Source organism: Hakea prostrata, chromosome 7, assembly GCF_041222555.1.
Source record: "Hakea prostrata isolate BN-2017 chromosome 7, UWA_Hpros_2, whole genome shotgun sequence".
NCBI lineage: Eukaryota > Viridiplantae > Streptophyta > Magnoliopsida > Proteales > Proteaceae > Hakea > Hakea prostrata.
The window spans coordinates 19,463,371-19,524,318 of NC_142606.1; the positions used below are offsets into that span (position 1 = coordinate 19,463,371).

The 60,948-nt window shown below is 36.3% G+C and overlaps 5 protein-coding genes across 5 annotated transcripts in view; 3 read left to right on the forward strand and 2 right to left on the reverse strand.

The window, feature by feature from the left end:
- Nucleotides 1–4,053, reverse strand: part of LOC149010367 (binding protein) — a 17,315-nt gene extending 13,262 nt beyond the window's left edge. The window contains exons 1-3 of the mRNA XM_089160377.1: nt 3,729–4,053; nt 3,247–3,416; nt 2,937–3,148 (exon numbers count right to left, since the gene is read on the reverse strand). Coding sequence (XP_089016503.1) covers nt 2,937–3,148; nt 3,247–3,416; nt 3,729–3,883 — 537 coding nt within the window. The 5' untranslated portion in view covers nt 3,884–4,053. The remainder of the gene's footprint in view (nt 1–2,936; nt 3,149–3,246; nt 3,417–3,728) is intronic.
- Nucleotides 4,054–11,811: 7,758 nt separating this feature from the next.
- LOC149010368 (PLASMODESMATA CALLOSE-BINDING PROTEIN 5-like) lies at nt 11,812–15,066 on the forward strand. The gene is made up of 3 exons (XM_089160378.1): nt 11,812–12,401; nt 12,520–12,553; nt 14,551–15,066. Exons 1-3 carry the CDS (start codon nt 12,074–12,076, stop codon nt 14,804–14,806), a joined length of 618 nt encoding a protein of 205 aa, XP_089016504.1. The 5' UTR covers nt 11,812–12,073; the 3' UTR covers nt 14,807–15,066.
- Nucleotides 15,067–21,242: 6,176 nt separating this feature from the next.
- LOC149010369 (oleoyl-acyl carrier protein thioesterase 1, chloroplastic-like) lies at nt 21,243–25,459 on the forward strand. The gene is made up of 7 exons (XM_089161870.1): nt 21,243–21,678; nt 22,242–22,375; nt 22,488–22,595; nt 23,739–23,834; nt 24,338–24,425; nt 24,533–24,601; nt 24,702–25,459. The coding sequence occupies exons 1-7, from the start codon at nt 21,340–21,342 to the stop codon at nt 24,972–24,974; spliced, it is 1,107 nt and encodes a 368-aa protein (XP_089017996.1). The 5' UTR covers nt 21,243–21,339; the 3' UTR covers nt 24,975–25,459.
- A 7,310-nt stretch (nt 25,460–32,769) lies between these two features.
- Nucleotides 32,770–35,677, forward strand: LOC149010370 (oleoyl-acyl carrier protein thioesterase 1, chloroplastic-like). The gene is made up of 7 exons (XM_089161707.1): nt 32,770–33,189; nt 33,694–33,827; nt 33,920–34,027; nt 34,134–34,229; nt 34,533–34,623; nt 34,719–34,787; nt 35,035–35,677. Exons 1-7 carry the CDS (start codon nt 32,842–32,844, stop codon nt 35,302–35,304), a joined length of 1,116 nt encoding a protein of 371 aa, XP_089017833.1. The 5' UTR covers nt 32,770–32,841; the 3' UTR covers nt 35,305–35,677.
- A 1,932-nt stretch (nt 35,678–37,609) lies between these two features.
- On the reverse strand, nt 37,610–55,170 carry LOC149010371 (RING/U-box superfamily protein). The gene is made up of 6 exons (XM_089160903.1): nt 54,831–55,170; nt 54,231–54,526; nt 54,077–54,149; nt 50,640–50,752; nt 39,609–39,871; nt 37,610–39,062 (listed from the first exon to the last, which is right to left on the reverse strand). The coding sequence occupies exons 2-5, from the start codon at nt 54,480–54,482 to the stop codon at nt 39,644–39,646; spliced, it is 666 nt and encodes a 221-aa protein (XP_089017029.1). The 5' UTR covers nt 54,483–54,526; nt 54,831–55,170; the 3' UTR covers nt 37,610–39,062; nt 39,609–39,643.
- Nucleotides 55,171–60,948: the final 5,778 nt, after the last annotated feature.

A 60,948-nucleotide genomic window follows, 5' to 3' on the forward strand; every position in this document is an offset into this window, starting at 1 on the left:
TAATGAAAACTAAAATTTTTATTCATTTGAAATATGCCACTTGCATGGTTACAAAATAATATTTAATGAGATAAATAAAGACCCTTAACTGAAGCCAAAACTCGAAACAGACTTCAACACTATCAAAGACCCAATTTTGGATAAAGCCAAATACTAAAACAAAGATATCCTACAAAACTGATAACTTAATTAGACCCAGTTCATCTCCATTTGGATCCCCAAAAGGGTTTGGGTTGCTCCAAGGCAGTGCACCAGCATCACCAAGACTACCTTAAACATAACATTCTGCACCTAATCACAATGGCCTGCCAAATGATGCACCAGCTAAGAGAATCACATGACACCCTCTCCAGATGGCAAACTGTAGGTATACTGAGACAATTATATTGAGAAAACGGTGCCTACAGAGTCAAGTGCTGAATTACTTCAGTAACCCAGTTTGTCATGATACCAAGAGTGCGCCAAAGCACTGGCCAGCAATCTTGTCGCCTTGGTGCCAAGACAGGAACCTGATTAAGCCTATGCAACAATAGCATGGAAAGAAAGAAAAACTACATATTACAGCATCTCAACATTATAATACACTACTATGGTGTAGAAAAGCAATTAAACCAATATAAATAATGCAGTATCCGAGCCCTTCAAGCCCAAGACCAATTGAAAGGCCAAGAGGACCCGCTAGGTCTGGTATCCGGCAGCTTATTTAGAGTTCGGTTTCAATTCTTTAGTGAACTCAATAGAACCAGTGGCAGAGTTATAATTCAGTCCACTTGAGGGGCATATTAGGCATATGAGTCTTTTCTTTTAGACGCATGTTTATTCATTATTTTAGTTCAGTCCCTACAGATATAATTATAAAGACCTCCAGCCCCTAGTTTGTATAAAAAGACCCTCCACTTGATGGGGAAGGAGAAGACTGAATTGAAGAAGGAATCTTCTCAAGTAATTCTTTGTGTGTTCATTAGTAAGTTCCGGTTCTGTCAATAGAGAATTGAAGATCCAAGCTGAGTCGGATTCTAAAGGTGCAGTCAAGCCTAGATACCTGTGGCTGGTTTAAGATTAAAGTTCAATCTTTCCTAAGTTATTCATCCTCAAGGCTCCATTCAGGTATCACTGGCAGCAAGCATCAATCCACCTCTTGATTCACTTTTATTTTTTCTTTTGGTCCCCATTCCCTGGTTCAATCCCTTCTTTACCAGCCACATCTCCATAAACAGACACTCGACTCACCCCCAAATTCAAGCCATCAATACAGCTCCCCATCCCTTACCTTCATTCCAAATTTAAGCCTAAACAAACCAGCCAATCTTCAGATCGGCTCATTCTTGTTTTTATCACCCAATTCCTCTCCAAAATCAAGAAAAACAATATCTCCACAATCCACTATTCAAATCAATTCAAACTTGGGGAGATTATTATAGGCAGTAAGACCTAGACTCTATCCAAGTTTCACCCCATTGCCAGCACTTTTCATCCCATATTTCTCAAGAACCTGCCACATCCAACCATACACCCATCACTCCAAACCTATCCACCACTATCTCAATAACCAATCTAACCCAATTACCTTAACCAAGGAATTCAAAGGCCACTAGTTCAACCCCAAATGGGTTACCATTCAAGAGCCATCCCATACATCATAAGTGAAATCAAGATTTGGGCCTGGAGATGTTGGAGGACCAGGCCTCTTATTCGAGTGAGGCTGTATCAATAACATTCATAAATTCTTAGGAATACAACCTATTTTGCTGAATATGGAATCATTACCATAAAAACCCAAGGCACGAAAAAATACCTCGATATTGCCTAGCCCACCTAGGTAAGAGCTATAGTCACCAAAATAAGGTGACCTTACAACTTGTCCCAAACACACTTCATCAACTCAGCAGTGACAACTATGAATTCTATTAAGGACCCAAGCCTGGATGGCAATCATACTACACCATGCGTCCACCCTGTATATGCTTGATGTCCTAATAAATAGACTTGATAGCATCCATGATGCCAACTGCCAAGCATCCACCTTATTTGGGTTTGAGGCTCCAACTGGTAGTGCACATTCATTGAATAAATCGATTAGCTAAACATAGTGAAGCACAAAGCAATAATGATGCATGATAACAAGCCAAGCAATTGAATTGAATCAAGTGAACAAAGCAAGTCGAGCTAGCCCCTTTCATTTCTATAACAGGTCTGCTGTTTATATAATAACCATAAGGGGAAAAGACAAGCAGGTCCTGCGCACACCGAAGCGACACAAGTACTATGCGGCCTTCATAGAGAGCAAGAAATTCCATTCACAGCAGTCCTTGCATGCAGGCTTCCATTGGCCAACACGTGCATGAAGGCTCTAGAAGCGCACACAGCAAATTCTTTCATCATCATCATCATCATCATCAAGCCTTGTCCCAACTAAATGGGGTCGGCTATACAGATTCTTGCCTTCCAATCAGCTCTCTTTCCCTAGTAATAATGAGTAAGAGATTGTAAAGTAAAGCTGAGAAGGCACAGAGTGGAACATTGCACACAGAACCCCTCAAGCAATGGGATTGCTACCCTAACCTTCACAAAAAAGATAAATAACTGTTTAAATATAGATCAATTTCACTAGAGACTCTGCTGGACTTTTTGAAGCTTGAGAATGGGCACACACCCAAGCAAAAGCAATCTGATAATGATAGAATCATCCAAAAATGTGTTTCTTTTTTCTTTTCTTTTCTTTTTCCTATTTTTGTAATTGTGGTGCTCAGTAAATCCCTGAATTTGACGGCATTTCTCCAAATTTTGCAGAGTTAGTTTACTTCAATTTCCAACGCCTTTGACCAATATTTGATTGAGTTCAGAAAATTAAGCTATTCTGCAGTAGAAAATCATTCTTTAATGTTTTGGAAGAAGATCATAATTCTACAACCATAAAAGCTGTACATGAAACTTACCAGTACTTCTGCTTGAGGATTTTCTTGCACTTCATCTATGATAGCTGGCTCCTTTGCTTTCTGCTTTGCTTCTTTCCTGGCTTTCTTCAGCTTTGCCCTCTTTTCTGCTTTTGTAACCTTCACCATACTTTTATCCGTATCATCATCCTTATCTTCCTTTGCAGTTTCTTCTTCCTTGGGCGCATCACCAGATTTTTTGGATTCCTTTGATGCTGAATTTTATTCGAAACCTATCAGCCAACACACTACTGCATCCCACAAATAATGAAGCAGAAGCAAGCCTATGAAATTTCAAGAAACATATCACTACCTGTTCTGTAATAGAGTTTGCCATCTAATGTCTTGACAGGAAGAGCGTTCACTGGATCAACTTCTAGTCCATCCTCCTCAGTCTCTTTCGGCAAAGGCTGTTTTCTCATCCGCTCCTCGTACAAGGATTCTAAATCATCATTCTTCTGATCAGCCACACGAGTCACATGCCTATAGAAGGTACAATAAAATTTATCAAAACCACTAGCAAAACATGAAACAGCATAATACAGGTTGAGCATAAAACAGTGAGACCTCTTGACTCGAAGTGCATTGCTTCAAAAAAGCAAATTCATAATAAAATTCCAAATTGTTTTCCTGCAACTGAACTAAATACTTCCTATCTCAAGTGCCCTTAACAGTGTCCTAATCAAAAGACATGAGCAAGTTGCCCAATGCCCAAATAAGTGCAAGAATAAGAAGACAAATTTCAACCGATTCAGAGATAGTTTATGAAAGTGAAATAGTCGGGTGTTCACGAACCTCGTAATCGATTGGGTATCTAATCTCTTAAGAAATCCTGCATAAGCTCGATTCTTCTTTACGAACTGCACATCATCGTCGGAGACTTCGATATCGTCCTCTGCAACCTCTGGAGGTAACTGAGGTGGGAGGTTTACCTTCTTCTTCTTCCCCATTCGCAAATGGAAGTTCAAATTGCAGCTAGGGTTCAAGGTCTGTGAAAAAAATACCGTTTTTGCTTCTCGTTGTTCGTTTTGCTTTGCCTCTGCTCAGGAGGCTAAAACCGAGTCGAACGTTAAAGGAGAGAAAAAGTAAACCCTGCTTCTTTAAATCTATGAACGAACTTCACTTCACCGTCCGATCGGAATAGACCTTTATTTTCCTTCTTTCTTTCTTTTTTCATGGGAAATTTTGTATATATTGACGGGTTTTTTTTTAGAGTGGAAGTGTGGAACCTAGGGTTGCAAGTTTAGCTTGTTGGCCCTAAGCATACTTAAGTCCGTCATAAGTCCGAATAGGCCTTGGGCTCAAGATTTTAATTGTGAAGGTAGGTTAGGGCCAAGAGCAGGCCTAGGATTACTCTTTGGCCCGTTTGGCCTATCTCAATCTATCCCTAATTTTTTGTCCCGACTCTGTCCTTGATTCCGGCCATAATCTTATTCCTAATGCTTGATCTTAATGAATTAGGAACATGAACAAGGATAAGGTCATAGAGAGACCAATTATGATGGGAATGGATTTTGCTTGGCCTTGCATAGCTTAAGGTCAAGGACAATAATCATTGGCTCTGAAATTAAGGTCAGGGTGAAAATGTACTTAAATTATATATATGCGACTAGGCTTGGGATTGCAAAAGTCTGGCCTTGTTGCAGGCTTGCTGCCATATGAAGAACTCATAAATCTTTTTTTAATTTTCTTTTGTATGATTTGATGTGAATTTATTATTTATTAAAACAAGCAAAAGGCAGGGATTTAGAAGACAACACCTCCTAAATCCAATAACTCAAAATGGGGAAGGAAAAAAAAATTCTCAACACGGCAATGCACATTTATGTCAAATATCTAGCTAAGATTTAAAGATTTATTTCAAATTTGAAAAGTTTAAAATAACCTTGTAATTTATTTACTTTGTCAACCAGTTATTTGGCATAGATGTGTAGTGATGTGCACAGTAGATGATGTTTTTCCCTCAAAATGAGCCACTCAATCTTACTCGACTCAAGTCATCTTTCAGGACAAAGGTATGGGCTGAATGGAAGTCATAATCTCTTACCTAAGATGTTGGTTATTGCCAATTGAACTATCATATGATGGTCCTTTTTTTTTTTTTTTTGAAGTAAAGAGAAGATTCATTGCAAACCAAATGCATTATTGACAATGTTGCAGAAACCAAGTAGAGATATTTGTGGTAACTCTCGGTGACTCAATCAAAATGGCTGACTTGGCTAAGGTATCCGCAACTGAATTGAATGACATTGGAATAAAAGAGAAAATATAAGAAGAGAAAAAGCTTCTTAGTACAATATTCCTGATCCCCACCTTACCCAAAAAAAAAAAATTAATAACTTGTTGAATAACTTTTTTTGTAATCAGATTCTACCATAAGATGCCCATTATATCATCATATATGAAATTTGTTTTCAGCGATACACATAATTTCAAGTGCAATGGAAGCAAAAGCAATTATTTGGACGACACTATTTTTTCATATTTTTAAAATTTTTAAAAATGTTTCTTGTATATATAAGAGAATACAAAAACTTGTATACTTGGGAAAACCTCGGACCCAAGAGACTTAAACATTTAAATTCCTTATTATGAGGTGTTGTTTTGTCAATTGAACAAATCTCTTAGGTGCTCACGAGTGTCAATCATCTTTTTTAACAGTCTTATGACCACAAATCATGTGAGGCCCACAAGTAAAAAACAATAAAATGCTAAAAAAAAAAAAAAAAAACCGTCACCTTAACCCTGTGAGCCCCCTATTTGTGGTGAACAGCCGTCAAGGAAACGATCTTAACTCAGCCCTCATTACTAGTTAATGTATCCAAATTTTTTTTCCTATTGTATATTTAAGTAATTATTATTACTATGTAAAGCTACCCTTTAAGCGTGTGATTTTGTTTTTACCAAACGATGACAATAATTTAGGGCCTGTTGGGTTACATGAGTCTGGAGATTTCAAATATTTAGAGATTTCAAATCTATAGACTTCAAATCTATGGAGTTATAATTTATAAAATTAAGTGTGGGTGGAAGAAAGGAACACCAAAATTATGATGACAGATTTTTGTGAAGACAATGTATAGCTTTTTGAAATCCGGCACCCCCCCACCGATCACCTCACAAAACGGAATTGAGATCAGAATCTAGAGATTTACAACCAAACGGGAATCCGATTCATGAGTCCGGGATTGAAATCTCTGATTCTGTAACCAACGGCCCTAGCCAAGCTGGATTGAAGTACCCAGCAGAATAAGATACATTGTCTAACAAACAAAAAGGAGATTGTAATCCCAAGGGGTGGCTCAGTTGGCATAAGACCAACGCTTCCACATAGAAGGTCAAAATTCGAATCCCCTCGGGGCCAGGGCCGAGGATGTAGACATGTAGTCGTGGTGCACGGATGAACCTTAGATCCAAAAAAAAAAAAAAAAGGTGATTGTAACCACCAAACTTTAGAAATACCTAATAATCTTAGATCATTTAGCCAATAAATCTGCATTACAATTATTTGATCTAGGAATAAAATATACATCCACAAAATAAAACAAAACTAATAAAGATCTAATGCTCTTAGAGATAGAAAGAAAAACCCAATTTAAGGATTTCTCCTTTCCCAAGAAACTTAAGACTGTCGAAAGATCAATTTATGCGAATATTCTTAATCCCAACCGTCCATGCTATTTGAATAACATCCTTGATAACCTCCAATTCAATCTGAACCACTGATAAAGCTCGACTTGATTTTTGCCGCTAAACGTGTGATTGAGATGTGCATAAATTGACATTAACAAGAGTCAATTTCAAAAATTCTAAACCTCAGCTTCTTTCTTCTTTTGGTAAACTTAGACCTCAAGTCTCAAAAGTGACACCCAACTGATAGAATCTAATCAGCTGTAATGGTGTTTTTTCTCCAATTTACAAACTGTCTTTTCTTTTTTGGGTAGAATACAACTTATATTGATGTTGAAAGTATTACCCCAAAAAAAAAAAAATGTTGAAAGTAAAATAATACCAATGAATAACAACTGATAACGTTGGCACTGGATTCATAATTGTCAATCCCTTAACTGGAGAACCTATATTAATATTTGTAGTCACTGTATATGTCTGTTATTTGCCATCATTTTCTTATGGATTGTGTACACTTTACATTATTAGTGAGATATGGCTATTAGACTTCAGGGCTGGTATGTTAGATGTTGAATCTTACCAGAAAAAATGTTGGATATTAAATTGGTCATTGGAATGATTCGTGAAATCTCATCTACCACATCAGGGTGTGTTTTAGAAAGGACATCTCATCAAATGCATCAAAGGAAATTGTTTTTGAATGGACATTCTACAATGATTCATGGGTTGAAATTTTCATTTGAAGCGCTTGTTGATTTACTTTCGTAAGGTAATACATACTTCTTCTCGAACTCATATTATAAATTATTACTCACTTTTTTCAACAACACGTCCAAGTGATACCTCTACCTGTGAAAGCAAATGAGATGGATATCTCCTTATTGTATAGTAGTGGATACAGACCAATATACGTGTATATTGACTATATTCTTAGGGGATAGTTTTTCATATTTAATTTAAATATAAGGGAAGATTTTGTCCCTAGCTCCAATGGGATTTGAATCACTTACCTCATAGATATGATGTATTCATCTTACAAAGCTAACCCCTAGAGGTTCATTTTTTTCTTTTATTTTTCCCTTTTTCTTTGGATTAGATAATATAACCAATGAATTTATTGTTGAAAAAATTAATTGATTAGTTACTTTTAAGTTTTATTTCACAAGAGTAGCCACTCAATGTTTCATTTAAAAATAATAATTAAAAATGAGTTTGAGTATTAAACTTATATGGTGATTTTTCATACTGTTAGATATTTCACCCCCTAAAATTGAGTCATGAGGATGAAAATGTCCTAAATGTGATTTTTATCCTTTGGATGAAATAATGGGTTTTCCACTTTGGTGTTGCATAGTTTTAGGGTAGAAATATGTGAAGGTGATGAAAAATCATTGTTTTCGTTAGTTTTGTAAATGCAAATTTTATTTTTCTTGTTTGAAACTCAAATTTAACTAATTTTATTAATTGAAACATTTAGTGATTATTTTTTGTTAATAATAAATAAAAATAACTAGTTATGTAATTTTTTTCATTATTTTTGGAAAAGAATTATGAGATTAGCTATTATTAGGTTTTTGTTTAGAAAAAACTCTCATTCATTATTATTATTAGTATTATTATTTGGTAGAAAGAATGGGATCACTCATGAGAACTCAAAAGAAAAAAAAACAAAAAATAAAAACTAATTTGGCCCAACCAATATATTAGCTTGAAGAAATTTCTCTAATTCTAGAGGTAGCTTTTGTAGGATTTTCAAGATTTCTATTTAATCACATAATATCCTTAAACACTAATAGGCTACACCAATATATCAGCCCTAAAGAAATTTCTCTAATTCAGGAGGTAGCTTTTGTAGGATTTTCAAAATTTCTGTTTAATCACAGAATATCCTTGAAACTAATCGGCTACTTGGTTTCATTATCGTCTAATGTGAGTGAAACGGACATGTCCGTTTAATATGAATTTTTTACGGATGTCATTAATAATGTTCCAAAACTTTATTTGTATATTCGAATAAAAATGAAAAAGCAAGATAACCTAGCGGGAGTTGGATTCCATTTCAATAGGTCATGTCCCATATTGAGTGTAATGTCCAATCCTTTATTCAATGCTAAAAGTTCAGCATGGTCTCTAATAATTCATCTTACTTGAGCAATTTGACCTTGTTTGATAAAGTAAAAGGTCAGTATTGCATTTAAACCAAGTTAACCAATCCTTTGATGGTTTAGACCAATTACACTTTTTTGTAATACTTGCGCATTACAAGATTCCTATGCTTCATTTACTATGGTGAAGTAATCCTTAATCATTAACATCCAATTTTCGGGTAGTACATAATCGATATCATGTACTTCTTTATTTGTCAAGTTCCACATCAAATAAATCACATAACGTAGCAAAAATCAACTGCTTGCCAGGAATTACGGCCCGAAGTCACCAGCAACTATCGCCGGAAATCCCCTGCAAACTCTGCCAGAAATCACTGTAAAAAAATCACCTAGTTATTTTATCAAAACAGTAAATTAAGATGAATTCAAGAAAAAATAAATAAAAATGGAAACCATCAATTCGATTATCAAGTAGGAATCTCAATCATATGGCTCTTATCGATCATCATCATTCCTTCTGTTTGCACGATTCAATAGGATTATTGTACGAATGGTTGAATTCAAGAGGAATCGATTTTCAATTCATTCCCAGCTTTACTGAATCCATGTTTGTGGAAGAATTGATGGTCAGAAACACTGAGAAATCCCACGATTCTCTGCTTTTCTTCTTCACTGTTTTTCTTCCATTTTAACTTCTGTTCCATTTTTTCTTCTTCATGGTTTTTATTCGAATAACATTGCAAAGACAGAAAGAAAGATGGGTTTCTTCTTCATGGTTTTTATTCGAATAACATTAATTGCATGAGAAAAGTTTCACAAACGGAAAAAACTTGGTGACCCCACATGCCACTCGGATTACAAGGTTTTCAAAATTGGATTTTGCTTGGGAGCAATGCCTACATGGCACTGTTCCGAGCAGCTCACGGCTGGATTTAAATCTTGCTTGTGTCTTTGAATCTTCACTGTTCTATTATTCCACATGCAAAATTCATGCACTTAAGTGACTCTAAAACGGTTTTACAAGGTAAACCAAATAAACGAACCAGCAAACTGACCGAACCAATTCGAATCGATGCTTCAAAACCCCCTTTACCTTTCGTCTTCCTCTTTTGATCTTGAACGGGAAGAAACGGCTGTAAGCGACTGAGAGCTTCTATTATTGTTCCTCTTCAAATCTTTGATGGCGTTCCGACGGTTCGACACAGGCGTTCCTAAGCGTTGTCTTTCTGTAATCTAATACAAAAAATTTACCCAAAGAGGGCGCGCTTCTAATCCTACGAACCCATAAAAAAATGCAGAAAACATAATCCACTTAAATGGGATTTTGCAGAAAGAACTGTAGGCGCCGCTGATCTTTAAGCAGTTGTCCTCGCTTGACTATTCTCTTTGTGTATGGCTATCTTTTTTCTACCAAAAAAAAAAAAGTATGGCTATCTTTTCTTCATTTGCTCTGTTTACTTAATTCAGAGGAAGACTCCCAGTTGCTGTAGAATAGTAGAATCCTAGAATCCATGTTTTGAAAAAAATCAAAAGATAGCTACATGCGGTTCAATGTTTCAACTTTCCAATACAAAATCGTGAGATCCAAGTAGAAGGGGTTCTTGTGGATCTATCGATCCATTGGTTAATAGATCATTAAATTGATTTTATTCTAGATTGTCCGTGAATTTCGAGGTTAAGCTGATCGTTTTAGTATCCTGATAGGCTTGTGTGCAAGTCTATTGCATTCTTCTACTTCCCTTTCGGCATTTAAAAAGGCTATCTAGAAGATTTTCATAATTTGATTAGTAATTTTCTGAAGAAGAACAGTCGTTGAAGCTCTCAGTTCGTCGGAGTTTTGTTTCGTTAAAGTCGCTTCTTTCTGCAAAGATTGAAGGAGGAAGACGAAAGGCAAAGGGGTTTTGAAGCATCGTTCGAATTGGTTCGGTCAGTTTGCTGGTTCGTGCCACGTAGGCACTGCTCACAAGCAAAATCCTTCAAAATTGAGAATAATCGACTAATTCATATATAAAAAGAAATCCAACACCCAAATTTACTTCTGCAAGTGGAAATTCCATCTCTACTGCGTTAGTAATGGAATTTGTCTCACCTGCTAGAAATTTTGGGTTTAGGCATTTTCAAAACTTTCCCCTTGACTCGTTTTACCCAAGAACAAAATTTGCACACGGGCAAGGAACAAGCAAAGGCAAAAGGCATAAAAATTAATTTAAATGTAGAATATAGTTGGTAGTCCAAGATATGGAGGCAAAATCATCACATATCAATGAATGAAATGGAGAAATGAGAGATTTTTATTTGAAGAAGAAGCAGAAGAAGTAAATAGGGATTTGGGAGTTGGGTAAATGAGGGTTGATTTTGTAAATTAATAAAATTTTAAATTTTAAAATGTAAAAATAAAAAATAACATTTAGAAGTAAAACCCTTAACTGCTCGATCTTATGTTGATTAGGTGGCGCAATCACCACCGTTGGCTGCAGTCCCTTGCAAATAAAATTTTATGCTACATCCGGGCATGCTGGCCCGAATGAGCCTTGAATCCAGAAAACAAAAGAAATTCCATAACGGAATTTTAAAGGGTTTAATGTCTCATAGCTACATAATTTATATTACACATTTTAATCCCGAGGGGTGACTTAATTGACAAAGCCCAACGCTTCCAGTAAGAGGTTAGAGTTCGAATCCCCTCAGGACCAGGGGCGAAGCCCGTCTATATTAATTATATAAAAAACGCCTTGAGGATGTAGTCGTGGTACGCCTTGAGGATGTAGTCGTGGTGCCGCAAGCCGGCCCGATGAACCTCATTTCAGAAAAAAAAAAAAAAAAAAAAAAAAAAGCTGAGACAGCCCTATAAGCTATAAACAAGTGGTGGGTGCTGCAAATAAAAATCCATGGTGGGGCTACTTATAAACAAACTTCATAACTCTACAACATCGGATGTCCCTTTCTGCAAAAAATTAATTAAAAATGGTCCTTCAATGGCGTCGAAAGTCTAGACGGTCCTGTATTGGTAGGCTGGTAGCTGTAGTTCAGACTTCAGAGTAATCCTTAGTAGCAGCCATTTAAGACAAATGGGCAACAAAGGATGCCGAAATTAACAAATAAAGATTACCATTTGAGACTTGAGAGAGAATGGACGACAGGGTCACAAATAACATATAAAAAGAGAGACACCAGAGAAAGCAAAAAAAAGAAAGCAGAGAAGAAAAAGAAAAAGAACTCACTCTCTTCCCTAGCTTCTCTTCCCCTCCCCCACAGAGGACAGAGCTTGCTTCTGTATTCTCTTTCTTTCTTTCTTTCTTTCTTTCTTTCTTACCCTTCTCGGTGAGATTCTATCCCTCTTCCTTTAGTAAAGTCTCATCAAAGTTAAGTTGAGGTGAGCTTTAATCATCTCTCTCATAGATCATGGGAGCAGGAGCAGCAGCGCCGGAGCTGAGGATAGCTTTGGCTGTGATTATGCTAGTGGTTGTTGTAACGGTAACAAGTGTGGAAGCGCAGAGCTGGTGCGTGGCGAGGAGCAACGCAACCGCTCAGACGCTGCAGACGGGGTTGGACTACGCCTGTGGCGCAGGGGCAGACTGTACACCAATCCAATCCAACGGCCTCTGCTATTTACCAAACACTCTGGAAAGCCATGCTTCTTATGCCTTCAACAGCTACTACCAGCGCAAAGGACAAGCTTCTGGCACCTGCGATTTCTCCGGCACCGCCTATATTGCCGTTTCCGATCCCAGTTCGTACTCTCTCTCTCTCTCTCTTCTCTTCGTCTCGCTAGGTTTTGCTTTGCCTCATTGACAATAAATATAAATTAGTTTTTGATTATTGATTTGTATATTTATGTTTGGTTGCAGGTTATGGATCCTGCGTTTATCCATCTTCTACTAGGTATGTTCTTCCATCTTCTTCATCCTCCTCTTGATATTTTGTTCTTCCTCCCTCTTTCATTTCTTCACCTGCTTTCAGTTATGATTATGACTAGACTAAGCAAACCAACGGTTGGATAGAATATAGGGGTATTATCGTAAATAAGAAAGTTCAGTTTGATACCAATCTCACAGTTGAGGTTTGACAGTGCCGTGCCATTAAAGACCTGTTTGATAAATCTACCAATTGTTTTTGCTTCAAACTATACTAGAAACACTTTTAATATATTTTTGAAACAAAATCATTTTTTAAAGTATTTAATAAAACTTAGATTTTTTTATTAAAGTAATCTTGATAGATTTTTTTTGCATTGATGAATTATCAAACCGATTTTATAAGTTTTCCTTCCTCTTCCTCGCCTTGATTATGGCAAAATTAGTATTTTCATGTGTCATGGGTCCCACTTATAGATCTGATATAGTTTCAAAGTTTAAAGCCAGGTGAACTGCAGAACCAGTTAGAACATTCCCAGGCACAAGCATTGTTGGGACTTGGGAAGATAACCTTTTAAAAATACATATATTGCTTCAAAAGCAGAGAGAACCTGATTTTGGGCCTCGAGGTGGGGGCCCATATTTGTCTGTACCTGAGCCCGGGAAATTTGAAGTAGTACGATATAATTGGTGAAAGGATAGATTTTCGTCCTTCAGACCAATTAGATGTTGAGCATCGGTATTCGAAACCGAAGTCGGCTAAAGTCGCAACTCGTGGGTTACGATGTTGGTCAGCCCAATGTCGCTGTCTTGACATTGTTATCTAAAATGGCTTTTTATCAGTAAGAATCTTTATGAGATAAAATGGAATTTTCAATTGCGTTTCTGGCTTGAACTTCTCTTTTTTCGGCTGTTCAAAGTATCAAACTCTGAATTTCGATTTTTAAGAACCTGGAGGAAGGGGAAGCACGGGAGGGAGGTCATATTTGACTTCTCTCCAAATTTGATATTCTTCTTTTATATTTCCTTTGTTGATAGCCATGAACGTGACTAGTGACTTGGAATTTGTTAGGTTATATATCTTAATCATATCTCACCAAACATAAAATGTGTCTAAATCTGATGGAAGGTTGACAAAGCTGGGGTAGCGTAATCTTATTTATATCTTTAGTTAAACATCATTATCTATTTGTCTAATCATAAGCTTATCAAGTAGTATTCTTTTCAGAACGTAAGGAATATGTATTTATAGTTTTTAATTGGGTATAGGTTAGACCCATATGCTCCAATCATAGATCTCTCGAATTTGATTATTTGGAAAACCCACTAAAATATTTTAGTGTTTATCCATCTTCGAATCGAGTATAACAATTTGGGTCACAACATAACATTGTTTCTGGGTAGCAGGTCTGATTTAGTTGAGAATAGGCTGAATTGTTGCTGCTATAAGAATAGATCTGGAGTGAAGAGATTCTTTGTCCTCCAGAACCATGCATTGGTGTTGTTCTTTCCAGCGAAAATACTTGTTAGGGAAGCAATCATTCCGACAAAATAACTGGAAATAAAGTAAGATTTGGGGGATCTGTGAATGTAGTAGCTTCTGTTTTAATTAATTTTAGGTAGCAACCAAACACTGTCTAGTCAGTAACTGCAAGAACCAGCATATAATCCATGGGTTTCTAATATTTTTAACAAGTAACTTGAAAAATGAGTGTTGCGTAGAATGCTGATAGTGAGTGAAGAGAAGACTTCAGAAACAAGTTAAGGAATTGTGAAGCTCTCTTTCTATTCTTTTAAAGGGGGAAAAAGTCTTATTAAAAGAAAAGAAGAAAAAAGTGAGAGCCACTGATGTCTACAGAAATCTTGTGACATATCTCCATATGATGTCTATAGAAATCTTGATTCTTCTTGCTTTTTTGTGGGTAACAACATATGTTGGAGTGGTTTTTCTTAGAATATTACTAATTACAGCCTTCGTTGCTTGCTTGAATTGTAATGGCCAATCTAAATTCTAATGTCCGGCAGTTCTGCCGGAGGAAATACATTAACACCTACTCCGACGACAACACCAACTACAGGCACCACGGCATCAACGCCAACGACATCTACGTCAACTACACCAACAATCTATGGCTTAGCTCCAGGCTCATCCACCACAGACACCAGCAAAGCTGCTTCAAGGCCCTCAATTACCATTACATTGCTCTCTTCTTTGTTGCTCAGTTCCTGCACTACTTATCTGTTCTCCCATGTAGCTTCTACTCAGGAGAGAATTTTATAAATTTTCATTAGTGAGGGGGCTTCATTTTTGCTAGATGCTGGGGCCTTGTTTGTTAATTTCATATATATACACCCCTTACATGGAGTTGTCTCCTATTGTCTTTTAGTTACTAAAATTTTGGATCTCTTTTAGACAGATTGAGTTGAATCTTGGAGATTAGGAATCAAATTCACAAGACTTTTTTATCCCAGATTTTGATGGATTCAATTCGTAAGATTTTTGTTTTGTTATAAATTTTTTAAGGGCATGTTTGGTTACATGAGTCTTGGAGATTTCTTGATGGAGTCCTAATTCTTAAGATTAATTTTTTGGTAAGAAAAAGGGGGAAGAAAAATGGGGGACCCCTGATTTTGTAAGTGAATGTAGCGTTTTTATAGTTGGGATGAATCTCAGTCAACCATACCCAAAATCTTCGTAGAGAAGCGGTCTAGTTTGAAAGATCCCAAAAAAAAACCAAATAAAACCAAACCCCCCCCCCTATGGGATCCTCTACCTGCCAAGGTAAATGTTTGGGCTTTCCTTATATCTCTCTACAACATATTAGGAGAAGAGTTCACCTTTGAACTATGACAAGATGAATTAGGAGGACTCCATTGAATTTCCCCTAATGTATGGTGGAGAAGGTTAACACAAATCTCTACCCGGACCTAGTGATAAAGCCCATGAAAATATTATTTCCAATGATGGCTGATTGTGGGTTGCCGCCAAGGTTTGAAATTTCACTCGCTAGCCACCGACATGGCAATGCAAGGTGGTATTTCGAACAACTTTTTTGAAAAGATGGGATGAGTCGAAGCTTGTGGTTCATGGCCAAATTGCAGAGTTATAAACAAACAATAAGGTGATCAGTATGATTGAAAATTAGGGCTCCGAAGAAAGAAGCCCAATGAGAATCGAAGAGAAAATAGTGAAAGACGGTGATTGTTTCACCTGTTAACGTGATTTGCGTCTATTTTGAGATGATGAAGAAGATACTCATCTTGAGTCGTCCAATGTACTCCTTGTAGATGATTTCGAACCTCAAATCGCTGAGTTCGGACTCCAAAGAGGAGAAGAAACTAGTGGAACGGAGGTCAACGGTGTAGCTTCGGGGCAGTGTTGATAGAGTTGTTGATGGGGAAGGCATGCACAAGAGAGATGGTAGATTGGGTTTGAGGGCTAGTGAAGGAGAGATGCAGAGAGTGGAAGTGGTTTTGGACCCAAAGTTGGGACTCGGGGATAACATGGTGAGTGAGATGGTGGAAACGATGCGATTGGGTATTTTGTGTACAACCGAGTCACCGAAGAAGAGACCGACAATGCGAGCGATCATTTGGAGAAAAATCAACCTCGGAGAAAAATCAACCTTGGATGATATATCGCCGCTCGGCAATTTATTGATTATATCGTGTTGTTGGGGGAGTCGTGTGTCCTCCTAGCGACAAGGCGATATATCGTCTATATCGCCGACTCTTTGTACAAGGTTGCAGCACAAGCTTTGCTGGCAGCCAAGTAAATGAAATTTGGAATGTTATTTAGAAAATATAAAAAAAAAAGTCTAATAAACATTTATGATCACAAGAAATGTGAATAAAAATAAATTTATTCCATAATTCATTAACTGACAGCAGAGTCTCAGGAACATTTCTGCTGTTATCAAAATTGAAGATTCTGATTTGCCATTAGCATACAAAATTAACCAAATTAAGATTATATAAATATATTTTAATCAAAAAATTTTTAAGCACAAAATTGCATACGTGCCATTAATTTGACTAGTATGTTAAATTAGCTTTAAAATGTAGCCTTATGGTTAATTTAAAATACATCTAATTAAGAGACCAGAAATTCTCAATCCTCCATTTTGATTTTACCCAGATTTTCCTTAGAAATGAAATGTCAAATCATGACTTGAAGATCCTAAATGGGCTGAGCATGAAAGAAGCCCAAAACTACAGTTAGGTGGGCAGAGCTTTAAGAAGCCCAAAATACTGTCTCAAGCCCAACCTACAGATCACATGCAATGGGCCAGATTGAAAAGGACACTTCCATCAGGAGAAGAGGTGGGGCGAGTAGGAATATTTGCGCTATAATCTTCTATTTGGTTGTGCTATATTCTCCCTCGAGTCTGCTAAAAGCAAGAGTCTTGATGCCACTTGATATGGTCATACTGTTAGGGTTAGGGTTTAAGCACAAGGTTGCTTAAAGCATTATACCCTGAGTATCCAAATTGAAATACCCACGACTGTGTGTTTTATAGGTAATTGAACTCTCCCACAAAGGCCCATTACACTGTTAGATCGTAATTAATCTGTTGGCCTATTTTAGAACATTAGTTGGGTATAACTTAAATACCTCAACATAAGTTGAGTATGACTCAAATACCTCCACACATACTACCACTATGGACAATGCATGATCTGAACTCGACCACTATGGACAATGCAATATCTGATATGACAAAGGTTAAAAGGACTTTTGGTTACATATAAGGCCTTGCTTCTTCTCTCTCTTTTCCTTTTTTTTGTTAACCTTATGTAAGGCCTTGCTATGGTATAACAAATCCCTGAGGTGATAAAATCTTACTTTCAAAATTTTTTGAATAGATTCATATAAGAGGAAAGCATTCAAAGAAAATCAATTATAAGGGAATAATTTTAGGTTCCGATCAGAAAATCTCAAAAAATGAGCTCCTCCCATTAAATCTAACCTTTCATTCAAATCATTACCCTAATTGCTAAGAAAATCAAGGATTCAGTGAAACATCTCCCTCTTAAAAAAAATTTTTAAAACTAAATACAAGGTAAAACATCCATCAATAAAGAAAAGAGAGAAATCTATGGGTTCTATTAAGAGAAACAACGGAAGAGATTATTCCAAAAGAAAATCTTAATCTTGACCCAGACTCGCTTCCGACCATTCCTTTCTGGGCTTCCATCCTCTGCTTCTTGATCTTCATTGCTAGATGATGATGGTAATGGAGTTGGGTTTTGGCGACTGGTTGCTGGGTTGCTTTCTACGCTATCAAAATCAGTTTTCTCGCAGATATGTCTAGATGATGAAAGGTTTCTGAGCCTGCTATTGCCATTCTTGTTGAAGCTAGCTGGAAGGCTTCTGCTTTTTCCAAGCGAAACTCTCAGATGTGGTGGTGGTGGATCCCAGTTCTGCCTGCGTTCCCACAGATGAAGATCAATATTACACTCCTGGTAATCTGCTCCAGCCATTGCTAGAGCTTCCATGGACATGGTGGAGTCCAAACAGAAAACACTTTCAGTTGCAGATTTCTCTTTTCTGGTTCTGGTTTCCTATGTTGATTTATGACTTCATATCGCCTTTAATTTTTTTTTCTTCCTTTTTTTTTTTTATAATTTTAAAATTTTGTAAAATTTCATATAACTCTTCAAACCAAGGGAAAGTGAGATAGGACCTGTTTGGTTACATGAGTCTATAGATTTCAAATCTATGAAATCATAATTTATATAAAATTAAATGTTTGGTTGTGGAATGAAATTTGTGGATTCATCCTAAAAAGCTATTTGATCTACGTGAGTTTTGTGAATATGCAAATGTATAACTTTCTTGAAATCTCTGGATTTCACCCTTTACCCATAAATCTAATATTCACGTTTTAGTGTAAAAAGGTGAATCTCTAGATTTCTTGAATCTGAAGATTTTTATAACCAAACGGGTATAATTTTTAGATTCATGAATCCAAAAATTTGAAATCTCTGGATTTATATAACCAAACAGGTCCTTAATAGAATCTGTGGGTTAAAACAACAAGATAATACCACTATAAGGATTAGCTTAGTTGGCAATGACTAAGACCTCTTAGCAAAGAGATCTCCTCATGGTAATATTGTAGCTTTCCATTTCAAGCATATATTAAAAAATAATGAAATAAATATATATACATTTTTTAAAATTCTAACTTATAAGCTATAATCTTAAAAAAAAATTCTTTATTTATTATGATTAAATATAAATAAGGTAACTACAAGAGTCTTATTTTGGTAATTTTATTACCAAAATTGAATTATTTCCTTTTATATTTTCTTTCAGGGATTGTTCCTAGTTAATGAACATTTACTTATGCAGAAAAAACGTGTCTAATAAGGTGGCTTGCATTTTTAGAAGCATAAGGAGCGGATTAGGCTAAAGAGTCCTACGTGTGAAGGACCATGGTTTCATGACAAGCCAATTAAATTGTTATCTTCTTCAATAATTAATGCAAAGCCTTATGACACCCCACCCCAAGAAAGTTCTAATAATGATGTTTAGTAGTTTCCATTCCATCTATGGAGTTAAATGCTATCCCTAATTGGTAGATATTTGTGATTTCTTTATACTTTTTTATTTATATTAGGAGTAAGGCTCACCTCTGAATTTTGAGAAGAAAAATCAAGTATTTGCTCATTCATTAGTATACCATACCTTCCTTGTTTATTATATATCTATGATTTGTCAGTATTGGTTTGGCCTGTAACGTATTTGAAATCACTTGGGCATCGGTTGTTTATTAAGTTGAATCTGAAGTGGGTTGGAAAAATGTTTGAAAAAGTAAAAAAATTTCATGAAATTTTATAGTTTGTCTTGTTTGGTTCATTGGGATGAGAAAGTGGGGCTAACATGGTATACTAATTTTTTCACTTCATCCCTTTTCAAAACCCAATTAAATAAGTGGAATTTTATGAAAAAAACTGTGAAAAACAACAAATGGGACTCACATTTTAAACTTTTTTCACAAAATTATTTCTTTTCTTGTTCTTTCATTTCATTACAAATAGGTTTCACATGTTTATTTTTTCTTCCTTTTTTTTTTTTCACCCCATGCATCTTTGCAAACAAAAGGTGCCTTGATCAAACGAATATTTTACAAATAGTCAACAAATAATTCCGATCCACAAACAGCTAGCCATTTTGATTCATCATCCAAATACTAAAATTTCAGTATTTGAGAATTTGTATAAATTAAGAAATATAAAAAGTATAAACTTTATCAACGATAACTAGTCATTTTGATTCAAAATTCATTATTTTAAAATTATATCACCTATTGAAAGACCATAACGGATCTGTTATGATTTGAATTTGATTTTTGAATTTGATTTTTGAATTCAAGTTTTTAAATTTGAATTCAAATTTAAATATTGAAAACGAATCTTGCATAACAACTATGTTTATTTATAAATACATAAGACTTACCCATCAAGGTAAGTAACCTACATATCAAAATTAGAGTTTTTCTTTGCATTCTTTCACCTATGATCGAAAAATAGAAAAAAATACTATATATAATTCAATCCTTATAAACAAATCCAAAATCTTTCTAGATAAATGATTAACTTCCACCATGAGAATAGTGGAATGCCATACATAAATCGATTTAAATATTAATAGTAAAGCTTTTGATCGGGTGACAAAAGAATAGTGGAATGCATAGCACTTTTATTAAATGAATTTCTATTTTTAAAAGTAAAAGGTGAAAAACCAATATCACATAAATTAATAAGAATTCAGGAATTAATCTCTTTGGATTAGGGATTTTTCTCCCACAGGTTAGTCGATGTACATGTAAACTAACCTAAATATGGAGTTAGTAAGACAAATATAAAATATTGAGTTTGAACATTCGTCTCTCTACACCTTCTCACCCATTTCTCCCACACACTTCTCATTCTCTGAGCTGGGCCTATGGACCCCTATGGACCCCAGTACTCCTGATGGTCTAATGTTGACCTCAAAAAAAGACTAGCTAGCTAGAAAATTGAGAAAAAGAAACTTTACTTTTACTATGTTGATTCCATGTAAGGATTCGAACCTAGCCATGGACTGATGCACAATTAGGGGTTAAATGCAGGGTTTAAATATCCCATGATACGGTAGGACAATAGTCAATACATATCCATACTGGATAAAACCGATATGGTATATATTTGATACGTCTCTTTATTGAAATTCCACTAAAATGCATTGGCTACGATACAATACTTAAAACGAGATGACACATCTATTAAAATCACCTGATATGATACTTGATACAGGTACTTTAAACATTGGTTAAACGTTCAACAACTTCCATGAAAAGTAGAAAGTTACCCTAATTGAGGATTGAGTTTAGATCACATCATTATATTCTAGGTATCAACCATATGGAATCCACTTCATTTTCTTTTTCGGAGAAAGAAAGATTCCTATTAGATGCTCGAGGAAAGTATAGAATATTTCACGATAGAATATGATAATAGCCAATACGTTTCCACATTAGATACAACCAATATGATATATATTTGATACGTACGTCTCTTAAACTCATTGGCCCTCGATGATTTCATGGCGGGATGGTAGGCTTAAATTACTATAAACAAGTAACGCATGCAGCTGACCATCAAAAAAAAAAAAAAAGTAAAGCATGCAGCGCATAAGCAATTTTCAACTGAACTAACAGATCCCAACTCCTCGATTCCATCGACCACCATGCGTATAGATATCAATATCAGAAGTAGTTTTCTGTTCATCTGCAGTCAAAATAGGAAGAAAGTTGATTAGAGAAGATGATATTGTCGCTGAACGGATGCAATGCTCCTCCAAGTCACTTTCGAAACTGCACTCAACGACCTCTCACGCCACTGAATCGCAGAGGAATCAGGGTCTTCTCTTGCTGCTCTCGATCTGGGTCTCGAGCTACTGGTGTTTCTAAGTCGATACAGATGAAAGATTTGGGTCAAAAGTCAGAAAAGTTAACGGAAGGGTCGGTGAACTTGGCTGAAGAACTCCAGTTTGGGATATTGACAGAAGATAAGCTTTCTTATAAGAGGAAATTCGTTGTGAGATGGTATGAGGTTGGTTTCAATAATACTGCTGCAGTTGTAGCCATTACCTCTCTCCTTCAGGTAATCTATTTGTCTTTTTTCTTGTTCTACAATGAGTTTCATTTACCAATTTGTCAATCTCTCTACTCTCTAGGATTGACATATTGTGGATGATGGGATCTTTAAATTACTGGATGATCTCCTCCTTCCTCCATTTTTATTACTTTCCTAGTTTTGCTTGATTGATTTCTCTATTGTAATAAAATGGAATGGGGAGATCATATGGAAATAATTCAAATTGGGAACAGCCAGAGATAACGATGAAATATCATCATTTTTCACGCCTAATACTTGTACTTGGTTCAGGTTTTGGGTTCATTACTGTATATGCTAAAATTGTAGTTGTGTGGAGATTATGATTTATGGATTCCTGTATAATATATTTATGTAAAAATGTCTAAATAAAGAAGGATTTTGACAGTCCTCCAAAGAATGAAAGAGATCTTAGTGTTTGTTTGTGATGGATTTAGTTTGAACTGACTAGAGAGGCCTAATCAGTTATCCTTGCACATCCACAAATAGCTGTGCAGTAGCTATTTTTTTAAAAGAAAATCTTGATTTTTCATTTGAATAATCATATTTAGGAAACCGGGTGTAATCATCTTCAGCACATAGGTTACTCCAAAGATGGGTTTGGGACAGGCATCACCATGAGACAGTTGCATCTAATATGGGTGACTACACAAATGCACATCGAAATTTACAAATACCCATCATGGTGGGTGGAGGTTCTTTATTTGCCACTTATATTTCATAATACTAAACTGAATTTTTGCCTTTTTGGGTTACAAACCTAGTGTTTATTTTGTAAATGTGATACTGGATAATAGTGACGACGTTGTTGAGATTGAGACATGGCTAGAACTGGGAAGAACTATGGGCAGACGTGACTGGATGATCAGAGATGCCTGCGGTACAGTTATTGGGAGAGCTACCAGGTATTTTGCTTATTTGCTTACTGACTTCTTCCTTCACAGTACGGTATGAAATAGAATTTATGGGTAGAAAGCATACCTGAACAAATAACTGAAGTATCAATAGCATTCACTGTGAATGCATCTTTCTAGAACTAATGTATGAATTGTAAAACAGATAATGAAGCAGATTAATTGTTGATACTAGTCCAACAACATTCTGGTCCTTACCTGTTAGTTACTGTTCTAATAACTTTTGGCTAGCATATGTTAGCATAAAATGGATGTCCTTGTGGAGATGACAAGCCACAGTTTACATTTCAAGGTTGTCCACCCATCAAAAAACACATCTAGAAGAATTACATGACATTTCCTTGCTGCTGTGCCCTGCTACCTGTTTAGTAAGAAATTTGTATGGGTTTTGTGAGATGATACTGAAAAGATGTCGACGTACTGTAAATAGTGTTGCTTTGGACTCCATACCTATAACATTTTGATCTTGTTTATGCATGCATACTGAGATGGAACTTATCATGAGTTGTTGTTTTAAGTTGTCTTTGCAAATTAGAGTTTGGTAAAATGACCTTAATTATATGATAATAACTTGAAAGAAAAAGGAAAATTTTAACTAATATCATGCATAGTTGCAGTTCATGCTGTACTGCATGTCTATATACTTTTTAACCCAAGAACTAAACATGTGTTATTATATCAGATCTCATTAGTGATGAAATTTATTGAGATCGAACATAATTTAATCTGCCAATCTGGGGGATAGCTTCCGTTGCTGACTGTTTCATAACATTTGTTATAGATAGAGAAATGATCCAATAGCATTTTTAGTTGGCCTTGAAGACATTGTAAACAGAGGATGTACATCGAATCCAATACCTTTCCTCTGCATGTCCATCCTATTTAATGCATATGATGTTTTGATGTAAATGTAATGAAGTTGTTTGCATTCCGGTTTGTCAGATTTTCATTTGCTAGGCTAAAGACCTTGTCAACTATATATATATATATATATATAAAAATATATATATATATATATATATATATATATATATATATATATATATATATATATATATATATTCATATTCATGCAAAGAAATATTACATTGATGATCCAACTCAAATTTGATTAGATAAATAATTTTGCTCCAGCAAATGGGTCATGATGAACCAAGACACAAGACGTCTAACAAAAATCAGTGAAGATGTGCTTGATGATCTTCCAAATTACTGTTCACGAACACCACGGTATGTATATTAACTTGACACATCTGACAAATTTCTGATTGATTCGTTCTACAATTTACGGTCCATGCAATGAGTACATTGCCCCTCACACCTTTGAGAGGAAATCTGCCTGAAAAGCAAAAGGTCTATCTATATATGTGATGAATTACAGCAATCTCCAACCAATGTTAGATACTAATGATTTGGTGTCATGAAATTGATCAACTAAATCATACTGGTTTGTCTTGGCTGACCTTGATGTTGTCATTGCCAATCTGATACTACTTGTCCACCTAGCTCATTTCCAGGAACAAACCTCTTATTTTTAACACAATGTGTTTATTTCGGTATCTACATTTTATGTGCTATAAATACAGCACCCTTGACAATTCTGAAAATCAAAAGCTCTGAGATTCATGAAGGTCCAAAATAATTTTGATTGATCCTATAGTCTCCTACTTAATGTTGAGTTTGCAATGAACTGAAATGTGTTGATCCAAATGTTATGCTTATTTGTCATTCAGGTTAGCTTTCCCAAAGGAGGATAACAGTAGTATGAAGAAAATTCCCAAGCTTGAAGAGCCTTCACAGTATTCTAGCCTAGGGCTTAAGGTAAAAACCATTTTGACTATTCCAGCCATTGAACTAAAATTTGAAGTTTGATTTAACTTCTTGCTAAAAGCTTCCTCTGTGAATCCTTCTGTTTTTGTAATCTACAGCCTAGAAGGGCTGATCTAGACATGAATCAGCATGTGAACAATGTCACCTACATAGGATGGATTCTTGAGGTTGGTACTTCTGTACTCAGTAGAGATGATGTCAGTAGCTAGCCAGTTAGTTGCATTCTTCTATGCTTATATTTAACACTAATTAAACTACATATGACAGAGCATGCCTCAAGAAATTATTAACACTCATGAACTTCAAAAGGTAACACTAGTTTACAAACAAGAATGCCAGTACCACAACACGGTTGATTCCATCACCAGTGTGGAAGGTTCAGAAGCAGTTGAAGAGGCTAGTAGGACAAATGGGTTTCTCAGTACTGGGAGGAAACATGAAGAAGACTGCTGTCGATTCTTGCATTGCTTGAGAATGTCAAGTGGAGGACCTGAAATAAACCGGGGTCGCACAGAGTGGAGAAGAAAACCAAAGAATTGAATTCAGCTGGAAAAAAAGAAGAAGGGGAATTTGTTATCAGAAGATGGAAATAGAAAATGAGAGACCTGACTATATATATATCCAAGATGAGTCACTGGTGGAGCTTTATATGGTTTCCCATCTCTATATTCTAGGTGTTCTATGAACTCAGTTATTTGTCTAACTAAGTTCCATGTATAGTGACGAATCTGAACTTTCTAGAGCAAATTACGTATACACTCAGTTATTTCCTTGTTTGTGCTTCCCCGGCCTATCTGGGATGGTGAAAAATTCTTTGTTAATTGATTGATATGAGAGAGGTACACTGGATTTAAACAAAATCTTTTTATTTAGTTATTGAATCGATTGATTTGAGAGAGGTACGTTGGATTTTAGTACAAGTTTCAATTCATACGAGAGAGGCTGGTTGGATTTTTGTAAAAATTTCTTCCTTGTTACCTCTCTCTCAAGGATTCTGGTTAAAGAAAAGGATGCTGACCCGATATGCATGCATGGTTAACATAGCTGTTAATTTAGTCCTTACCCGGTCACCGGCTCAGCGATCCGAAACTTACTGTTGCCATTTTCCTTTATTTTTTGGTGTCTGAGACTCATCTGGGCCAGTTTTCGCGCACCTCGATTACATCCTCGAAGAAAACTTTGTCGTCCACAAGGGTTGAACCCATGAACTCTCCACTGAGAATTATAGATCTTACTACTCTACCAACCCTGTATTGACATACCTAAATTATAATCTCAATAAGGAGGGCAAAGTGATAATTTTCACATATATTTTACTTATAATGAAAAATAAAATGGAACTTGCATGGAGGACCATCTGGTCAAATTCCTCTTCTCAGTGTCACGGATTCTACCTACTTAGGCTAGTCAATCATTTATACCTATCTGAATAATGTGGGGTCCACCACAATTAAATAAATTGAATATATATATATAGTAGGTTTAATCTTTCAAAGCTTTGAATATGACTCGATAATAACAGTGACGTATGACTCGGTCTTCAGTCTACACCCGATTTTATTGACCCGGTTGATTGACCCAGTGAAGTAGAATCTAGAATCATACATGCTGCAATGATGTCATGGTTCATGTGGATCACAAATCGGGAAGGCCTAGTCCAAATCACTAAGTTTGACTTGGAGGAATGATCCAAGTAAATGAATGACCCACAAGAAAATGAATGGTCTATTTTTTTCGATACTTACACATTTTTAGAAATATTCAGGCGTATTTTTAAGATAAATAGTTAGAGTAAAGGAAGATTTATCCGAAAAAACAAAGAGTTGATGGGTTATACTTATACATGCAGTCATTTTATTCTCGTGATATTGATAGTCCAATTTACAGTGGTACTCAAATGTGTCATTTAACTCACATCAATGGGTTGATGTAAGAATTACGAGATAAAATACTTTTTTATTTTAATTTAATTACAATCCTGGATTGATGTGACTTGGGAATGTGTCACACGTCCACAAAAAAATAAATGATTCATTTTCTTTTCAGAAATGGATTGGAAAAAAACAAAACTCCCTTCTATGTTCCATTCTAAGATTATTTAGTGGCGGAGCTTTTCTACAAACTAAGGAACGATGTAGGTGCATGGAGTATTGGAAACATCGAAGGATTTAATGAAAAAGTAACAAGTTGAAGTGTGAAACACATATATGGAAATTTCTCCGAACCACCAATCTCATGTCGTAGTGAGCCACCACTACCAGTTCAAGATATATGAAGTTGAGTTACATGTTCATAAGAAAGTCAATCATGCAATTATGGTATGTCACTGTGACACATCTACTTGGGAGACAAACCACATTGCTTTTAAGTTGCTCGGTTGTAACCCTGGCGGTTGTGACCCTGGCCTAATTGAAATATATGTTACTGTGGCACATCTACTTGGGATCCAAACCACGTTGCTTTTAAGTTGCTCGGTTGTGATCCTGGCCTAATTGAAATTTGTTACTGGATGAACGAGAATGGAATGGAATGGTTTGGACAAAGATTATATAGATTGAGCAGCATTTGAAGTTCAGATTTTGTAGTTCTCTTGGTTGTGGCATATGCTGCTGATTATATTATTTATAAAAAAAAATATTATGTCTTGGTGTGTTATGCATTTTAAAACTTCACCATAATGTATTTCAATTTGAAATAAAATCAAGACCCAGATCAAACTTAAGCTCCATTATTCAGATTAGCAAAGTGAATGAAAAGGGAACTTTGAATAGAAGAGAGTAAAAGCTTGTCATTCCTGAGAATAAGTGAAAATTTTACTCAATGATATGTTAAATAGGGAAAGTAAATTTCATTTTGTTTTCACTTTCAAAATATTATTGAAATTTTATGTGACATTGTAAAAGTAAAACTAGATTTTACTTCTCCTACAAATTTCTGAGTAGTCATACAATTATTGTTAGTTGCATTGTAAACAAAATGGACAACTCTATAAATTCCTACGTTGCTTCGATTCGTGTTTTTGTATTCGTTCATAATTTTTTGGTGTTTGTTTTAACAAGAAAATATCTTGTTACTACATTAATGTGTTGTCTTTCTTATATCTAATATTTTTTAGACGGTCTTCTCAAGGTTCTCCTCTTCTCAAAGTTTTCCTTCCGTAATCATGCATTCTGACATGGAATGAACTGAAATTTGTTTGTATATTCGAAACTTAAATTGTTCGTACAACTTGCGATGTGAGAGATTAACTCTGACCTCAAAAACATATGGCTGAGGGTCTTCTAAAAATTATTTTCATGTTAAATAAGCCCTTGAGGGCATTAATTTTTCAAGTTTCTTCCTCCTTTGGGGAGGTTGGCCAAGTTAGCTGCAAGAAGAATTATGAGATTTATGAGCTTACAAGGGTTAGGTTGAGGTCCTCTTCCTTGAATTTGCTCCTCTAATTCTGGTTTTCAATTAACTTTTTTCAGGTAGAACAAAGACAAATGTAAGACAAAACCATTTCCATTGCAACAATTCTACCTGTCACATTCTATTGCTTGGACTTTTAATAACAGTTGATTTGATTGTAAGAACAATTATGTTTTTTCAAATATTCATTCATTCAATGCGTTTCTTTTTTTGGTTCTTATTTTGTCTTCCTTGTTTGGTTATTTCTTCTCCCTTGACTTTGTAGAGCTCTTACAAGCTGAAAATTCCTTTTCACAACATTGGAAAGAACATATTGGTCTTCCACACCCTCCATGTTGGTTGGAGGCAAAGGTTTCTTCTCCCTTAAGAACCCACCAAGAAAAAAATGCTAATAAAATTTATCGAAGAAAATTATTTGGCTTCCGAATTAGTTGTGGCACACAATGCATTACTACCAAGACTGAAGAACGGAAGAAGGATTTGGAACTTTGAAGTGTGGATTCGAGAAGCTTATTCTTCCTTCTAAGGCTTCAACTATTTTTTCGCTAAAATTGAACTTCAACTATTTCTTTTTAAATATCATTGGTAGTCATTTGATAATCACAAAGGGTTGAATACTAAATACTTCTCATATTATTATTATTTAGAGTTTTTATATATGAGTCCCTTTAGTGGACCACAAACTAATGTTGGGTCCCCTTAGCACAATATATTACGTGTACGTCCTAACCAGATTAATACCGTTAGTTGCCGTTAAGTATATTAAAATTGTAAACTTCAAATGACCAAAATGCCCCTCAAATTATTTTATATATATATGGGCATTTTTATCCCAACATTTGAAATTTGAATATACATAATGGCGGCTAACGGTGTTAGTCTACTTAAGACCCACACGTAATATATTGTATTAAGAGAATCCAATATTAGTTTATGGTACACTAAAGAGATCCACACGTAAAAACACTCTATTATTCATTATACGAATTATTATTAACACAAAGTTCTATCATGTATGTTAAATCTCACAAAATTCTACTATAGGTAACTAAATTAGCCAATGATTAGGTTTATTTCTTCTTATTGGATATAAAAAGACATGACTAAGCTCAGTCACATATCAAATTCCAAAATTTAAATAAATCACTTGCTACAATTTATATGCTACACTAACATATATAAACAAACTATTTAAATTGAAAACTTATATCATTAAGTGTGAATAAGCAACACGAGGAAATGGCTTCAAGAACAACTTAATGATATCCTACGAAGTCATAGTAGTCTTTTTCTTTATTAGTTTCCTTATGGTTTATAGCTCACGTCTAAACTTAATTATGATATCCTACCCAAGGTTTAAAGTATTCTACGATATTATACAATACTTGTCGATACGTATCCATATTTGACCCAACCGATACGATACATCTCGATACGTCTCTCCATTGAATTACACTAAAATACATTAGCCAAAGCAATACAATACTCGATACAGGACGGTACATCTCTTAAAATCACCTAACCGATACGATACTCAATACCGATACTTTAAACCTTGATCCTACCAATAATTATTCTTCACATATTTAATAATTCATGATGACATTGATATGTAGGTTCCTTGATACTTAAATAATAAATATTTTATTTACCCAAACAAGACTTTAAGTAATAAATTAATAACAAATAAATTAGAATTAAGGTGTGATGTCATAGTTGATTAATCATGAAATCCAAAGATCTAGTCCAAGTCACAAGCATCAGCAATGAACGAGTTATGAGTTATTGTTGTAATTTATGATTTATTTTTTTGTCAAAATTTAGAGGTGGATCTTCTTCCTAATATATGATAAAAATATATAAAAAAAAATTCAATAAAAAATTTCAACTCTATCTTTAATGTTGATATGTGTTGAATTTATGGTGTAAGAGATAGATGGTAATGCATGCTATCATAATAAATTATATAACAATAATTAAATGAGATTATTGGTTGATCTTCACTAATTTGTACCTTCATTCATCAATCAAAAAAATATGATCAATAAAAGTCCAAACGTGGAATTTTAATGCACACAAAATAAGCAAGTAGACTATCATTTAATATTATTTTTTAAATAAATTTTAACCATTTTCTTATCTGAGCATTCAAAATAAACAAAGAATTTAATTATTCTTTTTCTCTTCTCTCAAAATTTTCTTTTTGTCATCATTTGAAACTCGAGTCAAGAAATCACAACCATTGAACATCAACAACCCTTACCACTTGATTTTTTAGTCTTCCAACGAAGAAATCTCTTTTAGTAAATGAATCTACAGAAACAATCGACCTCCTCTCACCTTTTCCATCTCTATAGATTCTTCTAACTGGGTCTCATCGGGTTAAACCTAAAAACTACTATTTTTTTGTTCTTTGAATTTAAATCTTGAAGCGGTCAAGTGGGTTTGATCAGATTTCGATTTTAATTTTTGGGTTTTTGATGAAAATGAGATTGAATTGAAATTAGAAGCGAAATTGATAGCAATGTGATGATTCTGTAGATTTTAAAGGTCAAATACTTGTGAAAATGAGGAAACAAAGCTAAAAAATGCTAGAATTCCTTGTAAACAATTTAAAATCAATTTCACGAAGAACTGAACTTAGAAAGAAATTGGTGGTGGTTGGTTTCCGGAGAAGTGTAGGTAGAAGATGGGTGAAGGGATTCTCCCTTTATCTAGTTAGGTGCGGGAGAGTATTAAACCAGGGGCATTTTTGTCATTTTCCTGCCTAAAGGACATTTGCATGGTACAACTTATTGGAGAAATTGTTTATCGGAGGTCTGGTGGTGTTGTTGCTTTGTTGCCATCGCCATTGCCAAGATAATATGGTAATGGTTCACATCTTTCATCCAAGTGGCAGGCCCAGTGCTAATATCATCTTTCTAGTTTTCGCTCGAATATCCGCAAAATCTTGCTGGTTTGTCAAGCGAAGTTCGCCAAAATTTCGGACACTGGGCTCTAGCATTTGGATAATTTGAAATTCAAATTTTAAATAATTTAAATAAAAGTAAAAGTATTTAAGTAATTTTATTATCTATTTAACAACACAATTTAATTGTGGATAATTTATAAACATAACATTTAATTTGTAAATATATGGCCGTGTAGTTGGAGTTCATGTTTTTAATAAAAATATTATTATGTAGAGTCTCATGACTTTAGACACCAAAAAAGCCATTTAAATTTAAAACAAATAATCAAGTTTGATTACTAAGTAACACATGAAAGCTGCTTCAAACACAACTACATGATTATATCTTGTATATTTTATATAGTGTATGCTTGAATTAAATCTCACCAAAATATATTTGTTTCTAATTTGGGAGCATAGGTTTTTTAAAAAATTAAAAATAAAATATAAATTAAATTAACAATTTTCTCGGAAGCCATTCTTAGTCAAATCAAACCAACGCAGTAGTCATACAATGGAGTACGCCACCATTGAATTCTCACTTTGGGTTGGGTAGGTCACCACCATTGAATTGAATCTTTTGTAATCCAAAATTTTCTTCATTGCTTTTTCTTTTGTTTATTTTGATTTGAATTCAGATTATTAAACATTTGGAGTTCCTAATTCAATGAACTAACATAAGAAATTTACTCTTGACTAAAGAAAGACTTAAGAAGATTCATTCTTGATCCATCATAGACTTTGTTAGGTTGGAGCGTTGACATGGTGCCCAGTGTTGGATAACCATCATTTAGTCTTTGTTAACTCTGAACCATTCAAAACTCCATATAACCAATTTAAGTGGAAAAAAAATTTGAATTCTCTTCTTAAACGAATCAAGCCATATTTTGAAATGGATGAAATTTACAAAAGACTAGGTCAACCATTCCAATACTGGGTAGCATCGAAATTGCTTTAGTCATGCGCATTTACAGCTAAACGAGATTTCGATCCGATTAACCAAAGTGTTTCGCTTAACAGTCATGAGCATTTAACAAGGTCCGAGTAGCACAGACATCACCATATCAGTAAAGGTGTCAATCGGTACGATTCAAACTTTAAATACCGAATATCAAAACTGTACAAAATTTACACGATATGGTACAGTTTCGATATTTGCAAAAATAGTTCGGTGCAGGAAAAGGGTTTAAACACAATATCTAGTGTGATACAATATTAGTATGAACAAACCCATGTCACTTTTGTTATTAGTTCACTAAGAACCTAATGAAATTGTGATCAAACAATCGATAGAATTTGATATTAACAGAGACAAAACAAATAAATCTAAGGAGATGAGTAAATGACCAAAAGAAAAATTGAAACAGAGAATTAAAGATTGAGTAAAGGTAAAATGTTTTAATTGTAAAATTACATTTTTATATCCCTTAATTTGGTACGGTACCAATTTCGATACATACTAACGATATGAGTACCTAAAACAGGAACCATATGAATTTTGGCAAGTACAGTACAGTGCACCTTTAGACAGTATGATTCAGTACGGTTAAAACGATTTCAGCATGCAATTGACCACTTTACATATCAGTAACAATAACTTAGAAAATCGAACGTCATAAATATGCATAGGTGTTAAATTTTTTATTATTTTTAATACAATTGGGTGTTAAATTTTCAGTAACGAATAAATTAAATATATATTTGAGAAAAATGTTGGGGGCGGACAAATTCATGCGCTTCACGTGTTTTAAAACTTTTAAAATAAGTTTACCAGTCGACGCGGGAATAGTAATAATTGTAATAACGGAAAGTTACAGATACGAGAGTGGCAACCATCGTAATAAAATACAAACAAAAGGGCAATTATGTATATCTCTCACCTCTTCTGCGTGTCCTCGATCCCATCGATCTCCATGCATTTCACCCCTATAAAATCTCTGAAAAGCAAACTAAACGATACAGAGAAGCAGAAAACTGAAAACAAAGAACAGAGAAGAGAACAGACAGAGAGAAGCAGAAAGAGAGAGAGAGAGAGAGAGAGAGAGGATGATGTCGTTGAAGGGAAGTTATGGTTCTAAGCAGCTACAATCACTGCCTAAATGGCAATCCACCGCAGGGCCCAAAGCAATGGGTAGTCGTGGATTTGCTTGCTCTGCTTCTTTAACCTTTCCCCAGTTACAAACTTCTGGTCAAGTTAAGTTTCAGTGGACGGAGGGTTTGGGTGGAGCAGTATCCAACCGCCCTATCAATGGGTCGGCGATCTTAGCAGAGCAGCTTCAGCTTGGGAGTTTATCTGAAGATGGGCGGTCTTACAAGGAGAAATTCATTGTCAGGTGTTACGAAGTTGGGATTAATAAGACTGTTACTATGGATGCCATTGCCAACCTCATGCAGGTAACCCCTTTTTTCTTTCTATTTTTTCCATCTGATGTACCTGCAACTAACTGGATATTCAAAGTACAAAAAGGGATTCGGTTTTATTCTTTAATGGGTCTAGTGGGTTCTTCTCTATGTGGTTATTGATTTCTCTGAATGATTTTGAGAGTTACTTTGTTCCCCAGTATGAACTGTTTTGTTATGTGCTCGTTGAGTGCAATGATGCTCTGTCTAGAACAGAGCCTTCAATAAATCTTTTATGTTAGTCTACTTGTACTTTTTACTGTTGAACTTGGTCTTGGTTTCCTCTCCTTCCTTACCAAGTTGTGGGGTTTGAATTCAATTTCAATTTGTTAACTTGGGAGGATTTGGGTTCATACAAGATAGAGTCATCTGTGGGTCTGTGGATTTTGTTTAAATGGGCTATGGAAGTCATCCGAGTTAGCTTTTTATCTCCATCAATGGCATTAATCTACCCTTCTCAAGCTGATTTTTATGTTTGTTTTGATCAATACTTTGTAGGAAACTGCATGTAACCAAGTTCAGAGCATAGGCTTCTCCACAGAAGGGATGGGAACAACCAACACCATGAGAAAAATGAATCTGATATGGGTGACTTCCCGAATGCACATCGAAATGTACAAATACCCAGCATGGTAGGTTATTTATCACCTTAATTTCGCACTTCTGAGTTCAGCTTCTTGGGCTTGAATGTTGAAATTCATTTTGCAAATTTGATACCTGATAGGGGCGAGATTATTGAGATTGAAACATGGTTCGAAGGTGGAATAGTTGGGACAAGACGCGATTTTGTCATGAAAGATGCAAATGGCACACTTATTGGGAGAGCCACCAGGTAATTTCAATGTTCCAGATTGTTTCTTTCTTAATTGTAAAAACTGAAATTTAAGGATGTTATGTTATTTGGATCAAATTTTTGATACATTTCTTTAATGCTGCAGCAAATGGGTGGCGATGAACAAGAACACAAGGCGACTCTCGAAAGTGAATGATGAAATTCTGGAAGAAATTAAGGATTTTTCTCCACTAACCTCAAGGTATGTTGTTATTTCAATCTGGCCTTGATTAATTCTAATTATTGACTAATATATTTGTTTCCTAGACAAGGTGGGTATCTGTCAAGATTTGAATGTTTTACAACTCATATCTCTATGATAGATTCAAACAATTACTTGATGAGCCCCTTGCAAGTCTGTAAACTTATAGATGTCAGATCCATGAAGTTCCAAGCAATGCTGGATTATCATTTTTTTTCTTTTTCCTTTTGTGGCTAAGCTAATTGGGTCCTAGTCCCTATTAGAATTAGGTTCTGATCTATTTGTTTTTGGTTCGGAATCCAGATCAGCTTTTCCAGAGGAGGATAGCAGCAGTAGCCTGAAGAAAATTCCGAAGCTTCAAGAGCCTGCACAGCTTTCTAAATTAGGGCTTAAGGTAAAAGATAAATTTTTAACTACTGTTTGGAGTAGTCTTCTTGAATCAGTGACGTCTTTTTCTCTAAAGTTTATCATTGCCTTGGAAATTTTCAGGCTAGAAGAGCCGATTTGGACATGAACCATCATGTGAACAATGTCACCTACATAGGATGGCTTCTTGAGGTTAGTGGAGATGCTGTTTGTTGTTCCTTAATATTTCCTGCACTTGAAGTAGACTAAAAACTATACAATTGGGTGATCTGAACCATGTAATTTGTATTGCCATTGAATCTGCATCATGCTCTGATGTTATCTACAGATAATAATCACAAGCCATAACATCCATACTAATTTTATACCTTTCAAAAGCACTTTTGTTGAATATTCTTATTCTCTTTGCTGAAATGTTAAAATTCTCTCCCTGGAACAGAGCATGCCTCAGGAAATTATAGACACCCATGAACTGCAAAAGATAACACTGGATTACAGACGTGAATGCCAACATGATGATGTGGTTGATTCCCTCACTAGCATGGAGGGTGCAGAAGCAATTTCAGAGCTTAGTGGGACAAATGGATCTGCCATTGATGGGAAACAGAATGAAGACTGCTTACAGTTCTTGCATTTCTTGAGATTGCCCGGTGGCGGACTGGAAATTAATCGCGGTCGCACCGAGTGGAAAAGAAAATCAGCAAGATAGGTTGATAAGTTAGTCCAGCTCTACCCATTTTATAACTGTACGAGGAAGCAAATGAAATAGACAGAAGAAGGGGAAATTGTTCACTGTACTCCTTGCTCAGGCTTGGGATGATCTAGGACTTCCTTCTGTAATTATGTAAAAATATATATTTTCTAACGTTTTGTTCAATAAAACATTAGTTGTGGTTGGTGGTTCTTTCATCTTTGTATTGAACTCCCAACTTTCATTGTATCCCACACCCTAATCTCAATAAAATCATATTCATCTATTGTATTCATCTATTGTTTTCCACTTTTATGGGTGATTGCTTCAGTGTTAATGTTAATGTCACTCTTGTCATTAATCTATTACCTTCCAATTTCTTTACTGCACAAACTGTGCATGATCCTTTGGCTGCACTAACTCTGTTTATATGTTCCCTTCCATCTGCATCACCTTTGTTTTGCTATATTGCTCTTCTTGAGGGTTTTCAAATCCTTCCCCCTCATGAACATGCATATATGAGAAAATATAGGTTCAAATGACAGATGCAGCAAGATTGAACAAAACCCAGGCCAACCCAATATCTCTTAACTTTTGATTGGAAGGACTCCTCAAAATTTTTTGGTGATGGTGACAAAATAAAGATTGCCAAAGGAAGTGATGAAAGCTTATTTAGTCATCATCACCTAATAACTGTCAACATTCTCTGGGTAGCTCTTTTGATTTATATTACTCCATGTGAACTGCAAAAAGAAGCCCTTGATAGACATTATCAGGTGATGAGATTTATCAGAATCACTATCTCTCAATGACATTTAACCATCTAAGTCTCTCTGGTGGCTAAAGGTCAGTGTAGAGGATGTGAACTCATTATATTCTACAAATATCATAATATTATTTGGTTACATCATATATAATTTCACAAGTGGATGTACCATTCTTTTTTTCTATGAAAAGATAAAATATATTGATTAAAAGCTACAATTACATACATTAGTAATGTCTGCCTCTTTCCTACTATCTTTGGAGGATACTAAAGCAAGTTTAGTAAACCAATTTCCAAGTGTGGAGGATTGAAAACAACAATGATTTATGTTCTTAACACATTTAATATCTACCATACTTCTTGGTTTTGGGAGTGGATGCCCAATTATGGCCTCTTATATAGAGACAATAAATTTAAGGAAGTACTTGAGTTTGAACCTTTGTCCTTCCACATCCCCCTCTCCTGGGTGGCCTATAGGCCCCTAGTCCTTGAAAAGTAAAAGATAAATACTATTTTCATAATTGTGGTGGTTCTATATACATCCAATAATTGAGTTTGGCCACCTCCCTTCGCCAATGATAGAGTGGTTTTTCGCAAAACATCATTTATATATATCCAATAATTGAGTTTGGCCACCTACTTTTGCCAATGATAGAGTGTTCTTTCGTGAAACATCATTGTTTGGAGGTTGCAAATTCGATCCTAATAGCCCAATCTTATGTTGGACTATCTTGAGCTCTAGCGAGGTTTGAGCTCAAAATTTCAACCCTAGGGCAGGTTAGGGCGGAGTAGGGTTGAGTGTTTGACTAGGGTTAGTTCATTTGGCACAGTGTAACCCTACTACCTTGTAGGTTATTATTTTAAGTAAAAACAATGCAACTATGCATTGTGTTATTGTTTTGTGGTCAGGATCAAGGTTAGGGCTAGAGTCAAGTCTAAGTGCCTAACTTGGCCAGCCCTATAAGATCAAGGTCCGAGCTAGGGTATTTAAGGTCAGGGTTAGGATTTTGAAAACAACTTGGCCTTGTTGTAGCTCTAGTAGGCTTCACATTCAACCAATTCCAAGAGGCATAACAATTTTGTGCTTAGGATCGTTTTTCTTTTCTTGGAAATTTACGGGCACCTACACCACAATGGTATTGTGTAATTTCATTTTCACCATTAAACTTTTAGAATTGTATCTATCACCTCTCCAAGATGATTGACATTTAATCCAAATAGTTAGATTTATAACTTTATTGACCAAAATGCCCTTATTATTGAGAGAAAGCTATTTTATTAAAAGTTTTTTTTTGTTAATTTTAAATTGGGGACGAGGTTAAGGAATGAGAAGAATAGAGAGAGCAGCACAAAATCAAGATTGAAAATTGGGGAGGATAGACTAATTTCTTTTTTTCTATTACTTTTGAAATACAATAAATATTTTTAACAGAATTAATTTTATCTTATCATCAAGAGCATTTTAGGCTCTTTTTTGTATCAATTCTCATTCTCTATTATACCTATTTAAAAGAAATAAGTACAAGAATTCATTATTGGTCAAGAATGAAGGATGGTTTGATGAATTTTGTCAAAAATAAATTATGGAATGAAAAATAAGTTTAACATGTCAAAATAAAAAATTGTTAGAAAATGATATTGAGCAAGTAAAAAAAGAGAAAAGAGAAAAAAATTATGGTAGGAGCTCTCTCTGAGATGATGCATAAATACACAATGTCTGAAGCTCTCTTTCAAATGATTCACTTCATCCAAGAGTAGAAGTGTAAACATAACAGAATAAATTCCAATTGAGGTGTATCATTAAAAAAGAATCTAAAGGCCATGAACAAAATAGTCTGTGAAGTCCAAGGTGTATTGCTCTTTTTCCAATATGAAATTGGTTTTCTGATCCCTTGACCTATCATTTTTTGTTTTTTAGGGTTGAATTGACCTATCATTTGTTATAGTTTGGATCGATTTTAATGCTTTATTGACCCGTGAAGAGGGGATCAAAGCCTATAGATTTCTTTTACCTAAAAGAAAGAAGAAGAACAAACCATAGAGTTTTGATTGACACGCATAATGATGAAACTTTATTTGTTACCGCACAAGAGATTATCTTAATGCAAGACACTCTAGAAATTCAACTGTTGTTTTACAAAGATGGGGAAGATTATAATCTTTGAATTTCTAAAATGTCAAGTATCACGACATAAGGACCGCACCAGAATTACTCACACAACAACAAACAAAAATCCTGTAATGTCAGATTTAAGCTATCTATTAATACTGTAGCAAAGCAAAGTCTTAATACGTTTTATGGTTTTTGATAGGAATAACCATGCTAGCTTAAACATTTTAAAACAACCAAGTTATGTTCAACAGGTAGATGTCTTTTAAGTCTCTTCACAGAAACACTTCAAAAAGTTTCAACACAGCAAATTACACCTTCATCAACCCCACCATTGCTCATTACTAATGATATGTTCGGAATTCCCCCTTAAAAGGGATCAGATACAAGGAGATAAGGATGCCTAAATACCCTCAAAAAGGCTGTCACAGTCATAGCGACTGAATCATTGGCAAGCTTCTCTCCAATGCAGAGCAAGCCAGAATCCTGAATCCTAATAAGGTTTTGTACTTAGGGATGAAGGGAATTCTGCTGGTCAGAGTTAAGAGGAGAGAGCAAAGGAAGAGCAACCCATACAGCAAAGCATGGCTGTCAGCAGGACAATTCAAACCAGATACCAACCACCAAATTGGTAACACAAAAGATTACAACAGAATGGAGAGTTTCTTGCATTGAAAAAGAAAGTATGACACTAAAATCTCAAGGGAAGGTTAGGCCATCCCCGAGAGCAATCACAAAAATTAGGATTTTGAACTTCTGAACCAAATGAAGTCAAATTCTAAATCTAAATTTATAACTACGTAAAACTGAGAGCTTCATGTTCATCCCTTGTTCCTTCCCCAAGCTATGCTTCAAAATCCCCTTGGCTAACCACGTCCTATACTGAAGATGTAAACCCACCTGTGACGGAATCAATACATGAACAACAGGAAAGACATTATTTAGTGAGAGACTGATCAATTTACATCTATCTCAGCTAATAAAGGATAAATGAGAGGCAACTAGTTTCTAGCCATACGCGGTTTGAAATAAGTCGGACACAAGATGATCATATACCATGTTTCAACAATATTTTGGAAGCGTAAGCAGTTTCAACCAAATAACACCAACTATTAACCAATTTCAACCAACCCAATTTCATTGGTTTCGACAAGTTATCAACAATTTCGATCAGTTTTTTATGGTTTTGACCAGATTTGAACAGTCCATCACAGTGTTGAGTTTTATCCAAAAAATAAAGGATTTCAACCTGCCTTTGACCAGTTTTGACCGAATTTTGATTTCTAGCTGATCGAAACCTCGGTCAGCACCAAAATCTTGCTTGAGCAGAATATATCTGCAATCAACTGATACAAGAAAGAACAAGCAAGCAAAAGAAACAGACAGATCTTTTGTATGTATAGAAACTACCGAAGGGAAAAGAGAATGTAAGAATTCATCTCCCACCTTGTATAAATCCGATGGGCATGTATAAGCTTTGATTAATTAGTAGCAGGAAGGTAGACCCTAATAGTGTCTTTTGGTGACAGCTTCCGCCGACACGTAGGGCATTTATTCTGCGCTGTTATTGCAGCCTTGATGCACTTCTTACAGAAGATGTGGCCACACTTAGTAGACATTTCCTCAACAAGAGGACCCATGCAAACAGGGCAGCTGAAGGTTGGCTCCTTTGGTGGTGGTACAGGAGGCACTGGCGGTTTCTTCTCATTCTGCAGCCATTAAAACAGCTTAGTAGTTATTACCAATAACAATCAAATTACAGTGTCAAAGATGGATGTTCCATAGAGACATCCACAAGCACCATCCATCACCTTGTACAAGTAAAGAATCACTTGCAAAATCATCACCAAAGATGTTAATAAAAAAACAACGCGCACTAAAAATCATATAAGATTTCCTTTCAACAAGGCAGGCATCTGCATAAAGAAAACAGAAATAAAGCAAAATTCAAACCAATCCCACTCCCCATTTTTGTATCTACCATCCACGGCAGCCCAAACCGCATGGAAGTAAGTTAAGCCTGGCTCAGTAATTATTTCAAAAAGGAACACAACACAACCAACCATATTTTTGCATGCCTTCCTAAAGCCTGAAACTATTCTATAAATCCCTTCAAAACCATAATTTTTGTCTTACATCAATGGGTCCAAGGATGCCTTTCATAGAACTCATTATTCTTCCTGAGAACCATTCTAACACAAGGATCTTCACATGCAAGCCAAATCCTACTTGCAAGTTTTGTATCTCAGCATTGTGATTTTAAGGTAAACAGAAGTTCAGACAGCCAGTACTCCTATACACTCAGGCAACAGATATGGATCACTTTGACAATGTGATCTTTATCGAGCTGTGTACACTTCAGGATCAAACCTAAAACGACTCAGTAAAGGATCCAAAGCACGACTACCACATGCGACACAAGGAAATCAAAAGTGATAATATACTAGACCTAAGGCAATCACAAAGTCATCTCATAAAATGCATCCATTGCCGTACATAGAATAGAGCTCTTGTGGAAAATCCTAACACGGGATAAACAAGAAAAATAAGGAAGATGCAGACACAATAATTAACATAGTATTTTAGGAGGCAAAAAAGAAAGAAAATTAATTTGAAATCATATATGCTGTACATAATTTGCAGTAGGTTAAACAGGAAGAGAAAAAAACAAAAAAGCCCTCAAAAGGTGTCTTTTGGGTTGAAGTCTGTCAATTGATAGGATGGCCATATTTAGTATTTGCGATTGAAATTGGGGAAGCAGTTTTCTATCCAGGATAGCTAGCCTACGGAGTATGGCCTACGTCGGCACTCTTATGTGTGTATCTTTCTCCCCCCAAAACAAGAGGCTGGGGTGTTCTTTCATAGGAGTGCTGGCATAAGCCACACTCCTAGCAGTTCTGTCCTCAAAATTTTACCTGGAGTTCAATTAAGAGTTTTTTTTTAGTCAAAGTCCACCAGGATGTAAAAGGCCATCTGGTAAGGTTCCTCCTCTTTCAAGAATGCTCATCATGGTAGAGCATGCTGAGATGCCCCCTGTGCGTGTGTGTGATTAGGTGCTACAAATGTGCAACTGTATGCAACAGGTAATACACAAGCATCCACCAAGAGTGAAGCCCAATTGAGTTCCATTTCAAGAATCAAATGTGCTGTGATTCTAGTGGGGATTAAGAGTGAACAAAGCACCAACACACCTCAACTTGCAGAACTGACAGAGACCTCCTGCAACCAGGTATGTAACTCTTCTAACAGTGATGGTGGCAGAATCAAAAGCAGCAGTTCCTCTGCATGTGACCAATTTTCTTTTGTTTATTTACTTTTTTAATATGTCCGCTTCAGTAGTGGCAGCAGCAGGAGGGACAACTGTTGAAACTATCTCCCTATTTTCTTTTGTTACTTATTTTTCCCTCATCCTCCCACATTCCAACATCTTGCCTTCTTCTCCCTTTTTTTCTGGTTAAACTGCCTCTTCTCCTTAGCTTCACTCTGATGAGCGCACGGTGGACACAATACCAGCCATGGAACCCTCACCTTGGATCTCCAAGATTGTCTTTTCTCCTATATGTAAGCAGCAACTTAAAAAATATGGTATCAAATATAGCCTCGTGGACTCACGTGCTGCTAGTTCAAATCCTCTGACATAATGGTTCAGATAAAGAGATCCATAAGTAGGCCCAGGCCCCAGCTTTCCACAAATCTTCAAACAATTTGAGGTCATAACAAGATTCTAAATCTCAAGTTCTGACCAAGATATGAGTTTCACGAGATTTCAGTAAGAAACCATGGGTCCATACTAAAATGTCATTGGTTTCGACTGTAACCACTGTTTCAAACGAACCTGGTTCGCCACTCCTATGATACATCAAATACAATGAACAAGACAAGTTTTGGTGGATAGCCCTCTCATTTCACAAGTTCAGCACTACAAGGAGCAGTTTTTTTGCACCCCAAGAAAAAGGTACTTTTCAACCTCAATTAACACCTAACAGCTATTTTGGGGATTGCCCAAGTCAACTAATCTAGCTAGACATTGGCTTGACGCTTAAGGCTTGAAGGTAATAAACCAAATTCAAATTCTTGTACAATACAGTGTAATACATGGTATTTTTTTTTTCAAGTGTTTATATGTTTGCTAGAATGGCCTGATCTACAACTCCAGGGTCAAGTTGTTTTAGGTGTAATTCAATCATTCTTTTATTTATCTATTAAAAAATGCATTTTCCCACTATAAACTTTTGAAAAATAAGGGTACTATATGATGGCTAGACACTACGTATTTAACACATGTTAGACACTATTTGCCAATCTATGGCATGAAAAGACAGCATTCTTCACTATCATTTTTTATTTGAATTTGAATTTTTGTAAAATAATTGCAGAAATGCAAAATAATGAGAATAGCTATCGGAAATATTTTCATTTTAATATGAAGAAAATTAATGCAAGCATAGAGAAAATGTTATCAGCTGTATGTATGCCTGTATGTAATAAGTAACAAATTGTTCTTTAAATAATTGATGGTCATTAATTAATTAGTAAATTAAATTTTTCTAAAAATATATCATTTTTTGGGAGAAAATTAGGATATGCTTTGTTGTTGTTTAGGAGCCATATTTGGGGTCTGCGTATTAATAATATGTGTGTTAAATATTGCAACACTGTACTAACTAGAGTTGCATAATGCTGGCCAAAGAAGGAAAACACTGCATGGCTACATGGGAGACCCCTTTCTGCTGCCAAGAGATCTCAAGGCAATTATGTCAGAGAGAATTGGGGGAGGTGGGGTCACTAGATTGAAATGGCATCATATTGGTGGTGACAAGGAAGCCACGGGCTTTTAGTTTGCCATGTGAGAATTGAGATACAGAAGGCTAAGGCAACACATCTGAGGGGCAGGTAGAAGCTTGGAGGGAGAAAGGGAAGCCAGTGATGACTTGATGATGCATGCATAGAGAGGACAGCTGCAGTAGGGAGTGCTATTGTGACCGTGGGACAAAATTCACAGGATGTATGACCAGCAAAAGGCTGCACAACCAAGGGCAAAGTTAGAGAGCAGAAAGACCTTTTCGAGATGAACAAGGAGAGTTTGATACAGAAGGGCAGAGGAACAGATTCATCTAAAAAGGCTCGATATGAGCCAGTCAGAGCCACATTGGCAGAGGTTGAGACTCAGAGCAACCAAGTTTCCATTCAAGAGGAACCAAAGAGTGACGCGGCCCTCCACGATATGGTTCTTATGGCATCTAGGCAAACTACAGTGTCAGAGAGGGTAAAAATCAAGTCATCGTCAAAAAGGCAGCCAAGGCACTCGAGTTGACTGGACACCTAGCCAACTATTCCCCGTGACCCAGCTTCTGAGTTCCTTCAGTCGAATCCTACCCTTACCAAGATACAACCAGTTGAAAGAATCATAGACAACAATGAAGGATAAAGTGGGGATTTCTCTCTCCACATGGGCTTTCAACAACGGACTCCAGCAAATGCAACTGTAGGGCCATATTATCAGACCATGTTAGATGCAAGGAACGAAATATCGCCCAGTTTGCCGGGTTCGCTACCCAGTTTAGTAATTTTCGCCCCCCAGTTTCGGAGGTATTTTTGGTCATTTTGAACCCAAATTTGATGCCTATCTTAATTTGATGCAAATATGTGGTAAATTTGAATTATTTTCTATAAATATTTCCATTTAAATTCTCCAGCCTAGCCACATTTAACATGTTACCTTCTGAGGCTTAAATCATTTGGACATAATTGGAATGATTACCTATTCACTCCGAAGATTCTATTACAAAATCCTTTCATAATTTAAATTGTTTCCATAAATTATTTTATGTATATACTCTTCACTAACCACATTTGGCATGTTGACTTTTGAGGACTAAATCACTAGAATATAGTTGGTAAGATTGCTCATTAATCTTGAAGATTTTGCTATAAAATGTCTTCCTATTCAGAAAATATTCTATGTAGATTCTCCTCCTAATTACATTTAGCACATTACCCTTTGAGTCTTGAATCATTGGGATAAAATTGGTAAGATTGGGATAGAATCGCGAGAGAAATCGCCTAAAAAGGGCAAGAAGCATAAAAATCGCAATAAAAATTTTGAAAAAATCAATATTTTCCGATATATTGCGATGCATCACGAGAAATCGGCGATATCCTGCCATATCGAATCTCGCCAGGAGTTTCAGTTCGCTTAGAACCGAAATTCGGCGATTTTTCCTTCCATGGTTAGATGAGATAGGAGGACTGGCCCAAGAGCGAAGGGTTCCATAACATATAAAACGCACAATGTTTACTTGCCCAATCACAGGCAAAGTTTATGAATTATATTGAGGTGCTGAAACTGATGTGGAAGCATTATGTAGCAATTGTATGAGTAATAGTTAGACTGGATCCACTACACAGTACAACATCAACTCTGTCGGAAACTATGCTGAGAGAATCATCTGTTAGCTCATCCACCCCAAGTATATTGAAGGCGACAAGGAAGTGGGGGTGGAATGCGGTATAGGTTGTAGTGTTCAATAACTTGCCAAAATTTTGCTAAGATTTCAAAAACCTCGACCTCCTCAAGACAAATTAATGTGAGAAAAAAAATATACACAAACCTTGATTCTTTTGCCACATGATCAATGAAAATTACTGGAATATGCTGATAGTGGTCCGCCACATAACTAAAAAGTGATCGATTGGGTGAATAGTTCATGGCATAGGGAGATGGAAAACTAGGGTGGTAGTCTCTGTATAACTTATGTATTGTTGACTGTACCTGGGCTGAGTATTAATGTAATATGGATTTCACAATTCACCATACTTTGTAGCTTGTATAGAAAAGCCTAAGTCTTCAAAAAATTCTTAAATACTTATCCAATATTATGTGTCTTCATCAGTTATTGTATAGTTTACTTGTTTAGCTGCCAAATATGTCTAGACCACATAAACAATCTGCAGAAAAGGCAATATTAGCCAATGAGTTCGACATTTACTACCATCCAAGGGTGTAAAAGAATCCAAACAACAACTGGATGCTTTTCTTTTCAATTTTGAAGACTTTACTATGTTTATTAAGTCTAGAACAAGTTCCCCTTGAAAAATTGGAGCACTGTACCCATTTGTCAACCGAAAGCATAAAGACAAAAGCACCCAGAAATGCACAAACTCGCCAAAGCCGTCAAATCTCAGTTGAGATACTACATTGAGATTAGTTTTATTAACTACGACATGTTACTGAAAATTGGAGTAACTTAACGCTAGAAATCGTGTCCAATAGGATTCAAACCTATACCAAAGGTTTAGAAGACCTCTGTCCTATCCATTAGACAATGGACGCCATTGACAATTGAGAAATAATCCCAAGTACAGAATCTTCTGACAACATATGCAGCCCACCATATCAATCTCATGTAGGAGGACATGAAGAATCTGAAGATTGTGAAAGAAGATGATGAGAGGGCAACACAACTAACACTTCATGACTTTCATCTTCAAACATAAGTTTTCCATGTGCAATTGTTGAGAAGCAAGTTGGCAATGAATTGTTCAGGCCAAGGTTGACGTACTTTGCAACAAATTGGACACTTTTCACAGCAATGAGTTGAAGTCTTGAAGAAGTCCAAATTTAGGCCCATGTTTACTTCCAAGGAGTGGGTAGACTGAGAGGGATCTAGTTCCCAGCATGGCTCTAAAACTTGGTGCAAGGCAGGTTCATACCAGCAACAAATTGAGATTTCCCAGGTTTTAAGCAGAACCAAGTACAAACCCAATATTTTTTGGGTAAAACTGACATGTCATGTTAATGTAGTTCTGGATTGGAAAGCAATAAGCCGATACTAGGGTCTTAGATACAACAACAATAAGAAGCCTTTTCCCAACTAAATGGGGTCCGCTACATGGATTATTGCCCTCCAATCAGTTCTGTTTGAGGTCATGCTAGATACAAGGCATAAGCTATGCATATCCTTTCTCACCACTTCTCTTAAGGTTATCTTAAGTCTACCCCTAGCTCTCCTAGCTCCTTCAATTTGGATTGTATCCCTTCTTCGTACAGGGGCATTTAAAGGCCTCTGTCGAACGTGGTCGTGCTACCTCAAACGATTTTCTCGTAGCTTATCACTTATGGGAGCAACTCCTAGACCAACTCTAATATGATCATTCCATATCTAATCCTTCCTAGTTTTGCCACTCATCCCATCTTACCATCTTCATTTTTGCTACACTAAATTTATCTACATGATTCTTTCTAATAGCCCAACACTTTGCTATACATCATAGCTAGTCGAATGACGGTCCTATAGAATTTTCCTTTTAAGCTTTAATGGAATATGTCGATCACACAAGACCCTAGACACACATCTCCACTTCATCCACCCTATCTTGATTCTTTGAAAAACAATATCCTCTATGTCACCTCTTTTATTTATGATTGAACCAAAGTACCTAAAACAATTACTCTGAGGAATCTCTTTATCGTCAAGTTTAACCACCTCATTGTCTGCCCAATCATGAGTTCATGACTAAAGTTACAAACTAGATATTTTGTTTTCATTCTACTTAGTTTAAAGCCTCTTGATTCCGAAGCTTCTCTTCATGATTCTAACTTGGTATTAATCCCTATTCAAGTCTCATCTATCAACACAATATCATCAGCAAAAAGCATACACCAAGGAACCTCGTTTTGAATGTCTTTGGGTAATTCATTCATCATAAGTGCAAATAGATAAGGGCTTAAAATTGATCCTTTATGTAGTCCAACTGTAATTGGGAATTGATTACATTGTCCCCCCATTGTTCTTATACTTATCGCTGAACCATCATACATATCCTTAACTATGTCCACGTATTTATTTGCGACCCTTCTTTTAATTAACGCTATAGGAACTCAATCATAAGTTTTTCTAGGTCAATAAATACCATATGTAGCTCTTTCTTATACTCTTTATGCCTTTCCATAAGTCTCCTAATTAGGAAAATAGCCTCTGTCGTAGATCTTCCCGACATAAACCCAAATTGATTCTCCGTAATTGAGGTTAAGTGTCTCAAAGGGGTTTCAATTACTCTCTCCCATTATTTTATAGTATGATTTATCAGTTTAATGCCTCTATAGTTATTACAGCTTTGAATATCTCCTTTTATTTTTGTAAATTGGAACCACGATGCTTCTCCTCCATTCATCTAACATTTTCCCTGTGCTCATAATCTTATTAAATAATTTAGTCAACCAAGCTAGCCTGTGGGTTCCTAAGCTCTTCCATACTTCTATTGGGATTTTCATCAAGGCCTTGTGTCTTACCTAGTTTCATCCTCCTTAATGCTTCTTTTACTTCAGACATCGAAATTCTCTGTATGTATGTTCGAAAATTGGTGCCATGGTGGATGGTAAATTGGTGCCTAAGATGAACTAGCAAATTTGGTAAGGTCAAGAATAGGATTTTAGGTCAAATAGGGATTATAATTTGGTAGGGCCTAGCTGTAAATGATATGCGATTATGTCAAGTGAGTGTAGAAGAGTTTTACAGTGAAGGTCTGATGCTGTTTTGGCGGTGGAAGATTTCTGAAATACAAGTAACACCAAACTAGAGTTTGGTTCCCAGGGTTCCTAAAGAAAAAGAAGAAATCCGGGTTTTTAATGGTCAAAATGGGCTGCAAATCAGATAGAGTCCCCTTATACTGAGGAGAATTTTATAAGAATAGGGGACTATTCTGAGGAAGTACTAGGGTTTGTCGATGGAGTTCAAAGAGGGAATGGCAGGGTTAATAATTTAGAAGATTAGGAAAAGAAGATTCATATTGGTGATTGATTATTCAGCTAACTGTTTGTTGAATAACTTCTTGAGTAGCAGCTTGAATGGTTGATGAAATCCTTGATGAAGTTGAATTGTGTAGACCATGACCAGCAAACAGAAGAAGCTTTCAAGTGGCTAAGGGTTGCTTGAGGAATAGAAGGGGATGGGGAATAGAATAGCGCTCTCGAGACTAAGCATTTTAGCAATGCTCAAAACAACTCTTATTCAAAAATCACTAACTCAACTGAGTAATTACAATTACATTTATAGCCGAAATGGCTGACATAGAACTCCAAAAACTCAAACTAAAACTAGGATTCACAGTTAGATCCCAATTATAATTACAACTCCAAATAAGATTTAAATGAAAGTCTAATAAAAAATCTAAACATCCCCATAACACTCTGACAATTATAGTACTGGTGTCGGGAGGTTCCCTATACATATTCAAGCATTTTTTTGGGGAAGAATCCTTACATTGGCTGGTTTTAGACAGCCAGCAAAACTAAATAAGATTTGCTGTCAAATTTGGTTCAAACCAGTTGAACCTCGTAAATCTACTGAAACTGATTGAAACTAGGGTAGTCAAACAACTGGTAAAATTGGTCAAAATGACCTAAATGTGCGAAACAGGTCAAAACATGATGAAACCAAAAAGCGAACACATTGAAAACTCTAACCAAAAGATTCCAAACCCAACAAGTAGAAGAGAACTCAGCTCACGTCAAGTATTGGCATTGTGTAACTTATGAAGAGATAAAGATAATCAAACAACTCCTGCGATGACAAGAATAAGAATACGAAGCTGGAGCGGCGAGAGGCGAGCAAGCGGCGAGAGGCGAGAGGCGAGCGTCTGCACCTGGGAGCGACGGTGAGCAAGCGACTGGTTCTGATCTGCGAGCAGCGACGACTTCATCGGGTCCTGCAGCAGTCTCTTCTCAAGCGCCGGAGGTTCTGCGAGTGACTGCAACAGATCTTCATCTGGTTCAGCGAGCACCGGAGGTTCTGTGTCAGTGCGGCTGTGTCGGAGCGTTTGCATTTGATCTGGTCCTCCTCCTCTTCAGATCTACTGCTCCTCCTTTTTTCGATTCAGGTGATCTGTAAGCGAAAGCGTTTGTGACAGCGTCTGCGTAGGAGTGACTGTTCAGATCCGGTCCTCCTCCTCTTCCGATCTCCTTTGGTCTTCTTCTCGTCTTGTAGCTCCTTTGGATCGTTGCTGCAGCTGCTGCTGCTTGGCCTGCTCCCGATCGGCGTTTATGGAGGCGGAGAGATGCCGGAGGTCCTCCTCCGTGCATCTCTCCGTCTCCTTTCCTTCTCTCGCTTTCTCCTTGTCTGGCCTTTCTGGAGGCGGAGAGCCGCTGGTAGTAGCTTTTTCTCCCCTTTGATTCTCCTCTTCTTTCCCCTCTGTTTCTGAGATCCATTCTCCCCCTCCTCTCCTCCCTGGAGGGGCGGGCTCAGCCAAAAAAAATTTCTTTGGCCTCTGACCGAAGGAAAAAGGAAAAAAAAACACATGTGGATGATTGGCCTTCCGGGGTTTTGTCTAGGGATGTTGTTGATTTCTGCCTCCTGTGGTCTCTCTAGCTTTGGGGGAAAGCGTTGAGAGCCACTGTTGCGGATCTCTCAAATTCTGTTTCATTCCCTATTTTGGTCTCATCTCCTTCATCTTCTCTCCTTCTCTTTCTGTTTCTTCGTCGGGGGTTCTTGCCTTTAATGGCTTCTCTGGCGTCGGGGGAAGCCGTGAGGGCCATTATAGCTTCTTTCTCCGAATCTTTTCTTGTTTCTTTCTCCTTCTCTTGCCCATTCCTTCCTATTTCATGGTTTCAATTTGTTCGTTGAGGATTCTTGCCTTTAATTGTCTCGCTAGCTTTGGGGGAAGCCATGAGGGCCTTCATTGTTGATATCTCCGAATTTTTTCCAACCATGATTTGTTCCCAGCCCTTTCTCCCTTTGTTTCTCCTTCTCTTCCTTCTTGTTTCTGGGATTGGCTTCAAATACTCAAGAGTTTAGCCATTGCCTGCTTCTCTGGCTTTGGGGGAAAACCATGAAAGCTATCGATCTTGAACTCTCAAATTATTTGGAGTCTAATCTGTTCTTAGTTCTTTATCTATTTCTTGTGCTACTTACCATTGCAATTGTGATGCTGCTGCCCTGGTCCCTGTGCAAAGTATGGCTATGGATCTCTTGTGCTATGTATCAAGTTTGCCCTAAATTCTTGCTTGGCTCATTGTTGCTAGTTGGTCCATGTGCAAAGTATGGCTTTGGATCTCTTGTGCTATGTAACAAGTTTGCTATTATTAGTGCCCTTAAATTCTTGCTTGGCTCAATGCCTCTTAGGCTGCTTGTTAGTTGAGGCTTTTTCTTGCTATATCTCGCTTGTCGGTTGCTTGTTGTTTGTGCTATTGGATATTTTCTCTTTGGTAATGAATTATTTAATCATCCAAAAAAGAATAATAATAATAATAGATAATCAAAAGGAAAGATAGCAAACTAAATGTCACAAGATTAAAAGAAAGAACCATATCTGCACATCTAAAACGATAAATGGTAGTTCAAATATTAGTAAAGCTGGATAAATATATAGAGGTTCTTAAAAAAAGGCCGAGTAGAAGTGATAGAAAGAAGAAAATGAAGTGCATGAAACAACAACAGTAATGAATAGAACAGAGAATATCCAAATTATTTGTTATTATACCTTTGCACTGTTATTGCCTTCCAAGTTTATGTACATGTCACAGTTGATAATAGTCTGGTTAGGTGGAACTCTTCTGCGCTTATTCTGACCATTCAGTCTATTAATAAGGTCCCCTATAACAACAATACCAATTCAAAAAGTACATATGTAAGGCTAAACACAAAAATCTGGAGTAGCAAAACAGATGCAACATGGATTATGATATAAAAGATAATAGTTAACTACGAAAGCAGCATGATGTAAGTCATGTAACCAGGATTGGCAACCATAGGACACCTCAGTTTTTGAGCCCCAACAAAAACCCCAAAAGGTGCACCTGTTGGCTAGTCAAACCATATGAAGGGCGGTATTTCACACCACCCCCCCGGTAGTCCAAAAGTGTGCATTTGAGTTTAGAATAAATTTTAGGATCCAACATCTATTTTTTGTTTTTCGATTGGACAAGTGGTTAGGGTCCCAGCCTGGTTAGGTGTCCGAGTTACAGAAGGGATCCCCCTAGTTGTAGTCCACTTTCTACAAGGAGTCTAGATCTACTTCTTGTTTTGAGCTTGGGTCCTAGGTAAACAAGTTATTGAAGACTCTTTGTCTGAGTAGGAGTCCCAGTTGGAATCCAATTTCCAGGTAGGATTCCATATAGGAGTAGGTTGTCTATTTTGCAAGTTATCTTCGTTCAGGAATTATCTGGAGGACTCCTTTTCTAGTTGTCTGAGAGTCCTTTTTAAAGGTTGTTGACTTGTAATTGGATTCCCTAAGTTGAGTCCAAGTGGGTTTCCTAAGTTGAGGCTTTGTTGGTTGCCCTCAACTGTAAGCTATAAAAAGCCCCACCTCATTGTAAGCAAATCATTTTTGGATATTGAATAAAAAATAAGACTCGAAGACTTGGGGAACAAAGCCCACAACCTGGGTTTTTGAGGGATATGAGATTTCTTCAAATTTCGCAATTCTTAAGTTCTTCATCTTCTCCAAAGCCTGCAGCAGCCACAGAAGAGTCCAATTATCTACAATTGATAAACAGCCCCCTTTCTCTACAAGAACTGCATTCTGATCCCCATCCTTAGCCTTCCCTCTTCTTCCCCCTTCCACCGCACCCTTCAATTTATTTTTCTTGAATTTTCTCGAATTTCCAGACTTATTTAGAGACCCAAATTTCAAGGTCAAATCTTCACCAATCAAACCATTACATCTATCCCAAACTTTAGGGACCCCATCCCCCCAAACCTAGTGAGTAGTGACCTTAGAACCCAATTTGACCCCATTTTAACCGTCCATTTTCAAGATAAAATTATTTTCTTGAAATTTCATACTTCCCAAGACCCTAAAAACAAGAACCTTAATATCTTTTAATTTAGCCATCCAAACCCCCCCCCCCACACCAAACTTGGTGGATCAAATCCCTATAGTACCATCGACATTCTCTCCAAGTTTCAACCCAACCAAACCCAAGCTTCCACGAATTTATCTACATCTCCCACGGGATGGGTTATGTACCCATATGATCCTAATTATCATCTTCAAGCATATTATATTTGACCATAAAACATCAACCTAACCTTTCCCCCATGAAATCATCCCTTCATAACCCATATCACAAAGGAACCCCATTTCCCCTAATTCCCAAACCCCTAGAACCTTCAAATCAGCCCTAAACCTACAACTGCAGGGTATAATTGAGCAATACAAGCTGCTTTCCATTGAATTCGCTTGAGATCAGACCTAAAACAGCAAGGTTTAAACCCTAATTTACTACTGGTTCTCTAAAAGAGGATCCTGAAGACTAGCCTAGACCCTAGGTTACATCACGGCATACTGCCTAGGTGGCCAAAAAAACCCCTCCTTAGATGTATCAGACATCTCCATAGGCAATAGAACGGCACAAACAAATTCTGATAAAATTATTTTACAAATAGCTGGACATATTTGAACATAAACAGTTCACGAATTGCTTGAAGTTAACATAAGGGCAAATCCTGAGTCATTTTCTAACTACCACCACAGGCACAGTACCATAGAGCCAAGGCTCACCATGGTCATCTTGTTGATGTTGCATTAATTTTACTGTTCTCCAAAGCATGTGGGTCTCCTAGACACGATGACCACTATGGTCCACATAAGTTTCGAAACCAAGAGTCATGTAGACAATTTCTTTATTCTATTTACATGACAAAATAACATAAATGATACTGAAAGAAAGGTAGACAGCATGCAATAGAAAAACACAATGACATACAAAGGTCTGCTGGCATGAAGTCGTAAAACAAAAATCTGTAACAGAGCCAAGATATAATTAACTTATACAAGTAATATGGATATACTTGGAAGTCAACTTCAAACGGTTGCCCATGCCAGACTGTGCAAGTAAAGAAGCTAGTCCAAAAGCCTAGGATTAGATTAGCATCTTGAAACCCCAAGTAACAGTCTAGGGTAGTTAGGTGTTATGAGGAAAAGAAGGATCAATAATGCCTACATTCAAGCGACAGCTTAGAAGGGTAATGGAGCTAAGAGATGGATGGTTTTAAATTTTGGTATTGGGAAGATCAAAGTGAAAAAATGGAGTGGGCATTGCAATGGATAATGATTTAAAGAAACATGTGGTGGATGGTAAAAGATTTGGAGACATGATGATATCCACCAAGATTGTGGTAGAGAGAAAGGCTGTGAATACAATTAGCGCTTACTCACCCAAGTGAGTTCTTATGATTCCGGTAACATGTTAATAGGTAAATGGCGAGGTTTCAGTCCAGGGGAAAAAATTATTATGCATGGTGAACTGAATGCATATGTAGAGAGATCTCATAAAAACTATGAAGGCATGCATGGACGTCGTAATTCTGCAGAGAAGAATAAAGAAGGGCGTTCAGTTTTTACTCAATTGCAACAACTTTCTCCGGAAAGAGAAAGGAGCAGTTAGTCACCTACAGGCATCATAATCATTAAAAAGATTTCTTCCCCACTACAAAGTCTGACAGATAAGTTGTTCAAGACTGAAACGTCATACCTACAGAGAATCTAACCAGTAGTGGCAATGGATGTATGCCTCATTACACATGTTTTAAGATAATGATCCTATTTGCCCCAAGAAAAGATGGTATAAATTAGAAGGATACCTTGATTTCGTTTAGTGATATGGTTCTAAAACAAAGAAAGTGGGTTTACCAAAAAAAAAAAACAAAGAAAGTGGGACTTAGAGAGAGACACTAACAAAATAAAATGAGATGCCAACTTGTATTAAAGAATGTTGCTAATGAGATTATACTGGAATCAAAAGGAAAGAAGGATTTCCATTAAACAAATTCCATTTTATTTGGATAGGGCTATGGTGTCGATCTTTTTGTTGTTTTTTTAGTGCTCAATCAAGCGTGGGAAGAAGAAAAACATTTATAGATGCTAAAAAACCAGTGAATGCACGTGGGTAAAGGTAAAAGGCAAAGCTGAGTTACCTTGATTAACATCAGAGTCTTCATCAAGGAGTACAGGTACCCCATGGTTCCTCCTGGACTTGTTCCTACTAGCCTACAAGATTGCAAGCTGATATCAGAAAACCAAGTCCAAGTAAATAAAGAAACAGAGACACAGATAGTAACGGAATCATACTTCAGCAAAACTCCTTGGCGATGAAATCACAACTTCGTCATCAATGGCCTCCACATCAATTGTCGCAGCGGATGCCGATGTCCCTCCTTGCCCGCTACTTTGTGCTCCCTGTGACCCAATTCCAAAGAGCTCCTCCATGGGTCTCCCTTCAACCACAGGTGTATCATTCAGGTCCACATCCAGTACCATCTTTCTCCGACGAGAGTCCCTCACATAACCTTTCAAAGGCCGCCTCAGACCACGAGTGCTCATGCTATTCAACTCTGCGTCTGCTCTATAGTCAGAGCCCACGAACCCTAGTATAAGGAAACAACCAATGCTTCTAAGTTCAGATGAGTGAATGAATCTCTTAGGTTGAACTTCATCCGGAAAGCAAACAACTTAATCTAAATCCCCCGAAACCTCCCCTATTTCAGACTTCCAAAACCCAGGGTTATCCCCCAAAAAAAATTATTTTTGAAGGCACGCGTTCCATACAAAACAAGTAGTAAAATTAAACCCTCAAGAATCCAACGTTAACAATGCCATAATTTCAGAATTGAGTCTTGAAAAGTAGAAGAGGAAAAAAAAGGCAGACCCAAGCAATGATCCGACAATTACCTTTGAGCGTTCCCCAATAATTCGCTTTCTGGCAGACAAATTTTTAAAAATCTTGCTTTGTTATGAAACAAGACGAACCAGAGAGTTTCCTCTCTCCACCGATTGCGAGTTACAAAAGCTGTACAAGAAAAATCTTACGATCCTCTCTCTTTCTCTCTCACCTTGGAGATGTTGATTTATCTACAGAGATGGAGGAATTGGAGAAGGAAGGAAGGTGAAGCCGAAGACGGCCCGGGTTTACTTGCACGCGTGTGGAGTGCCACCTTTGAACGTTAGTCAGAAACTCACGCGTGCGAATAAATTGTATTCATTGGAGGTAAACGCGCGTGTCACGATATGACGAGAGAGCAAATTCGGTTTTCGTTTTTCTCTCGTCCGGAGTGAACCCCATAACCGGCTTGGCTTTTGCTTCAAGCCTTCAACCTATATAAGTCGCAGGAAAATCGATTTCTTTACCGTACAATAAGCGGGTTTTGTTTTCGCAGTTACCGTTAGGATTACACCACGTATGAGAACCTCAATCCAACGATCTTAAAATAACGAGTATATTTATAATTATAACTTTTTATTCTTCATTAATTACAAGCTTTAAAATTTTAAAAGGTAATTTTCATCTGGACCCCTGAGGTTAGGTCATGTCATTTTTAGTTCAAAAAAATGGACACTTTGCATCTGTCTCCCCTGAGGTTTTCAATAGGATCAATTAAGGACAATTTGTGATTTTTTTGACCAAAATACCCTCCCATTACCTCCAGTTGGCCATTAGATTTTAGACACGTAGATTATTCTAATCAGATGAACATAAAGCCATTTGAAAAAATATACATTTCTAAGTCTCAATTCTCTCTCATCTCCTTCATCGCCTCCATCTTCAGTCCGGCGTAGTTACCATCTCTGCGTTTTTCCCTCTTCAACTCCGGCGACAATGAATAAAACGATGTATTTCTCAATGCAACTTTGGTAAAATGATATTGGCCTTACGGTACAGTGAATAAAGTTCAGAGACCCACAATGGATCTAATTGCCGTTCGGCATTCCCCTCGAAATGGGAACATAAAACTAATTTCATCAACAGCTTGCTTTCATTTCCTTTTTTTTTTTTTGTTGAATCTGCATCCATAATTTTAATCCGTCATCAAATGAACCGCATTTGAGAAATCCAGCCAAAACCCATCTTTCCAAGTCGCAAAACCCTTTTCTAGATCAATTTGCAGCAACAATGGACCTGATGTCAGTATCGAGAGCGGTTGTGTGATCATAATTGTTGTTCTACCAATCAGCTCGATCCCACAAGCTGCACAGCTGAGGGAATATGTATCGATGTTGGTTCGTCACAACAAAGTCGAGTTATTCACCATCAGTTCATTCAACTATCACCGGAGTTGAAGAGGAAAAACGTAGAGATGGCGACTACGCCGGATTGAAGATGGAGGCGATGAGAGAGAATTGATACTTAGAAATATGTATTTTTTAGATGTTTTATGTTCATCCGATTGGAATGATCCACATGTCTAAAATATAACGGCCAACTGAATGTAATGGGAGGTTGTCAGTATATGAGTGAATCCAGTAAACACCCAACTCTTTTGATTTTTACGATTGAATTTAATTGTAAAGAAAATATGCAAATCCTACAGTAGAATAGATGTGAGGGTATTTTAGTCATAAAAATCACAAATTAATCTTATTGAAAACATCAGGGGAGGTAGATGCAAAGTGTCCTTTTTTTTTTATTAAAAATGACATAGGCCAAACCTCAGGAGGTCCATATGAAAATGATCCAATTTTAAATTTACAAAATCAAGTCCTTTACTTAATATGAATGAAAATGTCTATCAAACCAGCTGATGTTCTCCCTGTTGTCAATTTGTGACTCACCCGCTTGGAAATTTGCAATTAGCAGGGCGACTTTGATTGATCGATGGCTGCCTCTAAAGATCAAGTCAGTATTTCGTTCGCACAACAAAAATAAGATTGGCTACAAAGCCTTAAGAATAACAAATAATGTGATAGAATTCGGTTACCTTTACCCTGTGTAGATTTAGGGTTTTTATAGTCTTGCCTGAGTAAAGGATTATGGATGGATTTGATTGAATTGTCAGTTTATTTGGTTGTTCAATCTAATTAAGAGATAAACTCCTGTTGGGTTATGAAAGTATGCGTTGTACCTGGGGACTTATCATTGTCATCAACATTTCTCTATGATGAGGCTCTTATCTAATCCGCTCATAGGAGCAAGGGTGATCGTTAGATATGTATCGCACTACCCTAGTCTGCAAATTTTTTGTATGCTACATAGGGCCCTAGGGGGACATCCACAAATTTTTTTTAATTTGTGATTATTTTTCTTTTGTTTTTTCTTTATTTTTCTCATTTCACTTGTGAAACACCACTATTTGACCCTTCCAATATTCAAAATAAAATTTAAAGGTAAAGGTATCAGATATAAATGTCATTCTCATTAACTATCCAATGTTGTTATTGTACTGATTAAACTCAACTAACAAATAACTAGTGTATGATTTTTATTCTTTTTGGAAAACCATGAACTAAACAATTAGAAAATAACTCTTAAGTTGATTATTTTAAACAATTACTAATTGTCTATACTAGTGTCTAGTGATTTATTATGGTAGCTTTAATTTTAAATCAGATACTAGTTAATAGTTAAACAATTTTGTGGAAGTGAAATACAAAGTTAAGTTGTCTACTTGAGTTCAATTTTTGCTAATTTCAATCGATGCCCATTGATTTGGATTAAATTTTTTAAAAAATATAGTTTAAGAATTTTTTTTAGACAAGTTACCCTTAAAAATGAAAAAAATATATATTTTTTGAATTTGTAGTTATTTATTTTCTTATAAATTTAACTATATTTTTAATGTATGGGTCCCACGTCTTAATATGACAAAATAATTTGGAGGTAGGCCCCAAGTGAATCTCATATGGGCCCTACATAATGTGTGGTGAAAAAGTGTTATTAATCACTCGAAAGAGGTGCTCAGATTCTCATTATTTGTTCACTCCATGTTGAATTCGGGCTCCGCTCCTATTGGTTCGATACTAGTTGGGACCAAGTCGGTTATTTAATGGACTTTGTCTAAACAAACCTTGTTAAGGGTGTCAACGTTGTGGTTTGGAGTGGTTTTGGGTTGAAAAACACATAGCTCAACACACGGCCCATTAATAAAATAACGGTTTCAGCCGATTTTGGTTTGGTGCGGTTTGGGTTAGAGCTAACTAACGGTTTAGACTAGAGTTGACTAACGGTTTATGGTACGTAAGAAAAATAAAAAGAATAAACAATTGAGTATCTTACAATAAAAGCAAAAATTATATGAAAAGCAAAGTTTGCTATTTGTCAATTTCCATTAAAAAACAACCCCACCCATTCTATAGAAATCAAGAACTTAGATATTAAGTAGTAAAATGACTATTTGATCTTTGAATTCATGCTTAGTTTTTTTAATTGTCTATACCAACTACCTAATGATAATATAATAATTCAAATATTATTTAATGTAAAATTACAAAATAGGTTATAACGGGTTGCGGTTTGGTTTCTAGTTGGTGCGGGCTCCACCACCCTCAACCCAATTACGGCCCATTAAGATTTGGTTTGGGCCGGTTTAGTTCGATTTTAACGGTTCGGACTACAAATTGGCAACCCTAGACCTTTTCAAGCAATTCCCATTTTAACACTCCCTATTGTTTCATAGCCACCCCAAGCACCAACGTATAAGTCGTCATAGTTGATGAACACCCATTCCTCCAATGGTTTTCACAAGCACGTATCTTCTCCACACATGTAGTATAGGATAGTCAAATACCTCATATGCCAAAGAAAATCCATTTATTCAAGAATTGTTTGGTACATTCTCTACGGCTTCAATAAACCTACGATGGGTATCACTAACGACACACCATATCTAGAACTACAAATGGATAGTGGAAATCCACCACATAATTTGCATTCATATTCGTTTAAGAGTGTTCAAATTCATAATTTTTTTTACCAACAAATATTTACATCTGTCTAATAAACAATTGGATATAGATTTAGATAATGATGACTTATCAAATTGAATAATATCCATGGAGAATTTTATGTGTTTTAAAAAAAAAAAAAAAAAAGTCCTTAATGAATTGATATCCTATTTTAAGTTTCAAAAGCATCCGTCCTTTTTTATATTAGATAATTAGTATTAAACATAAAAATAACATTATATCCTTCAACAAAAGGATAAGGACTAAAACAAACAAAAAGATCATCTTTGGGTTTGTCCCCTTTTGAGGGTGTGGGTGCTTTTTTGGTGCTCTTGTTCTAAGGGTTTTGTGGACGTGATCCATTTTGTGCTTGCCCCAACCCTTACCCTGGCTGACCCTGTCCATTGCATGTACGACAGTTTGGTCTTTTGCCGCTCATTGGTTCGATTTGAACCTTGTGTATTTATGCATGATGTGTTTGTATTTCTTTTAATTCTCTAAATGAAGTGCAGTTTACCAAAAAAATAAGAAACAGACAAAAAGATCATCATACCCACTAGTATCTTTTCTTCTAAGAAACATTGTCAGAGTTTCTTTGCTTTTGAACAGACCAAAGGAACCCAAACTTTGCCTCCAACCTGCAATCAATCTTGTATGTTCTCCAACTTCTCTCCTTCGAGCACAAAAAGATTGAAACTACCAAAGGAAAAAAGAAACTGAGGAGAGCGGTGGAAATAGTGGATCATCTTGATTCTCTCTATAACCCAAATGACTAAAACACCGAGGGGACAAAAAAGAGAAAAAAAAAAGGAAACAAAGGCAAACATACGGTTTTAATCTTGTTCTTCCACTGTTCTCCAATAGCATTTCAGGATTTTTTGGGAATGAACAAAGAAGGAGAAGAGAGACGCATGCCAGGCCGGTTAGGGTAATGTGGTAATTTCATATATAATCAAGGATAGTTTTGGAATTAAAACAATTCAAAACAGTGATTTAATGGAAAATATTAACAGAATATATTTATATTTTTTTTTTGGAAACATAAATATTTATTAAGAGAGCCGTGTTATACACCTAGCTGCAACCAGGGATTGGAATGTGGCCAAAATGTCCTACATAGTGTGGACACGGCCTTCCGAGCTAGGGCATCAGCACAAGAATTTGAAGCCATTGGAATTTTTACAAAAGTGCAAACATCAATTGTAGAACTTAAAACAAATACATCATCTAAGATATCCTTTGTAGCTTGAGATTGAGAGTTGTCCAACCCTAAGAGGTAAGAGATACAAACTGCATTATCTGAAGAAATTTGATTACGTCAATAACCACAATCAATGGCTGCAAGAATGCTCTGTCGAATAGCTATCGCCTCATCAATTTGGATATCCTTGAACTTCCAAGGTATGGAGCATGCACAAACCAAACCATCCGTTTCCATAATTAAGTAACCAACACCACCATTAATTGAACCATGACAAAGACTTGCATCACAAAATACATATGCTTGTAAAGCATACGTTTGTGGGGTCCGCTGGTTCAAAAGCACTGATTCCCTTGGTTCCACTGAATTAACTTGTAATACTCTAGAATACCCACAAGCCATTTAGAATTTGTGTGATGCCACTCGTGCTTTTTGAATGATAGTTGTGGGCTGCGTCCAATTTAACTCCAACTTTCCGGTGTCTATGCTTATGAAACATAGAAAGGGGTGTTAATACAATAATACATTAAGACATCTGTTTTTTGGGGTGTTTTGCAATTTACTCACTTTCAAATGCTTGAACTCACCCTAAACCCCCTCAATTATCAATAGAAAATTGGCCAAAATAAGGAGAATTATAAGTTTAAACATTAATTTTATCTAAAAGTTTGAAAATCGGATTCGAAAACCAATAATCGACAATCGAAAATTACAAATTGACAATCTACAATCACTAATCTGATCAAATAATTATCAGATATTCAATATAGTTCCATATTCAAATTTAGATACCTTCAATAGATTTCCATTGGATATTGTATGAGATTCGGATAATTATTTTGCTTATTGGGTTCGGATAAATGCAATGGTGTATCTAAGTTGAATTTGATCCGTTTACAAGTCTAGTAGTATCACCCCTGCTGCGGATTC

Excerpts from the sequence above, each read along its gene's own strand:
- LOC149010368 (XM_089160378.1), top strand. The coding sequence starts at position 12,074 with ATGGGAGCAGGAGCAGCAGCGCCGGAGCTGAGGATAGCTTTGGCTGTG. Across the intron at positions 12,402-12,519 it reads TATTGCCGTTTCCGATCCCA|GTTATGGATCCTGCGTTTAT; the intron begins GTTCGTACTCTC and ends GTTTGGTTGCAG. Across the intron at positions 12,554-14,550 it reads GTTTATCCATCTTCTACTAG|TTCTGCCGGAGGAAATACAT; the intron begins GTATGTTCTTCC and ends AATGTCCGGCAG.
- LOC149010369 (XM_089161870.1), top strand. The coding sequence starts at position 21,340 with ATGATATTGTCGCTGAACGGATGCAATGCTCCTCCAAGTCACTTTCGA. Across the intron at positions 22,376-22,487 it reads ATTTACAAATACCCATCATG|TGACGACGTTGTTGAGATTG; the intron begins GTGGGTGGAGGT and ends ACTGGATAATAG. Across the intron at positions 24,426-24,532 it reads ATTCTAGCCTAGGGCTTAAG|CCTAGAAGGGCTGATCTAGA; the intron begins GTAAAAACCATT and ends TGTAATCTACAG.
- LOC149010370 (XM_089161707.1), top strand. The coding sequence starts at position 32,842 with ATGATGTCGTTGAAGGGAAGTTATGGTTCTAAGCAGCTACAATCACTG. Across the intron at positions 34,230-34,532 it reads TTTTCTCCACTAACCTCAAG|ATCAGCTTTTCCAGAGGAGG; the intron begins GTATGTTGTTAT and ends TTCGGAATCCAG. Across the intron at positions 34,624-34,718 it reads TTTCTAAATTAGGGCTTAAG|GCTAGAAGAGCCGATTTGGA; the intron begins GTAAAAGATAAA and ends GGAAATTTTCAG.
- LOC149010371 (XM_089160903.1), bottom strand. The coding sequence starts at position 54,482 with ATGAGCACTCGTGGTCTGAGGCGGCCTTTGAAAGGTTATGTGAGGGAC. Across the intron at positions 54,150-54,230 it reads CGCCAAGGAGTTTTGCTGAA|GCTAGTAGGAACAAGTCCAG; the intron begins GTATGATTCCGT and ends GCAATCTTGTAG. Across the intron at positions 39,872-50,639 it reads AAGGCAATAACAGTGCAAAG|AATGAGAAGAAACCGCCAGT; the intron begins GTATAATAACAA and ends TAATGGCTGCAG.